At 47.4% G+C, this 71,618-nt stretch overlaps 1 protein-coding gene across 2 annotated transcripts; it reads right to left on the bottom strand.

Annotated features, from left to right (window-relative positions):
- Positions 1-28,330: 28,330 nt before the first annotated feature.
- On the bottom strand, positions 28,331-62,376 carry SLC2A1 (solute carrier family 2 member 1). Of its 2 annotated transcripts, XM_052636590.1 has the most exons (10): positions 62,205-62,376; positions 50,756-50,851; positions 39,990-40,150; positions 39,575-39,815; positions 38,419-38,581; positions 38,145-38,332; positions 37,779-37,883; positions 37,228-37,329; positions 35,825-36,028; positions 28,331-35,459 (listed from the first exon to the last, which is right to left on the bottom strand). In XM_052636590.1, exons 1-10 carry the CDS (start codon positions 62,220-62,222, stop codon positions 35,259-35,261), a joined length of 1,479 nt encoding a protein of 492 aa, XP_052492550.1. In that variant the 5' UTR covers positions 62,223-62,376; the 3' UTR covers positions 28,331-35,258. The 2 variants fall into 2 exon arrangements, with proteins under 2 accessions (XP_052492550.1, XP_052492551.1); XM_052636591.1 differs by lacking the exons at positions 50,756-50,851; positions 62,205-62,376 and adding an exon at positions 40,391-40,593.
- Between the last annotated feature and the right edge of the window lie 9,242 nt (positions 62,377-71,618).

Here is a 71,618-nt window from a genome sequence, read left to right as displayed (position 1 = left end):
GAAACTATAAAAAAAGAACCAAATTCTAGAGCTACAGAATGCAATTAAGTGAATTGAAATCTTTTTAGAGGGGTTCAACAGCACACTTGATCAAACAGAAGAAAGAATCAGCAAACTCAAAGAAGGCCATTTGAAATTATTTAGAGTCAGAGGATCAACAACAAAAAAGGAAGTGAAGAAAAGCCAAGGGACTTATGGGATAACACAGAGTAAACCAATATATGCATTATGGGAGTTCCAGAAAGAGAAAAGAGAGAGAAAAGGACAGAGAGCATGTTTGAAGAAATAATGGTCAAAAATCTCCCCAGACTGAGAAAGACTGGTGTTACTTCTTCTTTAAATACTTGGTAGAATTTTCCTACGAAGCCATCTGGTCTTGGACCTTTTGTTGTTGGGAGCATTTTGATTACAGATTTAATCTCTTTAGGAGTTATTGGTCTGTTCAGATTTTCTGTTTCTTTGTAATTCATCTTTGATATATTGTAAGTTTCCAAGAATTTATCCATTTCTTTTAGGTTATCCAATTTGCTGGCACATAATTTTTCACAGAAGTCTCTTATGAGTCTTCTTATTTCTGTGGCATAAGAAAGGTAGATAGATAAAGATATAAAAGGCATCCACTGGAACGGAAGAAGTAAATTTTTCTCTATTTACAAATGAACTGACCTTACATGTAGAAAACCCCGAAGACTTCATGAAAAAACTGTTAGAACTAATTCAGTACAGTTGTAGAATAAAAAAATCAGCATACAAAAATCAGTCACATTCTAACAACACTCCTATATATTAATAATGAATTAGCTGAAAAGAAAATTAAGAAAACAATCCCGCTTACAATAGCATCAAAAAGAATGAAATATGAAAGAATAAACTTGACCAAGGAGGCAAGAGACATAAAAGAAACTGGGTGCAAATGAGTGGAAAGGCACTCCATGTTCATCTTGGGGAGACAGTGCTTTAAAGATGTCTAGACTACCCAAAGTATAACTTGGGTCCCTTAGCCTTTCTTCACTCTTCAATGCTATCCCCATCAATATCCTGACATTATTAATAAAAATAGAAAAAAGTCCTAAAATTCACACGGAACCACAAAAGGCTCCCCCCTCAAAGTTTCTTAAAGCAACCTTAAGAGAGAAGAACAAAGCTGGAGGCATCACACTTTCTGATTTCAAAATATATTTTATATTATGAAGCTACAGTAATCAAATAGTAAGGTATCGGTATAAAGACAGACACATGGAACAATGGAACAGAATAAAGAGCCTAGAAAGAAACTGACACACAGAGTCACCTGATCTTTCACAAGAGAGCCAATAACACCCACAGCGAACATCATTCTCAGTGGTGAAAAGCTGATAACATTCCCTCTAAGATCAGGAGCAAGACAAGGGTGCCCACACTCACCACTTTTATTCTACGGAGTTTTGGAAGTCTTAGTCACAGCAATCAGAGGTGAAAATAAAAGGAATCCAAGTTTAAAAGGAAGATGTAAAATTGTTACTCTTTGCAGATGACATGATACTGTACATAGAAAATCCTAAATGCAACTAGAGATTATCATACTAGGCGAAGTCAGTCAGAGAGGGAAAGGCAAATACCATACGACATCATCTATATGGGGAGTCTAAAATGTGGCGCAAATGAACCTACCTACAAAACAGAAACAGATTCGTGGACAGAGAGAGCAGACTTGTGGTGGCCAAGGGGGGTGAGGGAGGGAGAGGGAGGGGCTGGGATTCGGGGGTTGGCAGAGGCAAACTCTTACATGTAGAATGGATCCATCACAAGGTCCTAATGTATAGCACAAGGAACAATATTCAGTAACCTGTAATAAACCAGATGGAAGGGAATATAAAAAAGGATGTATGTATAACTCAGTCACTTTGCTGTATAGCAGAGATTGGCACAACACTGTAAATCAACTATACTTCAATTAAAAAACAATCCTAAAGACATCATCAGAAAACTACCAGTAAACTCATCAATGAATTCAGGAAAGTTGTCAAATACAAAAGTAATATACAGAAATCTGTTGCATTTCTATACACTAACAATATCAGAAAGAGAAATTAAGGAAACAATTCCATTTACAATTGTATCAAAAAGAATAAAATGCCAAGGAATAAACCTACCTAAGTGGGTAAAAGACTACTCCCAGAACTATAAGGTACTGATGGAAGAAACTGAAGGCAACAGAAATAGATTGGAGGATATATACTGTGTTCTTGGACTGGAATAATCAATATTATTGAAATGCAATCATACCCAAGGCAATCTACAGATTCAATGCAATCCTATCAAATAACTGGGTTGGCCAAAAAGTTCATTTGGGTTTTCTATAACATCTAAGTTATGTGGAAAATGCCGTTGGTATCGGGTTAGCCAAAAAGTTCATTCACGTTTTTCAAACTGAATGGCATTTTCCACATAATTAAAACAAATAATTAAAAATCTGCACAGAAATGCAAAAGATCCCAGATAGCCAAAATAATCTTGTGAAAGAAGAATAGAGCTGGAGGAATCACTCTCCACAACTTGCACTCATGTAACAATGTACGTCAAACATGTGAACTAACAAGGTGAGTGGACATGCAAACACACATTTGCCTCTTTGAAAGTTTGCAGCTTGAAGGTGTGAATGTAGGAGACTTACTGTGATGGAAATAAAAGCAAAAATAAATAGGACATAATTAAACCATTTTGCACAGCAAAGGAAACCTAAACAAAAAGATACCTACGCAGCAGGAGAAAATATTTGAAAATGATGTATCAGACAAGGGATTAACTTCCAAAATATATAGACAGCTTATACAGCTCAATATCAAAAAAACAAACAATTCCATCAAAAAATGGGCAGAAGACCTAAATAGGAATGTTTCATTTTTTCAAAGAAAACATACAGATGGCCAATGGGCAATGAAAAGATGCTCAACATTGCTAATTATTAGAGAAATGCAAATCAAAGCTACATCATTGTAGCTCTATCACCTCATACCAGTCCAAATGGCCATCATCAAAAAGGCTACAACTAATAAACGTTGGAGAGAATATGGGGAAAAGGAAAGCCTCCTTCAGTGTTGGTGGGAATGTAAATTGTGCAGCCACTATGGAGAACAGTATGGAGGTTCCTTAAAAAGCTAAAAATAGAGTTATCATATGACCTGGCAATCCTACTCCTGGGTATGTATCTGGAAAGGACAAAAACTCTAATTTGAAGAGATACATGCATCCCAATGCTCATAGCAGTACCATTATTATATACTTGGTGTATTATTATATACCAAGACATGGAAGCAACCTAATGTCCACAGCAGATGAATGGATAGAGAAGACGTGATATAGATATACATGATGGAATTTCACTCAGCCATAAAAAATGAAATAATGCCATTACAGTAACATCAATGGACCTAGAGATTATCACACTAAGTGAAATGTCAGCAAATATCATATGATATCACTTACAAAGAAATGATACAAATGAACTTATTTATAAAACAGAAATAGACTCACAGACATTGAAGACAAAGGCACGGTTACCAAAGGGGAAAGGGCAGGAGGAGGGAGGGGTGAATTAGGAGTTTGAGATTAATGATATACCCTACTATATATAAAAGAGATAAACAACAAGGTCCCACTGTACTGCACAGGGAACTGTGTTCAGTATCTTGTAATAACCTATAATGGGAAAAATCTGAAAAAGAAGATGATAAAAATCCATATATGAATCACTCTGCTGTGCACCTGAGACTAACAACACTGTATAAGTCAACTATACGTCAATGATAATAATAAAAAGAGAGAGAGCCAAGAATACACAGGGGGAAGGATAGTTTCCTCAACAAATGGTTTTGGAAAACTGGGTATCCACATATAAAAATAATGAAATTGAACCCTTATGAACTGAAGACTCAAACATAACACCTGAAACTGTAAAACTCCTAAAATAAAAAATACGGGAAAAGTTTCTTGGCATTGGTCTTGGTAATTTCTTGGATATGACACCCAAAATCATAGGTAACAAAAGCAAAAATAGACAATTGTAACCACATAAAACTAAAAAGCTTTGGAACAGTAAACGACACAATCAACAAAATAAAAGGTAACTTACCCCTTATTGGTAGGAAGAAAATATTGTGAACATTATACTTAAGGGGTTAATATCCACAATATATAAACAAGAAAGCCCTACAATCCAGTTAAAAAAATAAAAATTTGATTAAAAAATGGGTAAGACTTGAATAGATATCTCTACAAAGAAGACATGCAAGTGGCCAACAGGTATATGAAAAGGTATTCAAGAGCACAAATCATCAGGGAAATCAAAACCATAGTGAAACGTTACCTCACATCTGTTAAAATGGCCACTATAAAAAAAGAAAACAAGTGTTGATGAGATGCAGAGAAATCGGACCCTTGTACACTGCTGGTAGAAATATAAGTTGGTGCAGGCACTATGGAAAGTACTATGGAGATTCCTCAAAAAACTAAAAATTGAACTACCATATGATTAACAATCCCATCTCTGGGCGTATGTCTAAAATAATTGAAAGAATGAGCTCAAAGAGACTCTACACTTCCATGTTCATTGCAGCATTATTCATAATAGCCAAGATGCAGAAACCACTTATAAATACACATTAAAGTAGACTACATAAAGAAAATGCAGTATATATTGATCATCCTTAAAATACCGATCATCCTTAAGAAAGAAGAAAATCTTGCCATGTGCAATAATATGGATGAAACTTGAAGACATGCTAGGTGAAATAAGTCAGTCACAGCAGGACAAATATTGCATAACTCCACTTATCTAAAATAGTCACACTCATAGAAACAGAGAGTAGAATGGTGGTTGCTAGGTGCAAGGGAAATGGGAGGTACTGTTCAATGAGTATAAAGTTTCAGTCCTGCAAGATGAACAAGTTCTAAAGACAACACAGTGCCCATAGGAACAATAGTACAACATAGCGTTACCTGTAAAACACAGTGCTTAAAGGAACAACACTGTTCATTTAAAATTTAAGAGGGTAAATCTCATGTTAAATCTTCTTACCATAATCAAAAATGCATAAATAAAGATTGAAGAACACAGAGAGAAAGTAAAGGAATTTAAAAGATATCCCAGGCAATTACTCATCAAAAGTAAGTCAGTGTGTAGCTACCTTAATATGAAGAAACCAGACTATAAGGGAAAATGCATTACTAGGGTTAAAAAGGGTCACATAATGATGAACTGTAACTCATCAGTAACATATAAAGATCCTGAAGCTGTAAGAATCTAGTAGAACCTCAGAAGTTGGGTGTGGCCTTGTTGCTCCCGGGTGGAAGCTCTGAGAGTTAGCATGTGCGTTGCCACATGCACGTTCCCTCCACCATGGCAATCAGGACTGTCCAGACGGCAGATTCTCCATCAGCCTGGGGCCCAGAGTGAGGAAAATGAAAACATGACCAGCAGTTCACGATGCACACGGAGCATGAGTTAAGCAGCAACCCTTTCCTGTGCTGTTTGTGTTCCTCTTCTTGTTGTTTTTGGCTGCGCCGGGTACTTGCTGCTGCCTGTGGGTTTTCTCTCGGAGAAGGCAATGGCACCCCACTCCAATACTCTTGCCTGGGAAATCCCATGGACGGAGGAGCCTGGCTGCAGTCCATGGGGTCACTAACAGTCGGACACGACTGAGCGACTTCACTTTCACTTTTCACTTTCATGCATTGGAGAAGAAAATGGCAACCCACTCCAGTGTTCTTGCCTGGAGAATCCCAGGGATGGGGGAGCCTCGTGGGCTGCCGTCTGTGGGGCCGCACAGAGTCGGACACGACTGAAGCGACTCAGCAGCAGCAGCAGTGGGTTTTCTCTAGTTGCAGCAAGTGGAGACCACTCTAGGTGTCGTGTGTAGGCTTCTCACTCTGCTGGCTTCCCTTGTTGTGGAGTACGGGCGCTAGGGTGTGCAGGCTTCAGCAGTTGCCACTTGCGGGCTCTAGTTGCTGTTGTTCAGTTGCTAAGTTGTGTCCGACTCTTTGAGACCCCATGGACTGCAGCACGCCAGGCTTCCCTGTCCTTCACTATTTCCCAGAGCTTGCTCAAACATATGTCCATTGAGTCAGTGATGCCATCCAACCATCTCATCCTCTGACACCCCCGCTCTCCTCCTGCCCTCAATCTTTCCCAGCATCAGGGTCTTTTCCAGTGAGTCAGCTCTTCTCATCAGGTGGCCACAACAGTTGTGGTGCACGGGCTTAGTTGCGCCATGGCATGTAGAATCTTCCTGTATCAGGGACAGAACATTGGCAGGTGGATTAGGGAAGTCCCTGGGCTGTTTGTTTTTGACAGCTTTATTTAGGTATAGTCAACACGCAATGGTGCTGCAGCTAAGACCTGGAACAATCAAATAAATAAATAAAAATAAACATTAAAAAAGGAAATATTAAAAAACATGCAATGAATTACACATAGTTAAGTCTACAGTTTGTTAAATTTTGACACGGATATGCACCTGTAAAGCCATCACCACAATCGAGATACTGAATGCATACATCATCCCCAAATTTCCTTAGGTCCCGTGTGATCCTCCCTCTCATCTTCACCCTTTACTTGTTCCAGGTGACCACTGGATCTGCTTTGGTCATTGTAGATCACTTGCACTTTGTATTTTATTTTTTATTTTTATTTTATTTTATGTACTCTTGTTTTGTTTGTCTTTCACTTGGCATAATTATTTTGAAATTCACATATGATGAAGAGTTCATAAATAGTTCATCTATTCTTATTGTTGAGTTGTATCCCATCATATAGCTGTACATTTATATATTTATCCATTCACCTCAGTTCAGTTCAGTCACTAAGTCGTGTCCAAATCTTTGAGACCCCATGGACTGCAGCACAACAGGCCTCCCTGTCCATCACCAACTCCCAGAGATTACTCATGTCCATTGAGTCGGTGATGCCATCCAACCATCTCATCCTCTGTCATCCCCTTCTTCTCCCACCTTCAATCTTTCCCAGCATCAGGGTCTTTTCAAATGAGTCAGTTCTTCACATCAGGTGGCCAAAGTATTGGAGTTTCAGCTTCAGCATCAGTCCTTCAAGTGAATATTCAGGACTGATTTCCTTTAGGATGGACTGGTTGGATCTCCTTGCAGTCCAAGGGACTCTCAAGAGTCTTTTCCAACACCACAGTTCAAAAGCATCAATTTTTCAGCACTCAGCTTTCTTTATAGTCCAACTCTCACATCCATACATGACTACTGGAAAAACCATAGCTTTGACTAGACGAACCTTTGTTGGCAAAGTAATGTCTCTGCTTTTTAATTTGCTGTCTAGGTTGGTCATAGCTTTTCTTCCAAGGAGCAAGTGTCTTTTAATTTCATGGCAGCAGTCACCATCTGCAGTGATTTTAGAGCCCCAAAAGATAAAGTCTGTCACTGTTTCCACTGTTTCCCCATTTGCCATGAAATAATGAGATCAGATGCCATGATCTGAGTTTTCTGGACGTTGAGTTTTAAGCCAGCTTTTTCACTCTCACTTTCATCAAGAGGCTTTTTAGTTCTTCTTCGCTTTCTGCCATAAGGGTCCATTCACCTATTAATGGACATTTTGATTGTTTCCAGTTTTTGCCTATTACAGATGAAGCTACTCTGAACAGTCCTGTAGAATTCTTTGTGTAGACACATGCTTTTCATTTCCCCCTAGGAATGGCTGAATCAGATGATAGACATATATTTATCTACCTTTTGAAGAAACTGCTGAACTGTTTTACAAAGTGTACTATTGTGGTTTTAATTTTCGTTTCCACAATAACTAATAATATTGAAAATCTTTTTATGAGCTTATTCGTCACCCATTTATCATCTTTGGTGAAGTGTCTCTTCAAATATTTGCCCATTTTTCATTGGGTTTTTTGTTTTCTTTTTCAACCCCAAACTTCTAACCTTTGGAAGACACTGTTAAGAGAATAAAAACACCAGTGCGGGTGGGTTGTGTGACTATAAACGGTAGAACAAGGGAGATCTTTGTGGTAATAAAATAGTTTTGTAACTTCATAGTGGTGTGGTTACACAAATATTGTGCATATTGTAAATAATACATAACACAGTATCAATGTTATATTCCTGGTTTTGATAGTATATCATAATTATATAATGCTAGATAATAGAAAATATATATATTAGTCTCTGCCCCTGATTCCTGGCACAGAGCTCCTAAAACCTTTGCAGTTTCCAAAGTGATTAGAGCACTCAGAACATCTTTCGTTTCAGTATCTGGCCTTTGACACCATCCCTGATACAAGGTGCTAAGTCCCTTGGAATTTCCTAGGTGATAGGAGGGTCTTTTGTTTTAATGAAGTGACTCCGGGTGGACTCCTGGATAGCTCTTAGATAGAGGCTGGTCATCAGAAGGACCAAGCCATGATTAGAAGCTTGGAATTCTCCCTTCTACTCTGCATAACCCCTCCCCCCATCAGAGAGGTTGAAAATGGAGTTAATAACTGATGATGCCTACTTGAGGAAGCCTCCATAAAAATCTTAGCAGAAGGGGTCTGCAGAGCTTCCAGGTTGGTGAACATGTCCACATTCTGGGAGGGTGATGCAACCTGACTTCACAGGGTTAGAAGCTCCTGTAATTGGGACCCTCCCAGACCTCACCCTCTGTATCTAACCGCTCATCTGGCTATTCATTTATGTCATTCATCATATCTTTTTGTTAACTGTTAAACATCAGTCAGTGTTTCCCTGAGTTCTATGAGCTGTTCTAGCAAATAACTGAAGGGAGAGGAGGTCATGGGAACCAAGTTGGACAGAAGCTGCGGCTAATCTGGGTCCTACTGTTTGCTATTGGCTTGTGTGTGTGTGGTCGGGTGGAAGTGTCGTGGGACTGATCCCTTAACCTCTGGGATCTGATACTTCCTCCAGGAAGATTGTATTAAAATGGAGTTAGGTTGTAGGACACTAGCTGGTGTTGCAGAGAACTGCTTGTGAGGAACCTCCTGACCCCCACATTTGGTGTCGGAAGTGTTGTGAGTGTGAGACGGCGTGCGTGACGGTGGTGGGAGAGTAAAAGGGAAACACACGAGGAAGACTGGGTTTTTCTAACTCAGTAACCATTCGAGGGAACTGGGTGAAGAGTATAAGGGGCCTCTGTACTATTTTTGCAACTATCTGTGAATCTAAAATTATTAAAAAAAAAAAAACCCAGACATTGTAAAATCAACAACTGATCATATTAGGGAGGAAATAAAATTGGATCCCTATCTTACAATATACATAAAAGTCAATGCCTAGAATATGAAAGGCCTTAATCTGAATAGAAAATTATTAGAGAAGAAATATGGAAATTGTCTTTGTGACTGCAAGATAGGAAAATATTTCCTAATGTTCAAAAAGAAAAAACCTAATGTTCAAATGAAAAAATGTTCAAAAGGAAGAAAATCAATAAACTTGACTACATTTATATTAAGCATTTAGATTCACATAAAGTGAAAAGATAGGCCACAAACTGAAAGAATAAGTGTAACACATAAAACTGAGTAAGATTTAATATCTAGACTATATAAATTACTTCTATACATCAATAAGAAAAGACAGTTCAATCAGTAAAATGGACAAAGAAATGAATGATATTTTCACTTAGGAGAAAGCATAAATAATCCATAAACATATGAAAAAATTTTCTGGTTCATTTGATATCAGAGAAGTGTAAGTTGAAATCGTAATAAAATCCAATTACACAGCCACTAAATGCAAAAGTTAGATAATACCAAATGTTAGCTAGAATATGGAGTAATGGGAACTTTTACATGTTGCTGATAATGGTGCAAACTGGAGCATCCCTAGGGAAACAGTCTGTTATTACCTTAATAAGCTGAACCATGCATATCCTCTGCAAGTTAGGAATTCTACTCTGAGGTATATTTCCTAGAGAAGCTCTTGCAGCTTGGCACCAAGAGACACGTACAGGAGTGTTGAGAGCTGCATTGCCTATAATAGCAAAACTGATGGCTTCATAGTTTTAAGATTTTTCTGTTATTCCATGAAGCTGTATTTGATTTTCGCCACTGTACTGTATGAATACTATTGTATTAGGGAACGCCACAACTTATTTAACTACACTCTTCATTAAAAGCACTAAAGCCAGATGGTTTTACTGGTGAATGTTTACTAAGTTTTCAAAGGAACAGATAATTCTTATCTTTTACTTGTTATTCCATGTGAAATCATCCAGCTCATTGGGAGAAATTATCCAACTTATTTTTAAGAGGTTAATATAATACAGATACTAAGACCATTTAAGGGCAACCTCATTTGTGAACATGGGTGTGAAAATTTTAAATGAAATATTAAAATTTAAATCCAGCAGTACATTTCAAAATAATGTACTAGAATCAGAATACAGCATAATCTGGAAATATAAGGATTTTTGAAAATTAGAGACTATCAGTGCTTTTGACTCCCTAACCTAGTCCCATGACTTTGTAGGCAATAAATGGCACAAGCAAGGAGAACAATCCAAGCCGTAGGTCACTACACTTACTGTGATCCAGACCAAATTATACGGAGGATGACAAAATGAATGTCTGGGGTTCATTCATACAGCAAGGCTAATGATTTCAACATACAGATAACACAGATGTGCAACTGCACGACTTGTTAGCTTAAACTGACTAGGTTGAAGTTGACAGGAAAAACACCTGCCTTATGGATCCAGAACCCAGAGGCTCTCCTGGGTGTAAAGGCTCAAGATTATGTTTTCTTTCAGGACCTCATGTCTTTATCTTCTACATAAATCCCCTGTAGGTGCCTCCCCAGATCTTCCCCCAAGGTAGAGTTAACATCTCTAACTTATTTCATCTCCTCTAATAACATCGCCACTTATTCCATTTGCAGGTGGTACTATTGCCTTAGAAGATCACTCTTTTATAGCCATCATGTAATGAGCAGATTCAGGTAGGGATCATCAGTGGCTGCTAAAACCACTGGGTGAAAGACTGCTGCAGAGCAGAATATTTACGTGGTTTCCAAGTATCATTCCATAAGTTACTTGATTAACTAGAAAGAGGAAAAGGTACCTTTAAAATGGAATTCTGATGGACATCACCTGAAACAAATGATCAAACTTACCATCACCGATAACAAGACAAATTGACATGATGTACCTTTTGACGGGATATAAGGTACACAATATCACACATATAGTATTTTTGCCAAAAAATGTTTAACCTAAATCTAATTGTGGGAGGAAGGTGACCAAATCCAAATTGTGAGACATTCTAAAAGACAACTTCCCTGGACTCTTCAAAAACAGTAGATTCATGGGAGACCATGCATGTCTGGGTGCACTGTTCTTGATTAAAGATAAAGACTAAAAAGTATGCAAAAGACTGGCAGCCAAAGGCACCGCTGGACCCTTCACTAGATCCTAGATCAAATACGCAAAAGGTTCTAAAGGAAACTGGCGGTAATGATGAAATTTTACTGTTCTTGTATATTAAATATATTAACGTTAAATTCCCTGGATGTGATAATGGCTTTGCAGATATTTAGAAGAATGTTCTGTAAAAAGCTATGTGCTGAACTATTCAGGCAAAAAGTCTCGTCATGTCTGAAACTTTCAAATGGCTCAGCAAAAAAAAAGAAAAAAAAATACACAGATCTATCTTGCTGCTACTGCTGCTAAGTCGCTTCAGTCGTGCCCGACTCTGTGCGACCCCATAGACGGCAGCCCACCAGGCTCCCCCGTCCCTGGGATTCTCCAGGCAAGAACACTGGAGTGGGTTGCCATTTCCTTTTCCAATGCATGAAAGTGAAAAGTGAAAGTGAAGTTGCTCAGTCATGTCTGACTGTTCGTGACCCCATGGACTGCAGCCTACCAGGCTCCTCCATCCATGGGATTTTACAAGCAAGAGTACTAGAGTGGGGTGCTGTTGCCTTCTCCACAGATATATCTTAGATAAATAAAATGTGGCCAAATGTTAATAATTGATGAATCTAGGTAATGGATCAACTATTAATTCATTATATTAATACCATAAATTCACCTTTTCTGGGGATATTTTTCAAAATAAAAATTTGGGGTAAAAGCAAAAAGAAAACATCAAAAAAAAAAAGGCACCTACTACAGTTGGAAAAAGGCAAGGGGTTCAAGGAAGAAAGGATGTGCAGTGCTAAATTACAGAAACTTGAATCTTACTTGGTTAATCATCCACTGTGTTCTTAAAACCTTCACTTTTGTGGTCACAAAAGTTGAAACATTCCATACTTGTTGTTTTTCTCCTCTCCCCTCATAAGGTCTGACTCATATGAAGAGCTTCTCCTGAATTTACTTAGTGAATTATTTCTTCCAAGTTAAACTTGCCTTTCCCACCTCTTATATAAAAAATTCCCCTCTTCAGTTCCCCTCATTAATCAATGTTGTCCTTTCAAAAAGTGGAATTCACCTTAATAGCTTCAGCTCAGTTCAGTCACTCAGTTGTGTCTGACTCTTTGTGATCCCAAGAAACACAGCACCCCAGGCCTCCCTGTCCATCACCAACTCCTGGAGTTCACCCAAACCCATGTCCATCGAGTTGGTGATGCCATTGAGCCATCTCATCCTGTCATCCCCTTATCCTGCCCCCAATCCCTCCCAGCATCAAGGTCTTTTCAAATGAGTCAACTCTTTGCTTGAGGTGGCCAAAGTATTGGAGTTTCAGCTTCAGCATCAGTTCTTCCAATGAACACCCAGGACTGATCTCGTTTGGGATGGACTGGCTGGATCTCCTTGTATTCCAAGGGACTCTCAAGAGTCTTCTCCAACACCACAGTTCAAAAGCATCAATTCCTCGGCGCTCAGCTTTCTTCACAGTCCAACTCTCACATCCATACATGACCACAGGAAAAACCATAGCCTTGACTAGATGGACCTTTGTTGGCAAAGTAATGTCTCTACTTTTTAATATGCTATCTAGATTGGTCATAACTTTCCTTCCAAGGGGTAAGCATCTTTTAATTTCATGGCTGCAGTCACCATCTACAGTGATTTTGGAGACCCCCAAAATAAAGTCTGACACTATTTCCACTGTTTCCCCATCTATTTCCCATGAAGTGGTGGGACCAGATGCCATGATCTTCGTTTTCTGAATGCTGAGCTTTAAGCCAACTTTTTCACTTGCCTCTTTCACTTTCATCAAGAGGCTTTTTAGTTCCTCTTCACTTTCTGTCATAAGGGTGGTGTCATCTGCATATCTGAGGTGATTGATATTTCTCCCGGCAGTCTTGATTCCGGCTTGTGCTTCTTCCAGCCCAGCATTTCTCATGATGTACCCTGCATATAAGTTAAATAACTAGGGTGACAATATATAGCCTTGATGTACTCCTTTCCCTATTTGGAACCAGTCTGTTGTTCTGTGTCTAGTTCTAACTGTTGCTTCCTGACCTGCATATAGGTTTCTCAAGAGGCAGGTCAGGTGCTCTGGTAGTCCCATCTCTCTCAGAATTTTCCACAGTTTATTGTGATCCACACAGTCAAAGGCTTTGACATAGTCAATAAAGCAGAAATTGATGTTTTTCTGGAACTCTCTTGCTTTTTCCATGATCCAGCAGATGTTGGCAATGTGATCTCTGGTTCCTCTGCCTTTTCTAAAACCAGCTTGAACATCTGGAAGTTCACAGTTCACTGTGAAGCCTGGCTTGGAGAATTTTGAGCATTACTTTACTCGCGTGTGAGATGAAGGCAACTGTGCAGTAGTTTGAGCATTCTTTGGCATTGCCTTTCTTTGGGATGGGAATGAAAACTGACCTTTTCCAGTCCTGTGGCCACTGCTAAGTTTTCCAAATTTGCTGGCATATTGAGTGCAGCACTTTCACAGCATCATCTTTCAGGATTTGAAATAGCTCAACTGGAATTCCATCACCTCCACTAGCTTTGTTTGTAGGGATGCTTTCTAAGGCCCACTTGACTTCACATTCCAGAATGTCTGGCTCTAGGTGAGTGATCACACCATTGTGATTATCTTGGTCGTGAAGATCTTTTTTGTACAGTTCTTCTGTGTATTCTTGCCACCTCTTCTTAATATTTTCTGCTTCTGTTAGGTCCATACCATTTCTGTCCTTTATCGAGCCCATCTTTGCATAATATGTTCCCTTGGTGTCTCTAATTTTCTTGAAGAGAACTCTGGTCTTTCCCATTCTGTTGTTTTCCTCTATTTCTTTGCACTGATCATTGAGGAAGGCTTTCTTATCTCTTCTTACTATTCTTTGGAACTCTGCATTCAAATGGGAATATCTTTCCTTTTCTCCTCTGCTTTTCAGTTCTCTTTTTTTCACAGCTATTTGTAAGGCCACACCCATTTTGCTTTTTTGCATTTCTTTTCCATGGGGATGGTCTTGATCCCTGTCTCCTGTACAATGTCATGAACTGCAGTCCATAGTTCATCAGGTACTCTTGTCTATCAGATCTAGTCCCTTAAATCTATTTCTCACTTCCACTGTATAATCATAAGGGATTATATGAATGTTCTAGTGGTTTCCCCTACTTTCTTAAATTTAAGTCTGAATTTGGTAATAAGGAGTTCATGATCTGAGCCACAGTCAGGTCCTGGTCTTGTTTTTGCTGACTGTATAGAGCTTCTCCATCTTTGGCTGCAAAGAATATAATCAATTTGATTTCAGTGTTGACCATCTGGTGATGTCCATGTGTAGAGTCTTCTCTTGTGTTGTTGGAAGAGGGTGTTTGCTATGACCAGTGTTTTCTCTGGGCAAAACTCTATTAGCCTTTGCCTGCTTCATTCCGTATTCCAAGGCCAAATTTGCCTGTTACTCCAGGTGTTTCTTGACTTCCTACTTTTGCATTCCAGTCCCCTATAATGAAAAGGACATCTTTTTGCAGTGTTAGTTCTAAAAGGTCTTGTAGGTCTTCATAGAACCGTTTAACTTCAGCTTCTTCAGCATTACTGGTTGGGGCATAGGCTTGGATTACCGTGATAATGACTTAAATTGAAGATATTGAATGGTTTGCCTTGGAAATGAACAGAGATCATTCTGTTGTCTTTGAGATTGCATCCAAGTACTGCATTTCGGACTCTTTTGTTGACCATGATGACTACTCCATTTCTTCTAAGTGATTCCTGCCTGCAGTAGTAGATGTAATGGTCATCTGAGTTAAATTCACCCATTCCAGTCCATTTTAGTTTGCTGATTCCTAGAATGTCGACGTTCACTCTTGCCATCTCCTGTTTGACCCCTTCCAATTTGCCTTGATTCATGGACCTGACATTCCAGGTTCGTAAGCAATATTGCTCTTTACAGCATTAGACCTTGCTTCTATCATCAGTCACATCCACAACTGGGTGTTGTTTTTGCTTTGGCTCCATCCCTTCATTCTTTCTGGAGTTATTTCTCCACTGATCTCCAGTAGCATATTGGGCACCTACTGACCTGGGGAGTACCTCTTTCAGCATCCTATCATTTTGCCTTTTCATACTGTTCATGGGGTTCTCAAGGCAAGAATACTGAAGTGGTTTGCCATTCCCTTCTCCAGTGGACCACATGGACTATATAGTCCATGGAATTCTCCAGGCCAGAATACCGGAGTGGGTAGCCTTTCCCTTCTCCAGGGGATCTTCCTAACCCAGGGTTCGAACCCATGCCTCCTGCATTGCAGGTGGATTCTTTACCAGCTGAGCCACCAGGGAAGCCCCTAATAGCTTAAGGGAAGAAAATTGTATGATTGTTACCCTCCATGCAAGGAAAGCATGCAATAAACTTCCATGCCTCCTCAAAAGTAAGAAACTAACTTTCTTAATGTGAGAAACAGCCTGACAGCACAACCTCTATCAAACCTCATATGTTAAAGTATGAGTATCCTTATGGACCTCAGAGGCATTTCCTTTAACACTGGTAATGAAGGAGACCAATAAGGTGCGGGGTACCTCTATCACCACTAATGCATGATGTTGGAGGCCCTGACCGATATAATAAGACCGGAAAATGAAGGAGTAACTATGAGGACTGGAAAGAGAGAGATATATTTGCAGCTTATATGATTATTTGCATAAAAATAATGATAAGAATAGCTAACATGCATTGAGCACTTAATATATGCAGAAGCTGTTCAGTAAGCATTACATGTATAAATGCCACTTCATCCTACTTTAAAACAACCCTAGGAGATAGGTATAACTATTATCCCCATTTACAGATAGTGATACTAAGGCATAGAGAAGGTAAGAAATTCGCTCAAGGTCAACCTAAGCAGTCTAATTCTAGAGCTTTAAGTTTTAACCACTCTTTGATAACTTTACTGTGATCAACACAACTTGCGACAGACAGAGAGAGGTATTCAAGATCCAATATGATAAAATTAACATGTCTTCATAGCTGGGAGAGAAGGTGCAACAGTGATTTTCAATGTTGGCTGCATATTAGAATCATTCGGAGAGCTCTGAAAAATTCTGATGTCCAGGCTGCACCCAGACCAATTACGAATGAATCTTGAAAGAATGGTGAAGTCTCAGGAGTTTTAAAGAACAGTTGCACTAACATGTCTTAAGAGAACTCAAGAATCCACTCCAATTGTGGTGTAAGTTTCCTTTCTTGCACCCTGGGTGAAGTTGCATACTCCAAGCAGCTGAATTACAGAGGGGTGTAATTTGAACCCAGGAGAAGGACAGGGACTCGAAGTGCCCCGCTGTAGCGGAGACTATAAAAAGGGCTCACTGTATCCATATGTGGTCAGGTGGAGTCGTCCTGGAAGCAGGTGAAGCTTAGGTTGTAGCCCCCAGGGTCAAATCTCTGACTGATTATGACCTTATTGGGCTAATAAATTGTCAACCCAATTAAGGTATCAACCTCAGCCGGATCCTAAGAAGGTAACTATATCATGGCCTGGATTGTTGAGCCAGTCACCTCAATGTTGCCCTGCTAGATGGTAACTCTATCATGACTGTGAATTGTTGACTCAGTAATCTGAACTCCCTAGAGATGTTAGAACTTCTTTCTTGGTGAGTAAGTGGCTTTTCAAGTCTGAAAAGGTTTAGAATTAAATTTAGACATGATAAATAAATCAAACCCATCATATAAATACTTCTGTGTTTAAAATAATTCTGAGTGTCTGGTACTTAAAATGTAATTTTGAAATAATATGACATATTGAAAAATCTGAGAGGTTAACCTAATTTGATAGATTAGATTTATTAAATATAAGGGAATTTAATTGTTTGTAAATAATATTATTAAAACTATTTTTTTTGGCCACTCCACATGGCTTGTGGAATCTTAGTTCCCTGACCAGGTATTGAACCTGGGTCCTTGGCAGTGAGAGCACAGAGTCCAAATCACTGGACAACCAGGGAGCTCCCATGTAAATAATATTAGAATACTAGATCTACTATATCAAGTATATGTGTTATTTATATACATGTAACAAATTTTTGTTAAGTACTTGGGAAGAATTTGCTTATTAGAAATGAAACTTGACTGATATGATAGGTATAAAATGAAAAGAGAATATATGAAATTTATATTTGGTTTACAATACTTAATGAAATTACATTTTATAAATTTTAAAATGGGATTAATTGTTTAAGACAGTTTATATTGTTCTGCCTGAGTTCTCTGAACAATAAGATCCTCTTAGGCCTAATCATTAGTTTTATATAAATATAATCAATTTATAAGTAGAATAATACATTTATAAGTTGAACTTTCAAGTCTTAAACAAAAAGTTGTGAGTTTATAGATGAAAAATTTAATATTGATTTAAATTCAAGATGCTGTAGTCTTTTGTGGCTCACAAAATCTACCCTTAGACATGGAAAAAAACATATCAACACTATTATCATCTGCATTGAAGTGATGGAGAAATGGAAGCTCAGAAAGGTTAAGAAACAAGGGATCAACTCCATGCATGTGTGTCTTTAAAAACCTGTGCTCTTAACCACTATGCATGTGGTTTCCTGATGGATCAACCTCCTAAAAAGTCAGGTGTGACTTAATCAGTGTCTGCTTATGTGCGTTTTAGGTCGACTTCACAACTAAGAGTCGATTTCAGATCAAGGAAAGAGACTTTACTGGCTCATATGACAGAAAATTCTGGCTTCAGGCAGGGCTGCTACAGACTCAAACCCTGCTTCTCTCTGTCCATCTGTCTGTGTTGGCTCCTTTCAGACACAGGCTCTCTTTTCCCTCATTGTGCAAGATGACTGGCATTGTACCTCTGGGCTCAAGGATAGCTAGAAAATGTGGCTGCCTCTCTTCCAATGTTCCCACAAAGGAACCACTGCATCTCACTGACTCAGATTAGCTCATAGCTATTCTGGAACTAATCACTGTGCCTGAAGAAATGTGATGGTTTAACTGACTATGTCTGAGTTCTCAGGTTGACCACAAGAGTTGGAGGTGGAGTCAGATCCACCACAAATATGTGGGCTAAGAGTAGGGAAGGGGCAGTCCTCCTCAAGAAGGCTGAATGGATGACAGGCAGCAAAAACAGATGTCCACCAAGGCATCTTCTATCTTAGTTAATACCTCACTATAGCATTCAGAGGTACTGCTGACATAGACTTCCTTTCAACCAGGAATCATGATACAACACTATAACTTAACTGGGCATCCTTTATTCTGCCCATGATTTCAGTTTGTGGGCAGGGATCTCTGTCTTGCCTTTCTTCAGTGACTGACATTAAAGCTGTCCAGGGACTTGTCTAAATGAATGAAACCCAGATTACAGAAGCCTGGGTTTGCTACCCCAGAAAAGAAATAAGGAAGATGGTAACATGTTTTTATGGTATTGTGGGGTGGCTTCCCTGGTGGGTCAGACAGTAGTATAAGGAGGGTAGGTCAAATTCACCAAACACTTACTGATACCTTCTTTGTGTTAGGCTGATTCCTACTGGGGACAGTGTTCCAGTGGCCCTCAAGGAGCAACCAGGCTAGAGAAAGAGACACGTGGAGGGTGTTGGTTACTGTGATTTGGTTTTGGCCCAGATCCAGGTTAGAATGGGCTGCCACAGAGCCCTTGGTAATGGATTGGGGTTATCATGTGTAATGTTGGTTGGGTTTAGGGTTTTTAGTTTCCATTTATTTGAGCCCCCCATCAAGTTCCTGCTATCCAAGGCCTGACACTTAGGGGTAGGCAGGTCAGAAATCTCCCAGAATAGGCCCAGACCCTGGCTTAGGGTTAAAACTACCACTTCACAGTGTGAAGAACCTAGCCATAAATAGACCCAGATACCCACAAAACCACAGACATAGGGAGCAAATTGGGCAAAGCAGAGACCATGCTTCCAGACACCCATGGGAATGGAGCATTGTCCCAGAGATGGCATGTCTAAAAAATAGTACCTACTAGTTCCAGAGGGAAGGTGTGCAGGGTGCCTGAGCTTGAGACTCTGTGAAATGCAGTTGATCACACGTTTCACCTTGGCTGTTCAGAGGAAGGACATCTTTGTTAAACTGCACCCATTCCGAAAACTTGTCTATGTCTTTCAGGAGCCAAGGCTTGTTTAGGAAGTGTGGGAAAACAGGAGCAGAGCTGGAGAAGGAGTCATTAGGCTCTATGAGAGCATAGCTCATTCCTTTTCCCTCTTACTTTCCTGGAGGGAGAGGCTAGTGATAAAAGGCCTACCATGATACTCATTTCTCAGTGTATGTGGGTCTGAAATAAACATGGAGGGCTTCTTGAGAAGAGGGAATAGTCTGTCCTCCAGATCAAATGGAAACCCTGCTGTTGCTACACATGAGCCCAGGACAGCTACCCAACACTCCTCACTCAAGAGCTGCCAGACACTCCCCTTGATCCAGATGCCCCAGGCGGAGGATGGAAGAGACCCTGGATAGGGAGCTGGCACCCTGTTGGCATATCAGAGGCAGAGTTAGAAAACAAAACAAGGGAAGCAGAGGAATATTAATCTGGACCCTCCAGAAAAGTGGTCTTCAGACTTGGTATGCATACCCCTGGTGGTTCACAAAAACTTTCCATAAGGATGTGAGCATATTTAGTTTAAAGGGAATCAGTGTAAAGATCCTCAGCTTCCAAGTGTACTCTTTACAAAAATTAATCTAACAGGAGTTACGTTAGCAAGATGGTATAATTGGAAGCCCATTCTTTCTTCCCCAACAGAGACACTGACTTAACAACAGTATTCAGTCCAAAAAGCCTTTATGAGAATTCTAGAAACCAGTTAAGAAGTCACAGTACCCAGGCAAACTAAAAGCCAAGAACAGCTGCATTGAAACAGATAAGAGGAACCATTTCATTTCATTCACAATAGCCCTTTTCCCAAGCTGGCACAGCTTAGGACACTCAGGAGCAGAATAGAAATCATGGAGTGGGTGCTCTCAGACCACAGTGGAATTAAACTAGAAATCAACAACAGAAAAATAGCTAGACAATCCCCAAATACATGGAAATTAAAGTATTAAATAAACTTTAAATAACACAAAACCTCTAATGTGGGGCAAAGAAGAAATATCTAGAAAAACTTAAAAATATTTTGAAGCAAGTGAAAAACACAACTAATCACAATTTGTGAGATGTAGCAAAAGCAATGCTTTGATGGCACTGAAAAGAGGAAAGATCTAAACTCAATAGTCTAAGTTCCACCTTTGGAAATTAGAAAAGGAAGAGAAAATTAAATCCAAAGTAAGCAGAAAAATTAGAGCATGAAATTGAAAACGGGATATCAACAGAAAAAAATTAACAGGGCCAAAAGCTGATTCTTTGAAAAGATGAATAAAATTGATAAACCTCTCGCTAGTAATAAATAATGATAACTAATAAAACAGAAGACATAAATTACTAGTATCAGAAGTGAAAACAGGGACATCTGATCTCATGGACACTAAAGGATAATAAAGAAATATCATGAGCAACCCTATGCCCACAAATTCATTAACAGATGAAATGGACCAATTCTCTGAAGGACATAAGCTATCGAAACTCATGTAAGAAAAATCAGACAATGTGAATAGGTTTATAGTTATTAAAGAATTTGATCAATATTTAATAGCTTCCCCAAACAGAAAGCATTGGATCCAGATGGCTTCACTGGTGAAGTCTATCAAATATTTAAGAAAGAAATTATATCGATTTTCTACAATTTCTTCCAGAAGATACAGTCAAGAAGGACTGTTTCCTAACTCATTCTATGATGTCATCATTAAACTAACACCAAAACTAGACAAAGGCCTCACAAACAGAGACAACTACTGAAAAATATCTCATGAACATAGATCCGAAAATTCTCAAGAAAATATTAGTAAATAGAATCCAACGATGTATAAAAAGAATTACAGAGGGAGGATTCTGGGAAGATGGCAGAATAGGAAGCACCTGGAATCTGTATCCCCATCAAGACAACAATCAAACTGGCAGAATCTGTCTGATGTAACTTTATATTGGGGAGATCTGGAGTCTACTGAAGGCTTGCAACTTCCATGGGAAGGCTTAGGTGATAAATAGTTAATTTCAGTCAGTTTCAGCTCTCGTACAGCAGCAGGTTCTCATCCTCCACTCTAGCCTCGTGGCAGGCAACACACACATTTCTTGAGTAACCTACACACAGCGAGTGGGAGCCATGGTGAGCAAAAAGGACACTGTCCTCCAAATATTGGGGATCTGTGCTCTGATTGCTGCTGCTTCTTTTAATTTGTATTATAGTTGATTTACAGTGTTGTGTTAGTTTCAAGCATAGAGCAAAGTGAATCAGTTATACATATCTATCTATCTCGATATATATCCACTCTTTTTTGGATGCTTTTCCCATATAGGTCACTGCATAGTATTGAGTAGAGTTCCTTGTGTTATACAGTAGGTCCTGTTTTATATCAGTAGTGTGTATATGTCAGTCTCAATCTCCCAATATATCCCTCCTCCTCCTTTACCCCCGTAACCATATATTTGTTTTCTATGCCTGTGACCCTATTTCTGTTTTGTGAATAAAATCATTTGTATCATTTTTACCTTTTTAGATTCCACCTATAGCAATGTCATGATATTTGTCTTTCTTTGTCTGACTTCATTCAGTGTGACAATCTTTAGGTCCATCCATGTTGCTGCAAATGGCGTTTGATTGCAGTTTCTGCTCACAGAGGTGCAAAGAGGGCAGCTTTTGTTGCTTTTTCCCTTACTGTTACAAGCCATTCTCCCTCTGGCTCAAATGTCTCCCAGGGGATTTAAAGGACCAGTACTCTTTTTCACACCATTTTTCTTTCTCTCCTTTTGGGGCCAAAACAGTAAAGACTAGGACATTCAAAAACAACTGCATATATGGGGAAATTAGAATGTGACTGCACATACCCAGGGAAAGAGGAAGGCCCAGAAAAGACCTGAGGAGACCTTAGATTTATATCTCAGGCTGACATTTGGTGGAGAGACAGCCTATAACAATAAAACAAACAAACAAAGGAGCAAGTCCTGGGAAGGGGGAGAATATGATTCCCAAAGTTAATACATTATTAGATTTAAATGTCCGCTTTTCAACAACAACAACAAATCACAAAGCTTACAAAGAAACAGGAAACTATGGCCCACTTAATACATAAATAAACTAACAGAAACTATCCCTGAGAAGAGTCTGATGACAACTCTACCAGAAAACCCTTACAACCACTGTTTTAAAGATGCTTAAAGGAAGATGTGGAGAAAGTCAAGAAAATAATGTATGAACAAAACAGAAATATCAGTAACGGGAGAGAAAACCTAGAAAGAAGCAAAAAAAAGAAATTCTGGAGCTAGAAGGCACAATAAGTGAAAAGAAAAGTTCATCAGAGGGCTCAAAGGCAGATTGGAGCAGGCGGAAAGAATCAGCGAACTTGAAGATAGGATAACAGAAATTATGGAGTCTGAGGATCAGAAAGAAAAAAGGTGAAAGAAAAGGGAATGGAGCTTAAGGAACCTGTGAGACAGCATCAAGTATGCATTATGAGAGTCCCAGAATGAGAAGAGACAGAAAAGGGCAGAATTATCTGAAGAATGTTGGAGAACTTTCCAAATTTGATGAAAAAATATGAATATAAACATCTAGGAAGCTTCATGAATTTCAGGTAAGATGAACTCAAAGAGACTCATGTTGAGATACAAAAGCAGTGGGACAGAAACAAATTATTACACACAAGGGATCCTCAATAAGATTTCTGACCTATTTCTCACGAAAAACTTTGGAGGCCAGAAGGCAGTGGGCCAACATATTCAAAGAGTTCACGGAAAAATACTGTGAACCAGAATCTTATAGCTGGCAAAACTGTCCATCAAAAGTGAGGGGGAAATCAAGATATTCTCCAACAAACAAAAGCTGAAGGAATTTGTGATCGATAGACTTGACCTGCGAGAAATTCTCAAGGGAGTCCTGCAATATGACAGGAAACAACATTAGACAGTAACCTGGAGCACAATACACGGGCAATTATGAAAGCTAGCATTATTGTAACGATGGTTTGTAACTGCATATTTGATTTGAGAGACTAACATATTTAAGTGGGCTTCCCTGGTGGCTCAGAGGTTAAAGAGTCTGCCTCCAATGCGGGAGACCTGGGTTCGATCCCTGGGTCAGGAAGATCCCCTGGAGAAGGAAATGGCAATCCACTGCAGTATCCTTGCCTGGAGAATCCCATGGACGGAGAAGTCCAGTAGGTTACAGTCCACCGAGTCACAAAGAATCGGACACGACTGAGCGACTTCACCTTCACCTTCAACATATTTAAAGGAAAAAAAACCCATTTATTAGTCTAAAAGCTAGTACTGTTCTAACTTTGGTTTGTAACTCCAAATTTTGTTTTGACATCATTTGAGAGACTAATGAACTTAGTTTATGGTTTTTCCAGTGGTCATGTATGGATGTGAGAGTTGGACTATAAAGAAAGCTGAGCACAGAAGAATTGATGCTTTTGAACTGTGGTGTTGGAGAAGACTCTTGAGAGTCCCTTGGACTGCAAGGAGATCCAACCAGTCCATCCTAAAGGAGATCAGTCGTGGGTATTCATTGGAAGGACTGATATTGAAGCTGAAACTCCAATACTTTGGCCACCTGATGCGAGGAGCTGACTCATTTGAAAAGACCTTGATGCTGGGAAAGATTGAGGGCAGGAGGAAAAGGTGATGACAGAGGATGAGACGGTTGGATGGTATCACTGACTCAATGGACATGGGTTTGGGTGGACTCCGGGAGTTGGTGATGGACAGGGAAGCCTGGCGTGCTGCAGTTCATGGGGTCGCAAAGAGTCGGACATGACTGAGCGACTGAACTGAACTGAGTGAACTTAAAAGGATTATCGATTTATGTTTGGGGGCACAATTCTACAATTCTGTGGCATCAGAACACAAAAGGGGTGGGAGCGGACATATAAAGGAGCGGACATTTTGTATCTTATTGAAATTAAGCTGTAATACATTCAAATTAGAATGTTATAAGTTTAGGATGTTAAATGTAGTTCCCATGATAATCACAAAGAAGAGAACTATAGAATATAAACAAAGAAAAATGAGAAAGGAATGCAAATGTTTTTCTACAAAAAATCAAGTAAACAAAAAAGAAGACAGTAACACAGGGAGTGAGGGAGAAAAAAGCTCTGGGGACATATAGTAAACAAATAGTACAATGATAAAAGTAAGTCCCTCCTTACTAGGAATTGGGCTTCCCTCATAGCTCAGTTGGTAAAGAATCAGCCTGCAATGCAAGAGACCCCAGTTTGATTCCTGGGTGGGGAAGATCTGCTGGAGAAGGGATAGGCTACCCACTCTAGTATTCTTGGGCTTCCCTGGTGGCTCAGCTGGTAAAGAATCCACCTGCAATGCGGGAGACCTGGGTTTGATCCCTGGGTTGGGAAGATCCCCTGGGAGAAGGTAAAGGCTACCCACTCCAGTATTCTGGCCTGGAGAATTCCATGGACTGTATAGTCCATGGGGTCACAAAGAGTTGGATATGACTGAGTGACTCTCACTTTCAACAGGAATTACTTTAAATGTAAATGGATTAAGTTCTCTAATCAAAAAACAGATTGGCAGAATGGATAGAAAACACATAATTCAATAAATGTTATCTACAAAAGATTCATTTAGATGCAAGGACACAAACAGATTGAAAGTAAAGGATGGAAAAAGATAGTCCAAGGAAATAGTAACCAAAAGAGAGCAAAGGAAGCTATCCTAATATCAGACAAAATAGACTTTTAGTCAAAAAAGGTTACAGGTAACTAGGGGTTTTACCAGAGGTTCAGTTCAGTTCAGTCACTCAGTCCTGTCCAACTCTTTGTGACCCCACGGACTGCAGCATGCCAGGCCACCCTGTCCATCACCAACTGCTGGAGCTTGCTCAAACATATCCATTGAGTCGGTGATGCCATCCAACTATCTTATCCTCTTTTGTCCCCTTTCTTCCTGCCTTCAATCTTTCCCAGCATCCAGGTCTTTTCCAATGAGTCAGTTCTTTGCATCAGGTGGCCAAAGTATTGGAGCTTCAGCTTCAGCCTCAGTCCTCCCAAAGAATATTCAGGACTGATTTCCTTTAGGATGGACTGGCTTGATCTTCTTGCAGTCCAAGGGACTCCCAAGAGTCTTCTCCAACACCACAGAGGTAGGGTGTATGAAAAAGCAGGCCAGAGAGTACAGAGTTTTAAATGGTAGGCAAGGAGGTCCAATCAGTCCATCCTAAAGGAGATCAGTCCTGGGTGTTCATTGGAAGGGCTGATGCTGAAGCTGAAACTCTAGTACTTTGGCCACCTGATGCAAAGAGCTGACTCATTTGAAAAGACCCTGATGCTGGGAGAGATTGAGGGCATGAGGTAAAGGGGACAACGGAGGACAAGATGGATGGATGGCATCACTGACTCAATGGACATAAGTTTGGGTAAACTCTGGGAGATGGTGACGGACAGGGAGGCCTGGAGTGGTGCGGTCCACGGGGTCGCAAAGAGTCGGACACGACTGAGCAACTGAACTGAACTGAGGTATTCTTTCTGCAGTGTGCAGTCACTAAGGTCATCCACCAAGGAGGGGCTTTAATCCCAGACCTGAGTGTGAAGAATGAAATGGGAAGAGCACCGAGAAAGTGAATTTGGTTGAGATATTTCAGTTCACTCAGAGAACAATATACCTTTTCCCATAAATGTCCTGATATAAAATATTCCTAATAGGGCCTGCCTCTGAAGATATGTCTCAGAGTTAGACATGATTTTTGAAAGTATATGATGAAAGGCTAAAGTTTGCCTAAGTTCCAGAACCTATTGCCCCCAAATAAAAGAAAAACCAAATTTATAGATTTTGACCAAGTTGCTTTGAATCTAATTGGTTTTTAAGAGAACCAGTATAGTTTGGCTGTGTGACAATATAATAATCATAAAACTAATACAACACTATAAATCAAACATACCTCAATTTACAAAAAGAATTAAAAACAAATAAAGTGAAAGTGAAAGCCGCTCAGTCGTGTCTGACTCATTGTGACCCCATGGACTATACAGTCCATGGAATTCTCCAGGCCAGAATACTGGAATGGGCAGCCTTTCCTTTCTCCAGGGGATCTTCCCAACCCAGGAATCGAAACCAGATCTCCCACATGGCAGGTGAGAATATTAGGAATATTTTACCAGCTGAGCCACAGGGAAGAAAAAACAAATAAACAACAAAAAAATTATAGTAACCACTGAATGAGTGCTTGCTATTAGCCAGGTACCATAGTCTTTCCTCTTTCAATACTCACAGCAACCCAATGACAAAGATTCACTTATTATCCTCATTTCATAGATAAGGAAACCAAGTCTAAGATAGGCCTGAGTCAATACACAGCATCGCTTGGATTAAAGTGCTGTGCTTCTTATTTCAAAATCACATCTTTACCCACTGCAATTCATGTACCTAAGCACTTGTGCTTGGCAGGAGCGTAGAGCACTACCCCCAAGGATGATGACGTGACGACAAAGAACTGCTTGACTTCTTTATGTTTGATTTGCTCAGCAACAAGTGTACATAATAACTGCCTCTTTATCAGGCAGAGTAATGGGAGATAAGACTGGTTTTCCCTCTTGGTTTGATTGCAAAGAAGGCAGCTAGGCCATGTCAGCTCATAGCTGTGAATGGAAATTACAGGCCACTTACAGAGTGTGGTTCATGTTGGTGGCCCAACTGAAGTTGCCTCATCTATACAGTGGGTATAATAATAATAGTACCTACCTCCTAGGGTGTTGCTAAGGACCTAGTGTACTAATACATGTCATAGATTTAGGACAGTGCTTGACAAATAGCACTCACTATCTAGATATTAGCCATTGTTGGTATTAAAAATAGAAACTTGGCTACCAGGGATCCCTGTGGGCATAAACATAACATAACCACCAAGCAGAAATAGGGGAGAAGTCCCCTCGCACCCTGGCTTTTTCTCAGTAGGCATTTAGTCAGGATGATTGGCTAGCTATAATCTTGGCCAATGGTAAGCAGAGCTCAAAGAATATGACAAGGATGGAGAAATAAGGTTATCAGAAAATAATAATAGCTCCTAATCTTTAGCATTTCTATAATCAAGCATCACATTAAGAGTATCCCAACTTGGTCTTGCCTAATCCTCGCAGTTCTGTTCGGGTAGGTTTTAGTAACTTGCCCTTATCAATTTCCACTTCCACCTCTGTGAAAAGACAATAGGAAGTGATGGGAGAGGTGAGGGGTGGGGGGTGGGAGGTGGGCTGGGGTTCCTGCGGGGTTCCTGGCTGCACTGCTTTTCTACACTCCCAGGCAGTAAGTGCCTTTTCCAAGGACATCAATGCAAGCCTGAATAAGAAAAATAATTTCTCCCTCCTAAGCCATGGCACATCAGCTGTAGAAAAATACCAGTACGGGAAGCTGTCTTCGGGAGAGCCTCAATGAGCTCATACTGTCTAGACACATTACCCCCCAACTTGCCCTTCAAGTTCTACTTCAGTTTGATAAAGCTGTAAATTCAACAATGCACAAAACGTCAGAGTCAGTTTCAGGCCTATGTATGTTTGGCTCCCTTCCCTGAGGAGTTACTGAGATTTCAAACATCTGAGACATTACCTGCAGGACTGAAGGGCTCTCTAAATACTCACAGATTCTGCAATAATGTGTAGGCTTTTGAACTGAATGATGTTGAATTCAGAGAGGTGACAGAATTTATTAAATTGGATAAAGTGAAAATTGTAGCCTGTAATGGTAAAAACACTGCTCCAGTACCACAGAATGAATAGGGAGAAATGGCTTTTTAATGACATCCTTTTATCGTTCATGGTTTTTTGAAGAAAAGCATAGAAAACATAAAAAAAAAATGTATCCTAGCATTGAGGAAATGACTATACTGTGCTGTACTATCAGATAATTCCAGTAGAAAGAAGCTTATCACTCTGTACCCTCTTATATTACCTTTATTATACAGCATGAAGAAGAATTTTTGTTAAAATGACAAATCAAACATTGTTGCCTTCCTAAGACCATTCTTTAATAAATTCATTTTAAAACTAAAAAAAAAAAAAGTGATGAGGATTCCTGCCTGGGCAATATGACACACCATAATTACATCACAGGTTTGTGGAAATACTTTGAGTCCCCCCAAATACTTTGAGTTCCCTCCTTTAAAATTAGATTTTAAACCCTAGGCCACAAGAATCAATGGTACTGTCTGAGAAACTCTGAGTGAAGCCTGTTGACACAAGTGCATTTGAAAGTTCAAAACACCAACAGATTTGTACTCTCTGTTTAGAAAGAAAGGAGGGAGGAGGAAAAATATCTACCTCCCAGTTTTTATAAAGTTTAGGTTAAATTTATACTTATTCTTTTTTGCTGTTGCTGTTTTTTAATTGCTTTATTAACTTTACATTTTTCCATGCAAATGGTGAAACTCTACTGTTGACAGAAACTTAAGAGTGCCACGGCAATCTCCAATTATAAGCTGGTAACACAGAACCCACCTGACACTTAGAAATTACATAAGGTTCACAGCCAACGTATCAGTAAAGGTTTATCAGGAAAATGCAAGGAAAAAGAGGACCACAGTGGGAATCACACTATTAATCTCACGGAACATGGCAGGAGTCGAGGCCAAAGGCAACATTCCTCATGGTAGTCAGGGTGATTAGAGAGCTTCCCCATAAGGATACACAGACACTTCCTCAGCTGCAGCTCCCTTAGTTTTCTCATCTCTGCTTTGAATATTTCCATATCATCTCTATCTCCATCATCATTGGGTATGGTCCGTTGGAAATTAGGGGCAAGCTGGCAAGCCTGTCCTCCTCTGTTATTTCCTGCTGGCTGGTGGCCCTAGCCCCTGCCCTAAGGACAGTCTTCCTCTCCATTCTGCATGGGCTGTTCCCTTCCTTTGTTTTCTGGGCCTATCCTCAGTGTCTCCTGCTCCTCTGATTCTCACAAGTGCCCTGCCACACCACTTAATCCTGCAGACCTGATCCTCTTCCCCTGGCCTGATGGCAGCCCGCTGTGCACAGAGCAGTAGGGAGCTGGTACCCAGATAGGAGTCTGTGCTTATTTTTTATACTTATTTCTATCTTGGAGAGCTAAGATAAATTAATTGAAATTTCTAAGACTTCTTACTGGAAATGCCAATGAATTTTCTGTAAGAGTCAGAGGTTTGTTTTCATAATTATCTTTATGGGTTTGTTTCACCTTACAACTATATCTTTGTTATAGAAAACTAAATGCGTTACAATGTAGGTCCTCTCCAAAGTTGTAAAGTAGGTCATAGGAAGATGGATTTGCTCACTAACCCTATGATAACTAACCTGCTGAGCATAACTGCATATTATAATGCATGCAAACAAAATATCAAAACTGGGAAGTTTCTTTTTATATTAAAAAAAACCCCAAAACGAAACCCAAAGTCCCCAAGTGACATACGAGGCCCTACAGGGTCTAGTGTCCTGCCACCACCTCTTCGCCCTTATCTCCCTGCTGCCCTGGTCCAGCTGTCCTGACCTCCCTGCTGGTCCTTTAACACATCAGACATGGTCCTGCCTTTGTACCTTTGGACTTGCTGTTCTATTGGCTTAGAAAAGCCTCTCCCCCAAATTAAGGGTCTGATTTGCTCCCTTACTTCATTCAAGTTTGTTATCACTTCTTCATTTCAATTTATTATCACTTATCACTCCTTCAGGGCGACCTTCAAATTATCTCATCTAAAATTGACCCACCCACCCCATGCTCACATCTATTATCTTCTATTCTTTGGTTTGCCTTTTCTTCCCCATAACACAAATCACCATCTGATACTTTATTATATACCTGTTGATTGTTGATTGCTGGTTTCCCCTACCAGAATGTAAGCTCCATGAAAGTGAATCTTGGTTTTGTTTACTGCTGTATCCCCAGCACTAGAACAATGCCTGGTGCCCAGCAGGTACTCAGTAAATGAATGAGGTGAAACTAATCAAAAGATCTGGGTTCCATGACAGGAAAGAGCTTGCACTGGGAACTCTGTACCAGGTAGTTTAGGAGCTACAGATCATAGGGCCAGACATGACCTTGAAATCCCTGGGGATTCACAGAAACCTTGGGGTGAGTACCAGACTTTCGAAAGGAGTGGAACTCTAACGGACACCTGTCTCATACACACATCGTCTTATTTCATCTTAGTATCACAACAGATGAGGAAATTGAAGATCAGAAAGGTGAGGTGACTTACCCAAAGATTTTCAGCTAAGTAGCAGGGCCGGAATCTGAAATCAGCTCTATCTGACTCTAGAAACAATGTTCTTTCCAAGACACCACACGGCTGAGGAGAAAGTTTGGCAAAGAGTATTTGTTCAGTTAAGTAACTGTTGAAGGAATGAAAAAATGCTTCATAGAGAAGGTGATTGTTCATTTGGTCTTTTTTGAGATCAAACAGAGTTATGGAGAGACCAAAAGCAAACCAAGAGAAAGAAGAAGCTTGGACAGACCGTTTTAAGATTAGGCAGTGAGGTGAAGGGCTGTCCAGGGAACACTGAGTATCTCAGCTTAGCTGGGTCTTAAAGTGTTGAAGGAGCATTTGGGAAGATCAGGTCTCCAAGGACCTGAATGTGAAAGATCTTGACTGCTTGGTTATGGAATTTGAGCTTTACCACAAGACAATAGGGAGCATTAAGCTGTAATACGGTCAGACAGTGCTCTAGGAAGTCATTCTGGGTTGAAAAAGCATCTTTTGTAATAGTCTATGTGGGACGAGGGAGCCTGCTGGGCTGCCGTCTATGGGGTCACATAGAGTCGGACACGACTGAAGTGACTGAGCAGCAGGAGCAGCAGCTGTGAAGGGTTATTGCCAAAGAAACCAGTTCTCTCAATCCATGAGAAATTGAGGTTAAAATCAGCCCCGACCTACACATTCACACAATAGCCACTAGTTGGCAGCAATGTTCCAAGAAATCAGTGAGCCAGCCCCCGCAAGCAGCAGCTTCCTCAGCCAACTCCTTGGGCTGTCCTGGGATATGGTGGAACACAGAGTAAGTGGGGGATCAGTCTTTGTGGAGGGAACCCCAAAGGCACATAGGGCAAGGAGTATGTGGAGGTCAGAGGACAGAGTGATCAATGCCTGAAGGATGGTTGCGGTGGGGCAGGGGTAGGGGATGGGGGCTGGAGGCAGTGGAGAAAGAGGAGTCTACATCTGAGAGCTAGAAACATTGCAAACGGCCTCGAGTTTCCAGGCTAAGAAAGCTGAATGTTACCCTGAGGGAAATGGGAGCTCAGGAAGGGTTTTAAGTAGAAGAGAAACATGCCGAGATTTGCCTTTTAGAAAGATTACAAAGATTGCTGTGTGGAGAATGAAGGGAAAGAGACAGGAAGTAAAGAGAGCAGCGAGGAGGTGCCGCAGTGATCTCTGTAGAGAAGAGTGGTCTGAACCAGGGCCAGCAATGTCAGTGGACAGAACAGGTCAGATTTGTAAGAGACTTGCATAAAAACTATAGAATGAGAAAGAGGGCATCAAAATGTAGTTTTCACAAAAGAGAACTCTCCCCATTAAGAACTCATTCTGAATTGTTGGATTTTCTCCCTAAAACTGCATTGGGAGAACCCAGATCGTGGAACTTCTTTTAGGTCTAAATTCACTCAGCAATTCTCATCAGTCTGTGGTGGGAACTGGCAACCAAGGAATGATTTAGCAGTTGCCTCCCCAGTCTGGGGGAATAAGTCAACTCCTGTACAGCGTCGAGGGGGCTTTGCTGAAGGAAATACTGGACGCTGTGGGGTCCAGCGGGGGAACCTGATTCAGGGGTCCAGGGAGAATAGGCTTTTGAGCCTGAGATATCAGATAAAGGTTCTCACAAAACTGTAAGCTAAGCACTGGAAAAGAAGGGAGTTTGGGAGGAGCCCCGTTACCTATTTACCCCTTTTCGTCACAAGGCGTCACCTTTTGTGCTATAAGGTATCCCAGGTGAGCTACATTCCTCAGGATGCCAGCGCTAACCCAGCCACGGTCGCCAGCTCTTAGAGCAAACGCACCTCCCTGAAGACAGAGAACCACAGAGTCCCTAACATGGTCCTGGACCACCGCCCGGAGCAGCCAGGCTGTGATTGGTGGGAACCTGAGGCCCGCCCCTCACCAGCCCAACATTGCAGTAGTGATTGGTGAAGACACTGCGTAGCCCCGCCCTCCCCGCGAGTAGACAATGGAGGCTAACCACGTGGGTGCGCGAGTGCCCAGCCGGCCCTGAAGCACCAGTGTTAGGCGTCTATGGGGAAGATGAAAGATCGCCCTGGCACCAAATCTTCTACACTCGCGATGGATTGCGGCCTCTAGAGAACAGGCGGCAAGGGACCAGAAACTGTGCCTCCTAAAGAATTGTGGACCCAGGCTGGGGCGGGCCGGAACTCCAGGCGCCTGCGTGCACCTCGCAGTTTGGGAAATGGTGGCATCCAGCACGTTGGTGCAAGCCTTGTGAAGGGCGGGAACCCGGGAGTGGATTCTCGGACCTTTTCAAACAAGGTCTGGAGCCCTGGGCTGTGGCGGGGCTAGAGTGTTTCCGAGCTCTGCCCTGCTCTGCCCTATTTCGGCGCCATCTGCTTTGCATCCCTAAGTTCTGGCCGCTCGTGCCTCTTCGGCCCTAACCCCACCCCGAGTCCTTCCATCCGGTGGGACAGCCAGTGTCACCATAGGTTTTTAAGAGCCCTGAGTGCACACCTGGCAGCAGGGGTCACCCCTGCGAACTATCCTTTCAACAGAAGACTTTTGAGGACATGGACATGTGATAAGTCCTCCTTCAACACACCTGGCCCCTGCCCTTCATCGGTTCACCACCCTGCCCCCATGCTCAGGCAAAGCACACCCCTTCTCTGAACTTCCCTCTTTGTGAGATGATGGCTAACTCTTCAGATTCTTTATACCTAATGATAATACAGATAGGCACTGCCAACTAGGATGTACTTTTTCCCTTCTTGCCCTCTCCTTACAACCCCTCTTCATGCCAAGCAGATTTCAGTTTCACCTGTGTGCAGTTATGAAAGCTTCCACAGCTATATCCGCCGCCACCCCCCCTCCCCCCAACTCCCCACAAGATTTTGTCAGATGAACCTCTAGGGACAAATATCTTTGATGCTTCTATTTCATTAACTGTCTTCTGACTACCTGCTTTGTGCCAAGGACTGTATTTAGTACTGGAGACCCAGAAGAATCAAATTGACTTCTTTCTGTGAAATTGAGGCTAGTGGACGAAATAGAACTTGTGATAAAGATATGGTACCACAGGAAAGAAACAAAGTGCTCTTGAAATTCAGGGATTGGGAGAAGGGCATGAAAAATCTTTTCAGAGTGTGCAGTAGCCTATAAGCTGTATCATACAGGGTATTCTGAATTAAATAGATGGAAAAAGGCAGCTTAACAGCTCACTCGGCCCATGCAGTGAACATGGTTCATTGAAGGGGATGGGAGTTTGAGGGGAGGACTGAGGTATAGCGTAGGGGGTGTGCAGTATAATTTTTCTTTTTTTTTTTTTTGCCACACCGTGTGGCTTGCAGGATCTTAGTTACCCTGACCGAGGACTGAACCTGGGCCACCACAGTGAAAGCATCAGGGAATTCCTGCAGTATAACTTAAAAGCAGGGGTTTTAGCATATTTACTGTGAAACTTCCGGCACCTTAACCTCTTTGAGCCTGTCAAACATAGAGATAGTACCTACCTCACTTTCAAGATAATGCATATCAAGGCCTGAGCATCAAGGTCAGCACATAGCTGTCATTCTTTTGAATACCAGCTATCATTTGTGAAGAAAAATGGGAATGCCATAAATGCCACCATTTTCAGGTAATCTCTAGGTAATAGAGATCAAATAGATTTTTAAGCAGTAGAAGTTGTTTACCAACGGTGCTTGGAAATAACTGGATCTTGGAGTCAGAAAGTCTGAAGCTGTTCTAAGAATGGCTTCTCTCCCATTCCCATCCAAATCTGCCTACCCTCAATCCACACACATTTCAAAACCACGTTTCTAAAAACCAGCCATTTATATCTGCTTAGGTAAGTTACAGAGGGAGTAAGGTGGTGTATTTACAAGTTGGTTTGTCCAGATATACTATAACTTAGTGTCTGTATTTAATATTGACAACCAAAAAATATAAATATCTTCTAACTATACACAGCAGGGCAGAAGTGCCCAGGTCTTCTTGAATAGTGAGTTCTCAGTTTCCCATGGCCCTCCTCCTCTCATGGTGATCATCTGGCCCTCAGTGCAAAGGAGACTAGCACCTGGCAGCGCAGTCTGGCCCTTCCCCTCTCCTCCCTGCACTCCAGTGCTCCCAACTGGTCTCAGGCAAGGGAAGATTAATTTGAGTGGTTGGGTAGGAAGAGACGGGAATAGGCAAAACCTAACGGAGCCTGACCCCTAGGTTTGGGAGACCCAGGCCCACAGAAGGGGTGGCCATAGCCACCTCTTGGGGTAGAAGACTCATAGTTTGCAGTTTGATTAGTGTGTCCTTAGGTCATAGGTCCGGCCCTACAGATTAGCTTGGCAAAGAAGGCAAGTGTCTAGGCAGGGCTTGGTCCCCACCCTCAGGCACTGAGCCATTTAGGGTGAAGCCAGGGATGTGGGTGAAGGAGACTCTGGCTGATAAAAAAATAATAACAAAATCAGTAATAAAAAATTATAAAACCTGTTGCTTGTCTGAATAGATCTGAGCAACAGTCTTTTGTTAAAATCCTGGAGCCGTTAATGTCCTGAATATTCTTCTGGACATCACTGCTGGCTGAAGGAAGGAGCCCCAGGCCCGGGTCTGCGGAGATCTATCAGTTTGAGAGTCTCATCCAGCTGCCTGCGCTCTGAGAGATCCTTGGGCCACTGGGAGCAGACCGGGCTGGCGGTGTGGGGCACCTCACACTTGGGAATCAGCTCCCAGGGGGTGGAACAGCTCCTCAGGTGTCTTGTCACTTTGGCTTGCTCCTCCCTGTCGGAAGCCAGAAGCAATCTCATCGAAGGTCCGGCCTTTTGTCTCGGGAACTTTGAAGTAGGTGAAGATGAAGAACAGAACCAGGAGCACGGTGAAGATGATGAAGACATAGGGTCCGCACAGTTGCTGAAAGACACATAGAAACACTTGGTTGGAGACCTGACCCTACATCTTGCCCTTAGGATGGATGATCTCTTTACCTTTGGGTCCTTGATCTGAAAAAGGGAACACCCACCTATAACCCAGGACTCTGCTGCACCTGGCATGTGGTAGAAGCAGATTCTGATGGCAGAACAGAATAGACAATTCAAAGCTAAGGGAAGAACCCTGGAGTGGAGGTCAGGGTTCTGAGCCCATAACCTGGCCTTCTGAGCCTGTTTCCTCCCCAGTGTGATTCCAATAAGAACACCAGGGACAGCATTTTGCACAGCACTATGGGGTCCTGTGTGCAGGAGAGAAACGCTGAAGTGTGGGGACTCTGGGGTTCTTACCTCCACATACTGGAAGCACATGCCCACAATGAAATTCGAGGTCCAGTTGGAGAAGCCGGCAACAGCAATGGCAGCGGGGCGAGGGCCCTGGCTGAAGAGTTCAGCCACAATGAACCATGGGATGGGGCCTGGGCCCACTTCGAAAAAGGCCACAAAGCCAAAGATGGCCACGATGCTCAGGTAGGACATCCAGGGCAGTTGCTCCTGTTGAGGATGAGAGAGGGAAGGAAAGTTAGGCTGGGCTGCGCTGGGTCCTCAGAGGAAACCAACTCCAGGGGTAGCCTAGGGCAGGCTAAGAACTCTGGCAGGCAGGAGGCCTCGGGCTGGCCCTGGATTTGCTGTGTGACTTAGGTACCGGGGCCAGGTCTCAGTGTTCTCATCTGAACAAAACAGGTGAAGCCCTGCATGGTGGTTGTGAGCTTGCGACTGCCTCCAGGAACGGTCACGTAGTTGCATGCAGGAGATGCTAAAAAGAGGTCCCCGTGGTCCCCGGCTTTGGCTGTGGAGCAGTCTGCTTATGGCTGGAGGATGTGGAAGAACATTCCTGGGGGTGGCTGTCAGAGGCTTGTAAGGTACCCAGCTCAGGACCAGCATTGGGCAGGCATGAAGTTCCACAGAGAGCCATTCTCGAGGAGACCACAGCAGAAGAGTTATATGGTTTTGTTCCAGATCCCAGATCCCCTGCTTATCACCTGGGGCATGCTGGGCCTCTCAGTCGTTAATGTACTCTCTAAGCCTCGGTGCAGCTGTAAAATGAGTGTCCTGGTGTTCTCCTTGCCCAAACACTGGATAAGCGAGTGGTGTGTGAAGTGCCTGGGATAAGGTTATCATAGAGGTTATAGTCACAGGCTTGGGGCCAGCAGACCTGAGGTCGATTCCTGGCTTTATCTGCTGCACTATGAACCTCACCAGGAAAGCGGTGGGGGGACCTTTCCTCACTGGAGAAGTGGAAATATTGACTGAACTACTCCTGCGCGTCCTGAGGACTGAGTGAGATAAGGCATGTTTCCACGCCTCTGTGGTAAGGAGGGCATTGCTTTCTAGGGCTGTTTACAAGAAGAATTGGGGCTGTGGAGGAAGACTTTGCAGAGCAGCTCCAGGAGCAAGGGAACTTGCAGGGCTGGAGGTGTGGTGGTGAGAAAGCACCTGGCAGGGAGGAGCTGGTTCAGATAAGAGTGGAAAGAGACAGCCCAAGGAAGCTGAGGGTCTGGCCCAAGCCTGGGGCTGTGGGTGGGGCAGAACGAGGGGGAGGGCAGCCCCACCTGGGGTCTGGATGCCGCCGGCCAGCCTGGGGCTGAGATGAGCACCTTGGGATGCCCACATGAGCTTCCCCCTCCTCTCCCCCTCCCCCCTGCTGCCTGCCCGCCGCCACCCCCCCTCACCCCCAGAGCACGGCAACTCACCAGCAGCGCCAGCGCGATGGTCATGAGCACCGCACAGCCAGCCATGCCGGCCAGGCCTATGAGGTGCAGGGTCCGCCGGCCGGCTCGCTCCACCACAAACAGCTGTGGGCACAGAGTGCGTCAGTGCCTCCCCTCCTGGTGCCCCTCTGAACACACCCCTTCCTCCAGGAGGGTCCCCCCAAGTGCTGGGAAAGCCACAGGACCCTGCAGAGATGGAGTGGCAGATGGATCGCCTCTTCCTGGGGCGGGGTTCGGGGACTACCTAGGATCCCAGGGGGTGAGAGCTGCCTGTGAGAGTCAGACAGCTGAGCATTCCGGCTGTGGCTTTGGGCCAGCCGTTGCACTTCTCTGAACATCAGTGTCAACTGTTTGATCCCAGTAATGAACCTGACAAGTTGTTGAAGATGAAATGAGAGGGCACTTAGGGAGCACGTGATGCCTGCCTAGCTCGCAGTAAAGACTGCTGTCTGGTCACGAGGCCCCGAGGCCCTGAGACCACAGGCTGGACCCCAGCTGCTGGCTGGCTGTGGGCAACGACACGGAAGACTCACCGACACGACAGTGAAGGCTGTGTTGACGATGCCGGAGCCGATGGTGGCATACACGGGCTGCTGCACCCCCGCCTTCTCGAAGATGCTTGTGGAGTAATAGAAAACCTACGGGACACAGAGGCAGTCGGGGCTCAGCGGGGTGCTATGGCTCTTCCCCGGCCTCCGTCCCAGTGGGGGCAGGACACACGGTCAGTAAAGCATGAAGAGGGCACTGCCCCAGGGCCCTTCTGAGTTTGGGCTCTAAAGGAGAGCTGCTCCTCTGGCAGGGGTCCGTCTGCTGTTTCAGGTGTGGGATCTGTCCACAGCACGCCTCGGGCTCCAGGGATTGGCGGGGGGCACAGGAGAGGGCGGGTACGGGGCACTCACAGCGTTGATGCCGGACAGCTGCTGGGAGAGCTGCAGCACCACGGCAATGAGGATGGGCTGGCGGTAGGCGGCCGAGCGGAACAGCTCCAGGATGGTGACCTTCTTCTCTCGCATCATCTGCCGGCTCTCCTCCTTCATCTCCTGCAGGTCGCGGGTCACGTCCGCGGTCCCACGCAGCTTCTTCAGCACTGAGGGGGCCGGAGGGAAGGCGGGGGCGGCTCAGCGCGGGGAGGAGGCCGGGGCCGGGGGCGGGGAGGGGCAGGGCCCGCCGTACCGCTCTTGGCCCGGTTCTCCTCGTTGCGGTTAATGAGCAGGAAGCGGGGGCTCTCGGGGCAGAAGGGCAGCAGGACGCACTGCAACAGGGCCGGGATGAAGATGACGCTCAGCAGCAGGGGCCACAGTTCCTGGTTGCCCATGATGGAGTCCAGGCCGAACACCTGGGGGAGGCAGGGCCGGAGCAGCGGCTGTGAGGCATCGGCTCAGGGCTCGCTCCTGCTCCGCTCGCCCAGGGGCCTTTCCCCGCTTCAGAGAGAGGGCTCTAGTTCTGAGTCTAGCTGTGCCACTAATGTCAGGCTTAACTTCTCTGAGGGGACTCCCTCATAGCTCGGTTGGTAAAGAATCCGCCTGCAATGCAGGAGACCCCGGTTCGATTCCTGGGTCAGGAAGATCTGCTGGAGAAGGGATAGGCTACCCACTCCAGTATTCTTGGGCTTCCCTTGTGGCTCAGCTGGTAAAGAATCTGCCTGCAATGCAGGAGACCTGGGTTTGATCCCTGGGTTGGGAAGATCCCCAGGAGAAGGGAAAGGCTACCCACTCCAGTATTTTGGCCTGGAGAATTCCATGGACTGCATAGTCCATGGGGTCACAAGGAGTCGGACCCAACTGAGTGACTTTCACTTTCACTTAACATCTCTGAACCTTGGTTTCCTCATCTGTGACAAGGGGGAAGCAGGACCTGCTTAACAGCATTGGGGGTGGGGGTGGGGGTGGGGCCCGGTGGGATAAGATAGCAGGATGGCAAATGTGTCTGGCAGGGGGCAGGGGGACTGCTACTCTGCCACAAGATGATTTGGGAATGGAGAAGGGAGAGCCCTGAGAGAGAGGAGTGCGTACATATATACAGCTATCAGGGCCCGGAGGTGTGAGAGAGATGGCATGTTGAGAAACCAGTAGGCTGCCTGGTGCTTGGGTCCCCAGGGTGAGAAGAAAGGATGCAAGGCTACCTGGGCGGGGATGAGAAGGGCCAAGGCAACTGGACTTGCTCTCCCACCAGGAATGGGGAAGCGGGGAGAGTGATGAACGTGGTGTGTTCTTGGGACCTGTGCCTCGGATGTGTCCACGAGGCTGTGCTCTGCAGGGCTGCGGAAGGCTGGGCAAGGAGTCGAATCTGTACACACACCCAGGGGACGGAGCCATGGGTGGGTGCTTACCTGGGCGATGAGGATGCCGACGACGATGCCTAGCTGGTGCAGGGTGCCCAGGGCCCCCCGAAGCTCCGTGGGGGACACCTCCCCCACGTACATGGGCACAAAGCCAGTGGTCAGGCCGCAGTACACACCGATGATGAAGCGACCCAGGATCAGCATCTCAAAGGACTTGCCCAGTTTTGAGAAGCCCATGAGCACAGCGGACACGAAGGCCAGCAGGTTCATCATCAGCATTGAATTCCGCCTGGAGGGGGCAGGTGAGGAATGGAGGAGGTCACAGGTCAGGCAGGTCCCTGGAGACCCCTGGAAACCCCAGGGGCTGGGTCATAGATAATTCCCTAGGACAGGCAGGGAGGGCCCCCTCACCCCAACTCCAAGCTGGGACTCCATGGGCAGGGCCAGAACCCCTTCTGCTCACCGGCCGAAACGGTTAACAAAAAGGCCCACGGAGAAGGAACCAATCATGCCTCCCACCGAGAAGATGGCCACCGACAGGGACCAGAGCGTGGTCAGTGTGGCGGGCGGGATGGGCTCCCCATAGCGCTGCATCCACGTCTGGTTGTAGAACTCTTCAATCACCTGCAGGAGAAGCAGCAGCCTGGTGGGTGAGGCCAGGACCCAGGCGTCCTCTTCTCTCACACGCCTCCTCAAAGAGGACCATTTTACCCCAGGATGCTGGAAGGGGCCCAGGGCCCCAGCACCAGGCCCAGCCCCTGGTCCCTCCCCTTCTGTGGGCTTCGGTCCCCCCACCCCCACCTCCTCATGAGAAACAAGGGGCTGGACTCTGCCTGCCAGGGAGAGTGGTGCCAGCTCTCACACCTCCCCCAGGTGCAGGTTCCAGGGCCCTGCGGTTTCCGGTGCTCAACAGGACTTTCTGGGGACGATGGCAGGTGACCAGCACTGGGAGTTCAGGCCATGCAGAGGGGCTCAGAGACAGCGCTTCTGCCTGCATGCCCCCTTTTCCTTCAAGGTGCCTAAGGCCACTGGCCACTCTGGCTCTCTCCCCAGCCCCCCTTCCTGGGGAGGAAATACAGCTGAACAGAGGCCCTGGGAGGAAGGGGAGAGCAGGCTCACTTTGCACGCAGGGCCTGGTGTAAGCACCTTGCGCCCAAATGCTCGTGACACCCAGCTGCTGCTCTCTATCCACCAGGCCCAGCCCCTCCCGGCTGGCCTGGGAGACCCCCCCGAAGGGCCCACGGCCTCGTCCTCTCCCAGCTGAGCAGCTGGGAGGTTCGGGGAAAAGCTACAAACAAGGAAGCAGTTCCAGGAACTGGAGACACCTGTCCTAGAGCAGGCCCGCCCGCTGGCCCTGCCGCCACCAAGGGGAGGGCCTGGCCGCTCAGGCCCAGGATATGGCAGGCGGGCAGCACCGGTTCCGCCTGCGCTCACTCACTCTACTCTCAGCTGACGCAGATACGTGCCCAGTGCCTCAAGACGGGCCAGACCCGCCCAGCCACGTGTGGAGCTGGGCACAGGCCCAGTGTACCCAGAAACAACTTCCTGTGTACCCATGCCACCACACACACACACACACACACACACACACTCGTGCTCACATAATCTGAGTATTCCTGGCTTCAGCAAGTCACAAACCTGCACGCCCCTGCGGCCCTCACCACCTGCAGCTCAAACTCAACTCCACACCAGCCCATGCCAGGCGCACCCCTTGCCACCTCAAGTTCGGGTACACTGGGCAGTATGCAGTCTCTCACACAGTACGATTCCCGTCGACACTGCTCTTTGACTGTCCCTAACATTCCCAAGCCCCACGGTCCCAGGAATGCCCACTCAGTGATCTATTTGTCTGTCCAGGGAGGCTGGACTCAACCAAGTTCAGACTCAGCTCTACGCCTCATCTCCAGGGCAAGTGTCTGTACCTCGAATGATGACATTAGCAATACCCACTTCATGGTGCTGTGGGGAATGAATGAAACACACTTGCAGTGCTCTCACTGTGCTTGGGACCACTGCGGAGCCGAGGAGCCCGCCACGTTTCGGTTCTGACTCAAGGGCAGTGCAGGCCACTGACAGGCTGACGGAGCCTGCCCATGGGTCAGACTCACGGCTCCTGGTGGCGGCTCTGCCTTTGGCCTATGTGCTGTTTCCCCACCTTCCACGGTTGCCCCCTCTGAGGGCCTGCCCTGCCTCACCACACGGAAACCTTCTGAAATCCAGCTCAGAGGGTTGCAGGAGTCCGTCCTCCCTGAGGGCGGGGACCCCGGTGGATTCTCCCCAGGGCCTGTCCCAGGGCTCACGCAGGATGAAGCCATGAAAGGGCTCAGGCTCTCCTGCTAGAAGCCCTTACTTCCACCAGGGGCACAGAAAGCAGATTTCAACCAAACACACACAAAGTGCTTGTGTTCTTCAAGGGACAAAGCCAACCCCAGAGGAGGACTGCTGGGCACAGCAACGCTCCATTTATCAGGCTCTGCAGAGAGCAAGCTGTCCTGGATAAGGGAACTGCCCAGATAAGTGACCCTCACCCCTTGGGGGGGCCCATTGTCTGGGTGGAAATCTTTCTCCCTCCTATCCCTCACCCTCTGCTGCCCTGAGCAACTGGACGTACAAGCAGGGCTCGAGGGCACTCCTGACCTGCGGCTCTGCAGGGCCAAGGTGAGATGTTTGCTCCAGGGGGCATTTAATTTTTGCACTCTGTAGTTTACCCCCAACCTCTGTGGTTCAGATGCTTGTCTCACAGAGCTCTCCACACATCTGTCTTAAAATCTGCCAAGCCAGTTAATGAAGCTCGTTTGAATTGTGTGTAAAGAGTGAATATGTATAGTATTTGAGTACTGAGTGCTTACTACCTACATGGGTTTAAGGGCATGAGGCTGAGGTCTTTAACCTTCTCCTTGGGGTTTGGCTGGAGATGTTGAGGACCCATGTGTAAGTGAGGTGTCGCCAGAGTCTCCCCAGTTACATCTCCCGAACGTGGTGACAAGTCAGAGGGACCAAGCCCTGTCCCGGCTCGCTCTTCCTTGGCTCTTGAGCCCCTTGCTGCTTTGACCACTGTATGGGGTTGAGGGAGGCTGAGCAGCCAGCCCCCTCCACCCTGGGCCCAGGTTCATCCTCTTCACCCCCAGCAGCGCCTCTTAGCTGAGTGGAGGCTGCCTGGCAGGTTCTTGCCTCTGGACCCGGTGCTTGAGATTTGTGGGAAGAAGCCAAATGAGGATTCCCTTTCCCGCAAGTGGTGTGTAGGCTCTCTTCCTCCCCTGCTGGGGGTCCATGCCCTGTGTCGGGGGTGAGGCTGACCCTTGGCTCAGGAAAGGCAGAGGATCCCTCAAGAACAGAAGAACCCTACACGGGGAGAAGTTCTAGGGTCACCTCTCCCACCCAGCCACTGCCCTCAGCATCATCCAGCAATGGCTGGGTGGCCCTCAGGGAAGAAGAGCCTCCTTAGCGTTAATCACCCAGTTCTATCTGACTCTTTGTAACCCCATGGACGGTAGCCTACCAGGCTCCTCTGTCCATGGAATTCTCCAGGCAAGAATACTGGAGAGGGTTGCCATTTCCTTCTCCAGGGGAATCTTTCCCAACCCAGGGATTGAACCTGGGTCTCCTGCATTGCAGGCAGATTCTTTGCTGTCTGAGAGCCTCCTTACTGCTTCCTTAACTGGATCCCACAGACCCAGTCTCCACATTGAGGCTCCTGGCAGCCTCCTCAGCCCTGGCCCACGTGTACATCTTCTGAATGCTCCAGCCTCACATTCTGGTTATGAGCCAGGGAGATACCCTTGGTCCTGCCACTGCCCCACATCCAGTCATTCAGCAGGTCCTGTCCCTCAAATTCACCTCCTAACCTATCCTCCTCTCTACCCATGCAGCACCTGTCCTAGGTCTCACCTGGATTCCGCTCCTGACTCCTCCTACCCACTGAAGCCAGATTCCGATTCCCACCATTACTCCCAGACTTGGCAGTCAAGCCCTGGACATCAAGTGGACCAGGCTCAGCCCTCCTTGTCTCTGCTCCTCGTCCCAGCTTGTTCCCAGTCCTTTCCCGCTTTGTGCTGAGAAGAAAGGGTGGGTCCTGGTCGGCCCTGGCACCAGACTCTCTGTCCAGGCATCCCCTCACTGGAGCCAGAGGGCAGGGGCTCACTCAGCAATACTGTTGGGGCCAGCATGGAGAAGCAGGATGCCCTGGGCAGCTGCCATCCCTTTCCAGTAACAAGCTTTTCCTCATTCCAGCCCTTCTCCTAGGGGTGAGGGTGGGAAGAGGTTGGTATCACGTCTGACACGCCCTCCCTTCCATGCCTGAGTAACTGTGGGTGAAGGACCACACGTGTGCCCGTCTAGAGTGGAAGCTCTGACTTCTGTGTCAGGGCAGAGTCTGTAGTGAGGCTCTGGGCGTGAGGCAGAACCCACTGTCTGGCACTTGGAGTAAGCTGTTCTGCGTGTCACTGTTGTCTCAAAGAGAGAAGACCTCCTTGAGAGGAGCATTAGGGACAGAGTTTTCCATTTTTAAATTGCTGAAAAACAAAGCATTATCCTGAGGAACGTACAGTAGGAGAAAGAACTTGAATAACTAGGCGCTTGCCTTGGGGAGTAAAGCTCTATCTTCAGACCTTGCTGGCAGCCCCAGGCTGAGGGACCCAGCACGTCCGCAGAGCCCCAGGGCACAGACTTCATCTGGGGGTGGGGTGTGGGGAGGGTGAGGAGAGCTTCAGATAAGATTACCCATTTTCAGGTAGCGAGTCCCCTGTCAGCAGGGAGCATACAAGTCAAAATTTGGATCAGGGATTGGCATAAACAACTCATATAAAAGGCTAGATAGAAAATATTAGGGTCTGCTGACCACATATGGCCTCTCCTCTGTAGCTTATTTTTCTTCCTTTTCTCTTCAAACTTCTAAACATGGGAAAAATCATTCTTAGCTCACAGGCCCTCCAAAAACAGGCTGCTGGCTGGATTTGTCCCCCTTGCCAACCCGTGTTCTAGAATTCCAGACTACTGCCAAGAGAAGGGGTATATGTTTTGGAACTTCTGGCTGGTCTCAACTTTTCCCTGGAGAGGCCTGGTCTTCTAGATCATCCGGAGAGGGAAATCAGTGCTCTCTCACCCCTTTCTTCTCTCTTTTAGACATACTGTCAGGATGAGGGGGTTAAACAGCCACTCAGTCTTTGAGCTCCAGTTAGAAGAAAGGGCTGGCTTGTCCAGTTCAGTCCCGATTTCCCATGCCTTCCCTACCTCTCCCCCACATCTGGGGCTGCCCCCACCCCTCAGCCCAGAGGGGATGTCTCCACAGCTGGCTCAGCCACGCCCCAGGGTCAGCTGGGAGTTCAAAGACAGATGCTCCATATGCGGCTGGACAGATAGCTTCTGGGTCCCCCAGGGCCTCTCCCTGGGGCCTGGGGAAGAGGCCCAGGCAGCCAGATGGAGCTAGAAGCTGGGCTCCACCCCCAGAGCAGATGAGAGGACCACCCAGGTTGCTTTTCTGGAAGAGTCCTGACCTGGCTTCTCTCCAAGCCTTCGCTCTGACCTCCTCACTGGTCCTTGGCCTCTAGGGTCTCCCCTGCAAAAAGATCTTCATCTCCCCTGCTCACAGCTCACACCCTCAGGACGAAGTGTCTCTTCCCACCACATGTGGCCACGCCCCCACATGGCAGTGCCATCTGAGCACCCCACACCTCTGCACCTTCACCTCGCCTCTACTTTGCCTTCTGCCTGGTAAGCTGTTGGGCACTTTCCCTCCTCTGGAGAGCCTTCATAATCACCTCCTCATTACTGCAGTGGTTCCCAAACAGGGGCAACTTGGTCCCCCTCCGCCCTGGGAGGGGGTGATGTTCGGAGACATTTGGGGTCGTCACCCTGGTGGGGATAGAGGCAAGGGATGCTGCTAAACATCCTACAGTGCATGGGACAGCCCCTGTAATGCCAAAGAACTATCTGGCCCCAAATGTCTACGGTATTGAGAAAAACCCTGCTCGGGGCCAGGTGCCCTCTCCCTCCCCCTTGTCTGCTTCCACCAGTCTGTCTGCATTTCCATCGCTACCCTGGACGGCTAACTAGGACAGGTGCCCTGTGCGCTCCCTCTACACTAAGTTTCAACATGGGCACGGCCTGATTCATCTGGCTCCCAGCACAGGGCTAGAGGTTGAAAGCACTGCCACTGATTGAAAAACAAGCCATGAATCTGAGCGACTTAAGAGATGACGGAGCTGTGACAGGGTGTCATGGTGTAAGAGGCTGTGCAGCTGTGTGTGGGAAACTGAGACGTCTGTGAGTGACTACGCTTGACTCGGCCTGAGGTCGGAGCAGGAAGGAGCAGCTGGGTAGCAGTTGTTGGCATGTAAGAGTGTTTCGGCGTCTGTGAGTGCAAATGCCTTTTCTTCTATGGGTGGTCAAGAACGCAGGCTGGAGCCAGGCTTCCTGGATTTAAATCCCAGCTCTATCGCTAGCTGTGCCCTTGGTTAAATTGCTTAACATCTGTTTCCCAGTTTCTTATAAAACAGGGATTACTGTGTCTACCTAATGGAGTTATTGTAAGTAACAATTAAATTACTATTTCTAATGCATTTGGAACAACACTTGACACATGGTAAGTGAGCTGTAAGCTGTGAGAGTCTGTATAAGTGGAGATGAGCGGAGGGGAGAGGGGCCCAGAGCTCTTTGGATCCGGGAGGAGATGCTGCCTGGGGCCTGGGCTGGGAAGCCCGTCTTGCCTCCAAGTGCTTTCACTCACCAAGCTGGGCTGTCCTGGGCAGACCTCGCCTGCTCTCTAAACCAAGTTCCTCCTTTGGCAAACAAGGAACGTTGAGCCAACGGCCTGTCAGGCCCCTTCCAGCCCAAACGGTCTGGTTTCTGAGGGTGCCTCAGACTGCCTGACACTGTCCCCTGGCCAAGAACTCGAGGCTCCTCAATGGCCCTTAGTCACCCCTGTTGGCAGCTCAGCCATGTGGGGAGGCGAGAGGCGGTTCTCTCCACCCAGCGCGGTGGTCAGGATGCCCTTGCTCGTTTGTTTGCTCTCTGTGTGGCTGCGCTCCCCTCTGCCCCGGCAGAGACAGGAGGCCTGGCGTCCATCTGTAGCTCAGCCTCTCACTCCCTGGGTGCCTCCAACCCAGCCTCCAGGCCTCCTTTATGGGCAAGAAGATAACCTTGGCCCCACCCACCATGTGGGGCTTCCGTGGGGAGATAATTCATGAGGAGGTTCTTTGTAAACATTTAAGATAATGTTATGATTAATTAACCACTTCCAGGAGGAAGCCCTCTGGGGCCTGTTTTATGGGGGAGAAGGAGCTCCTGGTAATTGACAGCAGCCCTGGCACTTTCACCTCTGCTGGGGCAAGGTCTCCTCTGGTGAGCAGGCCACCCCGGCCAGCGCAGCAGTTTCCTAAGAGAAGCGCTTCTACAACGAGTGGCCGGCCTCGTGGCGTGGGCCGTCAGCGGGACACCTCACGCCACCGCATCTCTGCACAGGCCTGCGATTCCGCCCATCTGTCCCCTGGGGCTGGTTTGCCCTCCAAGGTCTAGCACAGCTGCCAACTCCTTGGCTAAGCCCTTCCTGTCTCTCCCGTCAGCCCTACTCCCAGCATTAGTCATTCCTTTCTGTTCCCATAGCAGCGAGGAGCCCTCCACTATTAATACTCTCGCTGTTCCCAAGGAGTCTCCCCTCCCCACCCCACCCCCGCCCTCTGGATGGTTTTGGAGGGCAGGACAGGGCCCAGCTCTGACCGTGTGTCAGGCAGCTTCCTGAGGGTTGGGAGGTCTCTGCTGTGTTCACAGCTCATCCCGCCTCAAGTCTAGAACACTGCCTGGTTCGTCCCTGTGGAATGAAGATGTTGGCAGAAGCACTGTGCCGTCCTCGGATGATGGCTTTGGTGCCTCCTGAAGCGGGACCATTGCCTCTGAGCCCCACTGTCATCTCTCACTCTGGTGTCATCCTCTCCCCTCTTCACTTGTTAAGTTTATCACATTTGCTCCTGGTTGAGAAAACCTATGGCCAGGCTTATGAGAAGTTGTTTGTAAAGCGCGAGAGTAAACAGGCAGAATGCCCAAGAGCACGCCCCCTGGAAACACCATGCAGGTCTCTCTCCTGGGTCCCCAGAGGTTGGCTGCCCAAGTGACCTTTGGACAGGTGCCCGCAAATGCTCCTCTGAACGTTTACAACTGGGCCTCTGTGCTGCCCATTAGGCTTCCAGATTCCCCGCCCATCTGCCAGTGAAATTCTCACCTTTCACCAGTAGCTGATTAGAATGGGTGGCCCCGAGAACTGGAGGTCGTCACTCTGGGTTTGTCCATGCCTGCACCCTCGGAAGTTTGTCCCCACAGCCTCTGCTCCACCACCACCTGCCTCCTTAAGGACTCCCCAACCCCTGCCCCAGCTTCACCCTCTCCTCCGCCGATTCCTGACAACCCCTTTAAAAATTAAGTTTTTGTATTAAAAAAGAAAAAATTCCTAGCCCCACAACCCTCTGGCGACCGCTCCCTTCCTCCTTCTCCACCAGTCCCTGGGAAGGGCCATCTCTGCTCTTCCCACCTCCCTTCTCCCTCTTCAGCCCATTGCAGGGGGCTTCTACCCGGAGGACTCCGCTCTATCAACCTTGGCAATGCAAGGTCACCATCGGGTCTTCTAAATTCAGCCATACTGGGCTGCTGTGCCCGGGTCAGCCTCCGGAGTCCGACAGCATTCCTTCAGTTGTCCACATCCGAGTGCCTGTTCTTACCGATGGGTACTGCTCTAGGGACCATGGACCCTCATCCTCAGGCGCTTCCATTCTTTCTCTGGCTCAGGAGGGTCTTGTCTCCCAGCTTAGAGGGGCCCGCTCTCTTCCTCCTCCTTCCCAGGACCTTCTATCAGTGGGGGTGCTATCCAGGGCTTGACCTTCACTTCTCTTTTCTACTAACAGTCTCTCCAGGAGATCCTTGTCTACCACTAGTTGGATACCAGTGACCCAGCTGTTGGCTTTCTTCCCCTGGCTACCCTCCGAAGAAGCAGACCCCGTGTCCAAGTGTTTGAATGCTGTGTCACCAAACCTCAGTTCCTGCGTGTCCCACAGCCCCTACCTTCTCTTTCTCCAGCCCCAACGTCAGTCAAAACTCGAAGCCAGTTTTAAACCCCACTGTCTCATCCTCAGGCTGAACCGATGACCAGCTCCTACTCAGTGTTTGTTTTTCTAACCTTCTTACAACAGCTGCCTTCTCACTGTTCCCTCGTCTCCAGCCTCACATTCTCAGACCCAGCCCACTGCACCAGACGCCTCAATCATTTCCCTAAAATGCAAATCTGACCCTCTCTGTCCTCTTCAATGGGACCCTATTGTTCTCACCCTGAAGGCCATCCTCCCAGCTCGGCCTCTGCGCTGGTGCCCACATGCCCATTCTCACTGTGCCCTGCCCTGCCGGGGGCTGGAGATTCTGCATATGAAACTGCCGACCACAAGGGCCCTCTGTGGTCTGCTTCTGGCTCACCTCGTCAGCCTCCCATCCTTCTGCCTCCTCTCATTCTACCCTAGTGACACACAGACTTTCTCTCCTCTGGGCACTTTCTTCCCACCTTTGTGGGCCCCTGCTTACTACAACCCTGTTCTGTTTCTGGAAAACTCCTCTATCCTGCTCCCAGAGCCCTAGTTCTGTCACTCCGTGTAACTCCCTGTGTGATCACAGTCAAGTGATCACTCCTGACATAGTGTGACCACTTAACCCAGTACTGCTCATCTCTGACTGTACGCGAGAAACAGCTGGGGAGCTTTAAAAATTTGATGCCCAGACAGCATCCCAGACCAATGAGATCAGACGGTGAGTGTCAGGGGACTCCAGTGTGCAGTCAAGTGAAGAACTCAACCTCCCTCTTAAGACAGTACACACTTTGTATCTGTAAGGATTCCCAAAGGGAGCTGACTCTGGGGTACAAACCTCGGCAGATCTGCTCAGAGCACTTAGCAAAAGCAGGCTTGGGACTGTTCCAAGCATGGGCCCGAGGTCGCCCATGGAAAAGCCCCACCACTTCCACTGCAGCTGAGCGTGACTCAGCAGGCCCGGAGTTCCTGGTGACCTGCTCCCCAGCTTTGGGCGTGGCCCCCACTGCCACCCTCCGGCTCTTTGGAGGAGGCCCCACTCTGACTGCTGGTTGCCACCCCACTCCCCCAGACAGGCCCGGATCCTCGGGAGCCAGCCACACTCACTTTCTGGCCTCACCCGTCTGGACCGTGAATGTGTTCAGAGGACTTGTCCACTCTCACTTTGTCCTGCCTGGGGAAGGTATGGACTTTTAAGCTGACAAGGTGGTTGGTCAGGAAGAAGGCCTGAGATTGTGTAAACAAGAGAGTCTGGCTTCTGACTCCACATCCCCTAGCTATGTGACCTTGAGCCCGCTGGTCATTTCATCTGCCCTGAGCCGAGATGTTCAGGTCTATAAAGTGGAAACCACAGCCCAATGTTATGAATGCACACAGCAGGCCTGGTATAGAGGAGGAACTTGTCACAGTCTCCTCTCCTGCCCCCTTCCTTTCCCCTTCTCCCTAAAGCAGTGGGCTGGCTAGGCTGGCGGTGCTCACCGGGGTCCCTCCCTGTCCAGACACTCAGGAGAACAAGTGAGAACAGATCTGGGGTGTGTTGTGGGGAGTAGGGAGTAAACAGATATGTACCCCGCCCTGGTTCCTAGGACAAGAAGCCATTTTTGCTTTGCCTGGCCCTAGGGCCTGCAAGGAGACAGGCAGTTTCAGCCTAGAGTGGGCTCCCTTACAAGGGAGTGTAATGGGTGAGAGTGGATGGGTGAGAGCATGGGTTCAGGGACCATCTGGCGTGGAGGCCACCGAGGCAGACTGGTGTTGCCTCCTGGCTCCATCTCTTACTAGCTGGTGATGCTGGGCAGGCTCTGGCCATTCCCCACACCTGCAGGGTAGGAGTGGGCATGGCTACCCGCCTGCCTGCCTTACAGTGCGGTGTGAGCAGCAGGTGAGAGAAGGCAGCCTCTGTAACCCAAGGGCCGCGTGAATGCAGCACTACGCGGAGCATGGCTGTGCCGGGTGGGAGGTTGGTCGAGGTGATCTGTAACGATCCCGCAACTCTGTGGGCCTTAAGATTCCAAGGCCAGAGCTACGAGTGTCTAACCCGATCAGGGTCAGAGTATTCGCTGGTGATGTCTCCAACATCCGAGAGGCGGGGTGAGCGTGTATGTGCGTGGGGTGTGGTGAGGGTGCACAGCAGAGTCCGCTGGTGTTGAGAAGCCAAGGACGGGACGGCACTCACCTTCTGGGGGGCGTTGATGACGCCAGTGTTGTAGCCAAACTGCAGGGAGCCGAGCACTGCCCCTCCCACGGCCAGCATGAGGCGGCCCGTCAGCTTCTACAGAGGAAAAAAAAAACCCACACTGTTACAGGCATGTCGGGGCCCAGGTTACTAGAGGGCAGGGCTTGGCTGGCAGGTTCCTATTCAGTTATCTTGCCTGCCTCCTGGCACCACACCAGCTCTTCTCCCAAGAAACTTGGCCACTTCCTGACCTCAGGTGCCCAAACCAGCCCTGCCAACTTCTAGACACGGGGCTGGCCAGACTCATTCCTGGGGAGAGGGGAATTAGGGTCTTCTCCTTCTCTGTAGCCAGGGCCTGGCATTCACCTCATTGCCCTGGTGAATCCTGGGGTTGAGGTGGACCCAGATTCTGATTAAGAGGCCCAGGAACCAATGCAAGGGGGTGCCGAATGATGTGGGAAGAGCAGCACAGATGGGTGGGGGAAGTACCCTGGATCTGGAGATGAGGATGCAGGCTTCTACTTCCAGCCCCCTGACTTCCTTGCGCTGTGAATTCCACCAGGTAGATCCCTGTCCCTGCTCCTCCGGGGCCGTGTTTGCTGCAAACCCTTGCCTCCAGTCACAGGGTGGACACCATGGTGGAGACCAGTTCCAACTCACTCAGGGGGTTGCAGAGAACCAGGCTGAAGCTCAAGACAACCATCCCGAGACCACGAGCTTCCCAGGTTGTTTGGGGCTGGGGCAGAAAAAGGGCGGGGGTTTGTGTCTCCTGGAAGCCAAGGACAGGAAGGCAGCAGGCAGGGAGGAGGCCAGCCGGCAGAGGGCCTGGGTGAGTGAGGTGCCTTGCTAGAGAAAGGGAGAGAACTCTTTTTTTCCCCTGTAAAATGAAGAAGCCAGTTAAGGCAGGTTCTTAACTGACTGAGAGAATGGAGCCTGGGGGTGGGACGCCAAAGAAACAACAGGTATTCACCAGGTGCATCACACACCAAACTTGGCACTGGAGGGGAGGGGTGGAGGCGCGGATCTAGAGCCACACCTGCCCGTGGTGGGGAGAGCCTCAGCTTGGCCACGGCCTTGCTATGGGCCTCGGCCTCCCCTCCTCCCTCCCCCCAGAACCCAGAAGCAGCCCTGACTTCAAGATCCTCACAGGTATTGCTGGGTTTAGGTGTTAATTAGACACGTTCCTAGTATGGTCTTTTCATTCTCTAGAAGCCGTCAGACCAACGATTGCAAAAGCCAAGGTTCTCACGTCAGAGGCTGAGAAAGAGGAAGGAGGTTTCAGCCGGCCGGAGTTCAGAGCCCATTTCTTGTTGGGGCGGCAGGGGAGAAGCTGGGTCCTTCCTCCCCATGGCCCCTTTCTGGCCAAACTCTGGCCACTCATCCTAGACGGTGGGGCTTTCCTCTCGGCAGGCTGCACTCCTTTTCAATCCGGCCCCTCCCGGCCCACCCTGCCCAGCATACCCTAGCACTCCCAGAGCCTCCTTGCAACTGCCTGGGGAGTCTTCAGACCCCAGACTGTCGGTTCCAGGTGGGTGGTGAGTGCCCGACAGACCTCCTCTGGGAACAGGCCTGGCCTAGCCCAACTCCCAGGGCGACCACTGGGACCAAGTAAGAGGAAGATATCCCAAGGACAGGCGGGCTTGACAGTGGCTGTTGAGCCCCACATACGGGAGCTTTCTGCCTCTGAGTCACAGGCGTCAGCTTAGGGCTGGCCTTGGGGTTGGCCATCATCTGATACTAATGGTATTCAAGATATGTATTTTCCTGGTACACACAAGAATAAACAGAAAACTAGCAACGCAAACCTATGATTTGAAGAAATGTGTCATGGCTATATAATAGGGTGCCTAAAATAGAAAGCTCTTTAGGTAGAGATTTGGCATAATCCTCCTGTTATAATTAAGTAAGAACCAAGGCTTCAGAACGTTGTGTGTTGTATGCTACCTTTTGTGTGGAGGAAAAAAAGGCTGGGGTTGGGGAGAATATACATACCTATTTACTTAAAAGAATGTACAAGAAAGGTAGCGGTGTACCTTGGGGATCTGGGTGGCAGAGGCAGTGTAGATGGAAAAAATTTCATTTTCCATCCTTTTGTACATTTTGTCATTTTGTATCACATGAATGTATCACCTATTCAAAAATATTTTTTAAAAGTCTTGTGGTTTCATATTATTTAGAACACAGCAATTTAAACAAACATAAGTGAAAAATGATACAGATGATATGCGGATCTGCTAAAAATCGCGCCCTTGCCTGAATGACACCGCAGGAGGGGCTTTGTGGGTGATCAGTGCTATTACTACAGGCTCTGTCTCAGTCTGGCTCTGAGGTACCAGGGGTCTCTGAGCCTCTGAAGTCAGTCCTGGGGGCCCTGCTGAGCAGCTGTGCCTCTGGGAGTGGGGGCTGCCACCTGTCAAGGTCAAACTCTGCTTTAGAAAACCTGCCCACCCAACCACGGGGTTATATGCACTCCACCCAGGCAGGCTGTTGCATCACGACCTACTAAAAGGCTTAGTGATTCATGCTCCCAGCCCTTTCCTGACATCAAGGAAAAGCATTAGGTCCATTGGGAAGGGGGAAACTGGTGTGATCTGAGCTTCATCCAGGGCACTACGGGAGCCCTGCAGGGACAAACTTCTAATTTCACCTGGGTGATCAATCAAAGGTGGGTGCCTGGGAGGTGACACTGGAGTTGGGCCGTGAAGGACATGCAGAGAGTCTGCCAAGGGGAGAAGCGGTGGCAAGACTGCATTCCAGGTAGATAGAACAGTATGTGCAGGGGGAGGCTGGGGGGCCCAGCACAGTTGGATTCATGCTCAGTGTGGCTGGATGCTTGATGCAGGGGAGGAGCATGGCCCTGCTCCTGGGTAGGCACACAGCGCCCATCTCTGCCCCTGTTGCTCCCACCACACCCAGCGTGATCACTACTGGACTAGGAACCAGGAGACCCAGGCTGAAAGGCAGAGTGCCGTTTCCCTTCACCTTGAAATTGGTCTTTGTGGTGGCTTTGACTCTGGGTCTCAGTTTCCTCACATGGGAAATGGGGTAAGAGTGTCTTCCCTAAAGGCTTGCTGTCGAGTTCTGGGTCAATGCCCATCATGGAGCCGGCAGAGTTCACTTGACAGGTGTCTGCTGAATCAGGGAGGGATGGGACGCCATCTGCCTCCACCAGCCCTGTGGCTGGAACTGAAAGGCAGCAATGCAGTCCATTCATTCAGCGTGTATTTATTTATGTGCCAAGCTGATGGACTAGTTGATGAGAAGGGTTCCAAGTTCCACAGCTCATGGCTTTCTCATGGAAGCCTTTTATACAGGCGGAGGAGCAATGGAGAGCCCAGAATCTGAGAGCCCTGGCCACCTATGACCACCTCTGGGGATGGGGCTACCTTCTAGAACACCCCTTGCCATGCCAGACCTTTGCCCTTGCTGTGTCCTCTAGAGTCTCAGCTTCTGCTCCAAGCAGTTGGGGAACACCCAACTGCTGTTCCCCCACCACACTGGGAACTGAATGGGACCTAGAGTGCCCAGAGTAGGATGCAGCACTGAATGTTTGTACAAAGCTAACCGGTCACTTTTGAAATTAGTGTTTTGGGCAAAATTGGCTCTGTGAGTATCTATTCCCCCCAGCCCAGCATTCATCCTAACAGATTCCAACTTGGTCATGTAACAAACCCCTGATGAGGACTGAAACATCAGCTCTGAGGGCTGAAAAAAGCCTAATAGTAACTCTCCAGCCTCCACCCAACCCCACAGGGAGGCAAAGGCCTCTGAGTTCAAACCCTGATTCTCTGAGGGGTGCCCCAGGCAAATGCCTGGGCTCAGGGCCCTGCACAGAGGCGGCTCTCACGCCCTCATCCCTCGCCACCCCCACCCCAATTCTGGGGGTCCTGAGGCCCACTGAGAGCTCTCCCTCTCCCAGGAAGCCACCCATGAGGTACCTGCCAGCTTTGGGACCTCTCCTCCCACACATGGAGATGCTGGGGGGCCTGGCCAGGTCACATAACTTGCCAAACATCATGCGTAGCCTTTTGACACTCCAGCCCTGGGCTCTCCTGGTCAGTACTGGCAGAGGGAGGGCATATGGCCACGCCATTGAGGTAGGTCACTCCCTGTGGGAGGAGGGTCTGGGGGGAGGGTCCCTGAGCCGGGATGAGCCACAGGTGGCTCGAATCCCTTCCTCCTTCCACAGCTCCCACATGGCCCTGGGGTACACTGGAACAAGGAACAAGGACTGCATGGCCCCCAGTTCTAAGAAGGATGGGGCAGGGGCTTATTGGATCGATGACAGCTCCTTTTTAATTTATTTTGTGTACCATTTCTTTTCTAAGATTTCATTTGAACAAAATTCTGGTCAGTACAAAAAGAAGCCCAAGAAACTGCAGAATTGCTGTAATGCTCTCCCATGATAGATGGGGAGCCTAAGGCCAGAAGGTAGGGGCCAGGATACTCAGCAAACAGAAGCCAGTCCTGGGACTTGAGTTCTTTGGATTCCTGGACAGACATTTTACTCTTTGAACTCTTCCAGCCTTCCAGGTCTTTTCAAGAAGAAGTTTGATAACCCTGGGAAGCATCACCTTCAGGTGACCCGAGGCATTTATTTACTCCTCTCCAAGCCCTTTTCTTCAAACCTTCCAGGGACTTCAGGACTTCTGCATAGCTGAGCCACCCCTGCACCCCGCGGTGGCCCTAGAGGCAAGAAGGTGCACATCAATCTTTAAAGCAGAGAGTAGAGGAGGGAGCTGCCACTTTTATCAGCGCTGGCAGCACCAGCCAGGCCGCGGGCAGCATGCCAGGGCTGCTTCCACATCCTGATTTAACCACCACCACCAGGCTTTGGGGGAGAGATTGCTCTCGCTTCGGAGGAGAGCCTGGAGGCTCAGAGAGGGAAAAGCGGATGGCCAGAAGGCCTTTGGCTGCTGCGAAGCCTCATTTCGAGGGGTTTCTGCTGCCAAATCCTTCCTGCTCATGTCTTCCCTCTGCTTCCGGGTACTGGTGCCCGAAAGGAAACAAGGTTTCTACCTGGTACTTCCTTCCTATGTAGGTCACATTTCATCCCAGCAACTTGCTGTGCCTTGCCCTGTCTGAGCCAGGACAGCCCAGACCCACACTCAGAAACCTCTTGGCCACTTGGGTTGATTTTGCTCTAAGCCCAGGTTAGTCAACTATGGCCCGTGGTCATGGTCAAATCCAGCCTGCCAGCTAAGAATGGGTTTTACATTTTTAAGTGGCTGGGGGTGGGGGGCGGGGAGAGAAGACCAAAGCTTTGTGATACATGAAAATTATATTAAATTCAAATTTCAGGGGAGTTCTCTGGTGGTCCAGTGCTTAGGACTCAGCACTTTCACTGCTGTGCACCTGGGGTTCAATCCCTGGCTGGAGAACAAGATTCTGCAAGCCACACGGCACAACCAAAAAAAAAAATAATTTCAGTTACCGTTAATAACATTTGATTGTAACACAGCCACACTTGTTTGTGAAGACTGTATTGTTATGGTTCCCCTTGTGCTACAACAGCAGACCATGCGGCCCACAGAGCTGACAATATTTGCTTACTATTTGGCCCATTACAGAAAAAATTTGCCAGTCTCTACTTTAAGTCCCAGGTGCTCTGAATGGCGGTGTGCAAACCCAACATATGATAGCTGCACAGGATTTTTCAAAGCCTTCCAGGCAAAACCAAATCACCTTTCAAAAAGATGTTAATTGCAAACAAACAACTGACTCCTTGAGCCAGCACCTGGGCATGTGGAGAAGCCAACACCCCAGAGAGGGATCTGTTCAGTGGGGAGGTGCGCCCCTATTTGACTGTGAAAAGATTAACTTGATAAGACTATGGGAATATGCAACCCCAACCCTCTCAGCTGACAAGGTTAAGTCCCAGCTCCTCTACTTGTATGACCTTGCAAAAGTTCCTTCCCCTAAGATCTCCTGTTCTCCATAAAAGAGGCTTCCTCAGAATAAGAAGTTATATTACTAAGGAAAGGCAGTACTTGAGTGCAGGTCCCCAACACCGTTCTGGTCAATGGAGATTCAGCAACAAACTAAACTGAATCCCTGCTTCATGGAACTTGATATTTTAGATGGGGCAGCAGTGTGGGGAGTGGGAAGGTAGAACCTTGATATACCTAAAATATATCAGGTGGTGAGTGGCATGAAGAAAGAGAGTGATGGGGACAATCACTTAATTCTTAATCGGGCAGGACATCTTGTAATGGAATATTATGCACCTGTTGGAAAGAATAAAACACACCTGTATGTACTTGATATGAAAAGAGGGCCAGGGAAAAAAGAAAACTAGTAAGCAATGTATAGAATGTACACTGTTTGTAAGGAAGGAGGAGATAATCACTTTATATCACGGCAAGCGCTTAGAGGTGCAGAGACAAACACCATAGGTATTGGTGGGTGAGCAGGAGGGAATGCACAGGGCTACACAGAACTATGTAGAAAGTGTGATCCAATTACTCTAAACTCCATTTACAGGCACATATATACACATGCACAAAAAGAGGTCTGTGAGGGGTAAATAGCCAATGATTACAACTGGGAGAAGATGTTCACTCTTACTTTGCATGCTTCTCGATATTTGGCTCCATTACTTCTGTAACTTAAAAAAAACCCTTGCAACCTGACCTAGAGAGGTAGGTATTATTTCTGTTGTTTAGTCGCCAAGTTGTGTCCAGTTCTTTGAGACCCCACGAACTGTAGCCCACCAGGCTCCTCTGTCCATGGGATTTCCCAGGCAAGAATACGGCAGTGGGTTGCCATATCCTTCTCCGGGGGATCTTCCTGACCCAGGGATTGAACCCGTGAGTCCTGTATTGGTGGGCAGATTCTTTACCACTGAGCCAGTTACAGTTGGGGAAAAAAGCTCCAGCAAGAGGCATGGCTGGCCTGGGGTGAAATGGTGGAGCTGTTTCCAGTGGAGCCCTTTCTTCCTCACCTCCCAGTGAGCTCTGGGCTAGGTGATTTGGGCAGATGTCCTGTCCAGCAGAGGCCTCAGTAGCCAAAGCTTCTCTAAGCTGGGGTCTGGCAAGAGCTCTCTCCCCTTCCAGGGTGCCAAGGCCCTTGGGAAGCAAAAGCCAGCAAAGTGTTGGTGCTGAAGTCTTAGAAAGGGTCAACTGTCCTCAGTCTACCAGAGTTCAAGGTATGGGAGCCCTGCTCAGTTACTGCAGAACCCCAGTGTTTATGCATTACCTACTGCCTCCCTGGCCTGGAGGTCGGACAGTAGAGCCTTAGGCTCCACTCCACTCCTCCCATGGATGAGGTGGGTAACAGTTGGAGGTTTGTTGTGGTGGCCAGGCCTAGACACAGCCTCTCTAAGCCCAGAAGTCCAACCAGGAGGCTTCTCAGCCTCCACAATCCTGGGGACGCTGAGTGACTCTGTTACCTCTCTGCCCAGGAGTGAGGTGGGGGAAGGGTGAGGTTGCAGGTCCCAAGCCAATGCTGCACAGTTCTCCTTTGTCCTAGGCCTCCCCAGCTCTGCCAGCTAGGGTGGGGTGGGTTGGGGGAGAACTGGACGACTGTATCCCTGGAGCTGGAGCAGAGCTCTAGGCCCTGACATCCTGTCAGTGCCTGATCAGGAGGGACTGGGTAAAGCTGAGCTCCTTGGAGTCACAAGCTGATTATGGGGGGATTTGGGGTTGACCCAGCTCCAGGCCAGTTAGGGTTGGTCCCGAAACGGCTCAGCATGGGACAAGGATCATTACAGAGATGTTTACAATGTCTGCACACCCAAACTGAACGTGCAAAGGGTCCTTCCATTTAAAACAGCCACCACCCTGGTTTAGGGCACAGGACCGGTCTCACCACAAGCACCATGGGGAGTGAACCTCCATTTTATGGAGAAGAAAACCAAGGCTGAGGAGAGTCACATCCCCAAGGCATAGTGTTGTGAGGATGTCTTGTTTCCTTTCACAGAAGGCTTTCAGGTCAAATTATATCTAACCCAACTACTAGACTGCACCCAGAAAGAGCCTGCAAAGTCCTGGAGTCTGAGAATTCCTGCTAATTTGGGGTGAACGGAAGGTGACACAGAAAAGCGGTGTGGAAGAGGAAGTATTTAAAAAAAAAATAGCGAAAAACATTTCAAATTTTTGGACAGCTGTATCTTGGTTAAGCTTTTTTCCTTCTCTGGCCTCCGTTTTCATCTGTCAAACGGAGGGTTGGGCCATGCACTGGAAGGTCCCTGCTGGGGACTTTCCTTTATCATCTTCTTGGGCCATCCCAGAAAGGCTGGCAGTGTGTTTTGTGCTGGGAGGCTAGTTTATGACCTTGGAAAAGTCATTTTCCATTGAACCGTGATGTCATCATGTCTTGGTATCACCCTCACAGGGAAGGCAGGGCAGCCCCATCAGTGGACCCATCTGGGGGCTTGGCACTCTCACCCATGTTCTGCTCTGCAAACCAGCTTCCTGACAAATCCCAAGTGGAGAACTGGCCAGTTGGAACTTTAAGGATTTGCCTGAACAAGTGATACAGCCCTGGTATGCTGGGGCTCCCCAAAGGCTCCCATTGCCAGACTGCCAGACTTCTGTATAGAGGCTGCAACCTAGGTAACCCCAGGTCACCTAGGGCCCAGGTAAGTGCAATGCATCATGGGAGTCCAGAGAAGCAAGGGATATTTATGGAGCATCCATGGGGACAGACAGACACATTTATTTCCAAGTTCCTGCAGACACTCTAATGATGAAAATGACATCATTCTGCGGACGCGGTAACTGAGCTAAAGCTGGAATTCAAAACCACAAATGCAGGACTTCAAAAGCCTATGCTCTTTGTACCGCTGAAGGGTTGAGGAACCCCGCAGATTTCTCATTTCTCCTTTGTATGGAGGATGGAGTTGGCAGAGGTCCTGGGGTGTGATTAGGGTGCCAGGAAGGACTAGTTGAGGAGTCTTCAAAAAGGGCTGGGCAAGACATCTCGGGGCAGGACTCACCCTTGTCTGCTGCCCAAGTAGGGAGTGCGAGCAAACTCCCCCGGCTGGAACAAGAGGGTCTTCAATTTGTCTCCTCCCTACTTTTCACTCAGGTAAACATCACAATGAGCCACAGAGAAGCACCACAAAGTGCAGGGAAGTCAGATGAGTCAGTTCCCAGTTCTAAGGAGATGAGGAGGAACATAGCAAAGCAAACTTCAGAATCAGACACCCCTGGTTTTAAGACCTTGGGCAAGTGATATAACCTCTCCAGGCCTCAGTTTAACCTCCTGCACAAAAGGATGGGGTGCGCTGATTGAGTCAACAGGTCCAAAGGGAAGGGCTTTTTTCTAGAATGTATACAGGATGGTGTGTAGAAGGTTTAGCAAAAAAAAAAAAAAAAGAAAAGAAAAAAATTTTTTTACTATAACTGCTATCTGTATTTGCCTTTTGAAATTTCTACTTTATGTACTCATATAATCAATTATTATAACAGTGCACGTATATGAATTTATGTGTGCATGCTCAGTCACGTCTGACTGTGACCCCATGGTCTATAGCCCGGCAAGATCCTCTATCCATGGGATTTCCCAGGCAAGAATAAATGCAGACAAACCACTGGAAAGGAGGCACTCCAAATTTATTTACTGATGGAGCAGGTAATCAAGAGTTTGGAGGGTACTGCATAAAAAACACCCACCTGCTACAGCATTTAGAACTGGCTGGCACATGGACAGCCCTGGAAGTCAGTTAAACTCTCTCCCCTCCATTCAAAATTCAAGAAAGGCTCATGGTGAAAAGGGACAGTGTAGACTGAAAGCCCTTTCTGATTAGCTGGGGTTCAAATCCCGTTCAGCCACTTACTAGATGTTTGACTTCAGGAAAGTTACTTCTCTTCTCTGAGCTCCCTCCCTGAACCATATGGAGGGTCAGTGATACTGAAAAGCATTTGAGCCCAGAGCCTAGTAAACTATTAAGCAGCTGTTGAATTTCTCCTCCACTTTTTTCTCCACTCAGAATATTCACTTATCCACTCAACAAATAAACACCCAGGTCCTGCATCATATGCTGAACAGACATTTCTTTCCCTTGAAGGAGTGAGAAAGTTATCCTTCTCTTACAGACAGTGAAACTGAAGCCCAGAGAGGTTAAGTGACCTGCTAGAGCCCTGAGCTAACATAGCAAGCTTACCATTAGCTAAAAGAACTTCTCATTTCATTTGTATTTTGTTATACCGCAGCATAACGGCTCACCTATGACTGTCGGGAAACGTGTTCTGGGCTCAGGGTCTCCCTTCAGGCCAGGGCGGGCTGGTGAAGCAAGTTGTCTGGATTCCTCAGGCACAAAGGCGCCTTTTCCCGCTGAGGGTACAGCTTGGCCACACTGTCACGCACCTCTCTGCCCAGTCAAAACCTTGCTCAGTTCCACCGGACACCTCCAGCGCCCATAGGAAGGGTAGTGCGCAATTCAGTGCTAACCCATACCACGTGAAAAAACGTACACCCTCGCGCCTTCCCTGCCCGAAAAAAAGGGACTTGAAATAGTCTATAGAAGGGGGAAGGAGGGAGGAAAGAAATAAGGCCCTACACAAAAGGTGGGGCCCAGTAAATACTTGTTGGAAAGGAGTCATTCTGGGAAAGTCACAAAGATCCCCTCTAGGGCAAGTCCTACAGGAGGAAAAAAAAGAGATCGTATCGAGGCAGTTTGCTCCCGCGGGAAGCAAACTATTCACAGTCCCGTGTCCCGCAGCTCCCTGGCGCGAGCTCCTTCCACTCAAGCCCGGGCCCCCTTCCCGAACCCCTGTCCCCCCCGGGATCGCGGCGGCGGCCCCCGGTGTACACTCTCCGCGCGGCCCTCATCAGCCCCTCCTGAACAGGGAAACGTGCCACCTCGGAGCACATCGCCCCATTTGGCTAAAGCTCTGGGGCCTGCCCTACGCGGAAAGAAGAGCCTCGTATGCGGGCTTTTCGCCTCAGCCTTGCAGCTAGACATCCTGGGGTTGAAGCCCGGGCCTTAACAGACTGCCCTCTGCCTCGGAGCCCCAGAGGGATGGCGCGGGGACCGCGCGGGGCGGCGGAAAACGCCCAACACCAGGCCGCGCGCCCAGTGTGGCGCCCGGGAAATGAGAGCAGCGGTTCCCAGCCTGCCGAGCGGGGGCGGGTCCCTCCTCCTCCGCGCTCAAGGGCCGGGGCCCGGCCGGGGGCTCGGCCCGCTCAGCCAATGGGTGCCGCGCTCGGACCCCTCCCCCGCCCCGGGAGGAGCAGGCGCGGGGCCGCCGCCGGGGAGGATCGTGAGCGACGTGCCGCGCCCGGGCCCTGGGTCCCCGGGCCCCGCCGGGCCGCGTGGACCTCGCGGTTCCCCGGAAGGAAGCCAATTACTCAGCGGGGGCGCCACCTACGCACGCGGCGCCCTCGCGCCCGCCAGATCCCGAGCCCATCCCTGTCACTGTCCCCCGGCCCGGCCGGCGGAGCGATCAGCGGGGGTGCGCGCCTTTGTTCCCGGCAGGGAGGGCCCGCAGGCGCGCGGACTCACCTTGCTGGTGGGCTCCATGGCCGCGCTGCGCCGGAGGCTTTCGCGGCACCGGGTGCGCGGGCGGGCTGCGCTGTGTGGAACCCGCTTCGGCTTTGGTCTCGAGACCCCGTCTGCGACTCGCTTGGCCTCCCTCTGCCTAGCGAGCTAGTTGCTGAGACCTGCGGCCCACTGTCTGAATTCTCGCTTTGGTTACCTTTCAGCACTCCGACTGTCGCCTTTATAGGACCCCAGCCATTGGCTAGCGAAGCTGGGGGGGGCGGGGCGGAGGGGTGGGCAGAGCCCGGGGGCGGGGACTGAGGCATGTCCGGGGCGGGGTTCCCCGAGGAGGGGGCCAGGTCCTGGCGAGTGAGGGGGTGGGGAGGGAGGGCGCCCGCTGGGTACCTTGTTCTGGCTGCGGATCTCCACTTCTACCTGCGTCCTGAGAATTCTCTGGCTGTGTGACTCTCTGCAAGTGTGCGCACCTCTCTGGGCTTCAGCGGCCAGTAGCAAAATGGAGGAGCTATTACCGGCTGTGAGACCAAACTCGGAGCCGCACAAGGTCGCGCGTGAGAGTGAGGACTGGAGTCCTCACTCCGCCGAGGGATAACTTCAGGAAACTAGTTGTAATGATTGTACCACCTCATAGGTTTGTTATGAAGATTAAGTGAGTTAATATTTGAAAAGTGTTTAGAGCAGCCTCTGTTACGTGGTAAGTGGTATTTAAGTATTTGTTAGACTACGGGAGGTCTCGCTCTGTGATTTTCTCCCTTCCCCTCTCCAACCCCACATTCCTGTTTGTAAACCAAGCCTGGCTTTAGCACAGGCTGGGCCCTCTGCCTGAAAATCTATGCCCACCTCATCTTAGGACTTTAATATCACCTCCTCTGTGAAGCTTTTCTCTACTCCTGACAGTACATGTGACTCTACGGTGACAGGTTAAGTGTGAAAAATATGAGTGATAAGAACATAGGAGAGCTTGGATTTGAACCAACTCCGCTGTAGACCAGCCCCGGTATGATCCTAGGCAAGGTGCAAGCCTGTGAGGCTCTGCTTTCTTCTGGTTAACCCGGAATGAACATGACCACCAACTTCAGGTGCTAACATGAGACATACAAAGTCCAGATCTGCCCATGAAGTACTTAGCACATGTTGACTTGCACGTAAGGCCCCCTTTAGTAGTAATGGTATTTTTTCACCTTATTTCATCTGATTTCACCTTATTTCTTCTTCTGGACTCGTGTCTTACTTGAGACACAGTGAAGGGAAAGACCCCTAGTCCAAAGGTCTGGACAAAGGTCTGGACAAAATCCTGAGGTTAACCTGAGGGTCCCTTTCTCTAGGAAAGGGGTCAGCAGGGGCTATTTTCTGTTGGGAAGGAGGAGCCTGGGCATGACCCCTGGAGTCCTTTGTCTGGGCTGTGGGTCCAGTGCTGGCCAAGGGAGGGGGCTCTCTGTCTGGAGAAGCCCTGGCAGGGAAGGCAGGCCCCGTCGGTGCACCTCTGCCCGTGGCTCCTATTTCTGTGGTCTCCCAGTTGCGCAGCCTGGAAAGCTTGGGGCCACCTCATGTGGTGCCCAAGCCCCTAAGTCCCGTCGATTTCACCTTTCTGTACCACCTCATCCTTCTTCCCTTCTGCTGCCTGCAGGGCCTCCGGCACCTCTGGTCCTCATCCTCTAGTGCTGACCCTCATTCTTCTGTTTGTATGTCCCATGTTGCCGTAGAGGCAGCAAGGTCCAGCCTGGCTAGCATGGCCTTCAGGGCATTAGTTTACAGGCTTAGCCTCACCCCGCACACTTGCACTCGCCACATCTGTACCTTTGCTGATTGTTTCCTCTGCCTGACTCCCTCCACCCCCACCTCATCAAGCCAAAGTGCTTCTGATGGCACAAAGCACCTCTGGAAGGGGCCCCTTACAGGAGGCGTGCCTGAGTCCTCCACGAGGGAGTTGTTCTCCCTTTTACCTTTTGATGTTTCTTAGTGTGCTGCTGTGCTTTTTCTCTTCTTCCAGACTAAGCACCTTGAGGATGGCTTCTATAGCTGAGACACAGAGGTGAAGAAAGAAGGCAGAAATGAATGAACACATGAGCAGCTAGTCTGCTTGCTTCTTGCCAACACAAGTGTTCCCTGAAGTACCTTTTGGGTTTTGCCATTTCCCTGCTCCAAGTCTCTCCATTGCTCCCTGTTGCCGAATACATTCAGTCTACTGTGTATGCCTCTTCCCAGCCGTGGCTCTGCCCCATCTAGCTCACGGGGTGCCCTCACTATCAAGCTCTCTTTCCTCCTCCAGTCCAGCCCTGTCTGTGGTGGCTGCTTCTCCAGGGACAGTTGCTAACCTTATGGATTCCCCAGACTGGAGAGAATGAAGAGGGGAGGTGCACAGCAACAATACTGAGTTGGGTGTGCATGGCTAAGAATGTGTATTGGAGCAGATCTTGTACCACAAAGGAAGGAGAGGGAGTAGAGAGAGCTTCAGGATAGGGAGAAGGCAGGCTGAGCAGGGTTTACTAGGCTAAATATGAGTTCAGCAGGTGGGTCAGAGGGAAGGCCAGTTTTGGCAAGGGGAAAATCGCCTGCAAAGAGAGGAGACAGACAAAGCATAAATGCTAAAGGGAAGAAAGAATCTCTTGACCACATGCCTGGTGGTGGAGCCCTGGATTCGGTTTCCTGAGTCCCAGTTCTGCTGTTTACCTGCCAAACATCACTGAACAAATCCCTTCTCTCTGTAACCTCAAGACCTACATCTGTAAAATGGGCATAACAATCCCCTCCTGAGTTGGCCAGAGGAAAAACAGATTATGTACAAAAGTTTATCCAAATAATGTATGACTTCCCTGTAGCTCAAACGATAAAGAATCTGCCTGCGAGGCAGGAGACCAGGGTTCGATCCCTGGGTTGGGAAGTTTCTCTGGAGAAGGAAATGGCAGTCCACTCCAGTATTCTTGCCTGGAGAATTCCATGGAGAGAGAAGCCTGGCGGGCTACAGTTCATGGGGTCGCAAAGAGTCGGACATGACTGAGTGACTAACACACACACACACAATTTGTGGTGTCAGAAACTCAAACTGCCTTGCTATGGTGAGGGTGGAACTTGAAGACAGAGCGGAGTAGCTAGAAAAACAGCTTTGCCTTCACCCTACCCCATCATACTTGCCCCAATAGACCCCTATCATTTGCTTGAAATTCCATTTCTAAATGTTCTCATTGTAAAAGCTTTATGATCCCTAGAAGGTACTGTGTAGAGGTGAACTCATCAGACGCTATTGACACTGGCCAGATATTAGATTCGCAGGTAGACTAGTTCAGTTTTTGGATGGCTGAGTCTTCCGCGACCAGATTTAACTCCAGCCAGGGAGGGAACATCAGAGAAAGCCTGAGAAAGTGAGCCTGGAGGGATGGGTTGCCGGGGGAGACCGAGCAAATGCCCATCACCAGGTCCTGGAGGTGCAGCTTAGGGCAGAGGGGCCAGGCTAAGCAGCCCCTGCGGCGGGAGTGCAGAGGGTTGGGAGCGAGAACGGGATGAAGTTCGCGGAATCTGAGTGGGAGAAGCTGAAGAGGCGGGGTCAAATGCTAGGCACAGGAGTCAGGGCTTTATTCAGCGGGGAGTGGGGAGCCATCGAGGGTTTTTGAGCAGGGAAGGACCTGAGGAAGTCTCAGCCCTTTCTCAAGCCTACTCCAAAGATTTAAAGGGGAGTGTAAGGAGGCGGTGAAGCCCTAGGGCTCCGCTTGGAAGGACCAAGTAACCCCTCCCCAAGCTACTCTCACACTGGCAGCTTTGTTCGCAGGAGGGTGCATTTAGCCCTGGAAGGAACTCGAACTTTTGGATTCCAGGCAGTTCTAGTCCTAGCCAGTCGGAGGAAAAAGGCTCCCTGAGCCTGGCGGGGCGGCCTAGTGCGTGCCTGCGAGCACGCTGGAACGCTCCGGGGCCGCAGCCGCGCTGACCGCTGTGCGGGGGCGGTCTCAGCAACTCAGGAGTCAGGAGTGAGTAAGGCTGCCCGGGGAAAGACGCTGTTTTTGTTTTGTTTTTTTTTTGCCTTTAAAGGCAAGCGTCCTTGGCGGCTTTTGCTGAGTCAGCTGCCGCTGACGCAAGTGGGGCTGCCAGGGGCTGGGACGGGAGAGCCCCCAATCCGCGGGATGTCCTGCAACCCCGATCCTCCCAGGCTGCAGGTAAACACTGTGCTGGACTCCCGGAAGGCCTGATGCGCCAGGCAGGACCGTCTGGCGTGTTTACTATTTTCATTTTGACTTGCGCACCTGTTCATACCGCCTGCTCTCAGAGCACTTTGCAGCTCCTCCTTCTCTATCCTTTCACGTGCCTCTCCCCAGCCCTCTGCTCTCGGCAGGGCCACCACCCTACCCCCCAGTACTGGGGGATATTGAGGGAACACTCCCCCCGTTGTCTCCCGCACCAGGCTTGTCTGTCCAGATGCCTCCAAGACAGCCCTTTGAATGCCCCACAGGTTCCTAGCCTTCACCATGATTAAGTCTAAAATCATCACCCTCTCCCATCTCTCCCGGTCCCCACCGCAGAGACGTTTCCTCTCTTCACCAAATAGCCAAGCCCGAGATCTGACATCTTCCTCGACGCTTCTTTCTCCCTCCTCCTCAATACCCAGTAACCCTGTGGACTCAACCCTTCCAAAACAGGCACTGGACTCCATCCCCTTCTTTCATCCCACTGGCCTGGCTATAGCTCTGCTTGATCGTCCTCCCACCTGCCATCTCTCTGGTCTCTCTCAGCCAGCGCATCATGTCCCTTTTTGAGCATCTTTCCCTGGCATGCAAGAATGTGGCTACAGCTCACAGATGTGAAAGAAGCCAAATGCAAAGGAGTGCGGTTTTGTGCATGCAAAGTTCAACAACAGGCCGAACTTATCCATGGGTCAGAAGTCTGGATAATAGGCACCCTTGGAGGGATGGTAATGACCACGAGCGGGGCTGGTGATCAGGGCTGGGGCTATGGTGAGGCAAATGAGGCAGGATCGGCCTTACAGACATTTCCCTTTGCCCTAAGCTTTCATGTGACTCATCACGGCATTGTTACTAATCCTGTCTTTACCTAACATTTTGATATTCTGTCATCATGAATTTTTTTGGCATTAGTTTTGAGTTTTAAAAAATATTGCATTAAAACATTATTTGTCTTGATGACTGAGCTTTTTGGCACGCCCTTACATTTTACTCAGGAGGTAAGTGTCTCACTTGCCCTAGTCCTGACCCTGCCGGTGGTGTTTTGCAATGAGTGCCGGTTCCATGTGTGTGTGTTCAGTTTGTGACAACTCATCAGGTTGGACAGTTCCAATTTTTACATTATGCACATTATGCTTCAATTAAAAAAAATTTTTTTAACTTAAAAAGACCTTTCCATGATTCCAAGGAAATGACTGTTTTCTGCTTCTTCTAGCATCCCCAGGACCCAAGATGACACCTGACACACTCTGGGATGTGATACATAGTTGTTGAAAGAATGAGTACAATATTCTTCCAGTTAATTTAATCCCAACAAGAATTCAGTGAAATGAGTCTTTTTTTCACTCCATTTTCTAAAGGAGAAAACTGAGATTTAAGGGAAGTGAAATGATTTGCTCAAGTTGACATAGGTAGTAGGTGTGAGTTCTAGCACCTCGATTAAAAAAAAAAAATCAACAAAATCTCTGACCTGTAGCACCTGCTCGGGCACCTAAGTGGTGCGCCAGGGCCTGGCTTTTATCCCTGAGATTAAATTCTTTGAGCCGTATCTCTCTGCAGATGATGACCTCCTTGGGATAAGGGCTCAGGCATACCTGTCTTCTCTCTGTCCAGCTAGTTGCTTAGAACAGGGAAGAGGCTCTGAATATTTAATAAATGAGCAGAGCAAAGAATGAATGAATGAGGAGGCAGACAGTGATAGGCAGTGAGTGGAGCACAGGTTGGGGAGGAAAACCTGCTAGCTGTGTGTCTTTGGGCTTGTTACTCAGTCTTTCTGAGCACCAGTTACCCCAACTGTAAAAATGGGAATAATATCAGTACTTACCTCAAAAATGTAATGAAAATATGAAATGAGGAAATGATCGTGGGGGTGACTGGTATATAACACATGGATAATGTAACTGCAGTAGTATTCTTTCCAGTGGTTCACATTCTCAAAGTCTGATTTACTGCAGGGTGTCAGGAATCTACCTCTTTCGATTTCCATGTATTACTTTCTTGGGGGTCTCTGGAGTTGGAAGGAGGGGACCTGATGCGGTTCCCCAGGAGCTTTCCTCCTTGAGCCCACAGAGAAGACCAGTGCTGAAATTGTCCAGAAGTCTGGTAGCCCAACTCCATCCTGCTGGTGGTGTCATCTGTGATGAGTTGCTTCTTTGTGAGCCTCACTTTCCTCTCTGTCAAATGGGACTCAGAATCATCTTTACCTTGTGGGGCTCTGGGGAGGATTCCCCAGAGTCTCTAAGTCTAGCCCACAGTACATGTTCCTTTAAGGTTGGCACCCTGGGGAAGAGCCAGGAGATTGGAGGCTCTTAGAGACTCTGGGAAATCTAAGGACTGATGGGAAAAACAAATAGCCTGGCTGGGCTCTGTTTTGGTCTTAGAACCTTATTACTCCCAGTGAAATAATACCATTTATGCTGGTGCAACTTTTTAACTGTGCCAAACACCTTCTCAAATGTCATTCCTTGGGTCCTCCTCACACCTCATGGGGAGGTCAAGAACAGATTTATTCATGTACCCATGGCAAGGTGAATAGACCGAGGCATACCAAGGTTAAAGCCATTTGCTTGAAATTACACCAAAGGAGGAATTGGGTAGCAAATGGAAGGCGTGAGACCTGGACCTCTTTACCACCACCATGCAGCAATTTGGATTCAAAAGAAAGCAGAGAGCTCACCTCCTGAGTGAGCGGCTATGGCCCGACTGACGTATGGCTGTGCCCGCTTCCCCCACCCCCAGCCCCACCTGGATGCCACCTGGCAGTCACACGTACATTCATCACCGAGGAGCTGGCTGACTCACCCTATTATACCGGAGCTGACTCACACTTTAGAACATGGAAAGTGAGAACCTGAAAACCTGGAGAAGCTCTCCGTTCCTCATGAGGCTTTAAATTAATGTCCCAAACCCATGGCAGTTTAGCTCTTAAGAAAGAGAAAGCACTATGGTCTGCCTGGAGGTGGACATCCCTGAACTCAGGGGGTAGTGGTTCACTCCACTCTGGGAGGTTACAGGCTTGCTGGGTGACTTCAGGCAAGTCATTGTCCTTTTCTAAGCCTCAGTCTCTTTGGTTTCATAATGAAGGGGTTGCAACAGGTGACTTCCAATGCCCTTCTAGCTCTGGGTTGAGAAGCCTTGTCATGATAAGTGGTGTGTGTCAATAGTTTGCTGTGTGCCAGGGGCAGAGCTGAGTGACTGATGTAAAATTGTCACTTTTAACCCTCATCACAAGTCCTAGAAATATTGCCTCTATCCCACTTCATAAAGGAGGACACCAAGGCACAGTTTCAGAGAAATTTGCCCCAGGTCAAGCAAGTAAGCCAATAGCAGATCTGAGAACTTAACCCTGTCTGTCCACAGAACTCGCATAAGTGGGTTTATTCTTACTCCTTTTATCCTGCTAGAGCTCGGTTTCCTCATTTAAAAAATTGTGGCAAAGTATATATAACGTGAAATTTACCATTTTAACCATTTTTAAGCATATAGTAATTCAGTGGCATTAGATCCATTCACACTGTTGTGTAACCATCACCACCATCCATCTATGAAAATTTTTCATCTTTCCAAGCCCAAATTCCTTATTCATTAAGCAATAACTCTCCACTGTCCATCTCCGCAGCCCTCTGGCAAACACCATTCTCCTTTCTGTCACTATGAATTTGACGACTCTCGGTACCTAATATAAGCTTTCCTTGTCTTTAAAATTATGACAACAACAAAACCATGAGAGCAAAGGTCAAATAATCCTTCAGTTGTGGGCAGCTGGCTTTGAATTGGATTTTAAGTTCCAGTTCTTCCATTCAACAGCTGTATATCCTCAGGAAGATTGCTTAACCTCTCTGCCTCTTCATTTCCACATCCCAACGAGTGGCCTACTGAGTCCAGCCCTGCAGGGCTGTTGGCAGGCTCACAGAAGACAGTAGATAGGTGTTTGGAAAGTCTAATGCCACTTCTGCAGCTTGTTATATATGCCCTCTTCCTGGAGTGCTGGGATGGGCTTAGATCAGTAGATGTGAGAGCTGGAGAGATTTTAGAGTTGTGCTGTTCAACCCTTTTACAGATGAGAAGACTGAAGCCTGGAGAGGTGGTTGTGACTTGCCTAAAGCCACCTATGGAACTTGATACATCCACGAGCATCTATGTCCCACACGCACACGCCCTGGATATGGAAGGTGCCCAACAGATGCTAGCTGCTGAGGTTGGAAGGTGGGGGCCGTGGTCTCAGGGGAGGCCCTGACTGCTCGGCTATGGAGCCCTCCCCTCGAGCAGTTGGCATTCCAGTCTGTGTCCCCCCACTTGTAAAGTGGCTTATAGAAGGTGCTGGGGCAATCGTCTTCTATTTTGTGTATTCTTTTTATTGGTTTCCGGAGAACTGATCTTGTGGCTGAGAGTCCCATCTTTCTTGTTTCCTTAGAGTAATGATTGCTAGGAACTTTTTGGTTGCCAGAGTCAATATATTTAAGGCAACTTCAGGTAATAAAGGAGATTTTATTAAGGGACACAGAGGTGTCCCACAAACAGTGGTGGGGTGCAGTCAGATGCTGACTAAGATTGGGACTCAGAGTATACTGCTGCCAGGATGGTTGGCATCCCTCCTTATTGCTTTATTTCTCTTTCTCTTCACAGACAGGCATGTCCTGTTCCACATGGCAGAATATGACCACCACACAACGCCAGAATTTACCTGGGACCATTTCAAGGCTGGCTCAACTCTCTCCTGGTCTTGATTCTAAGTTTCTAGACAAGGAAAGTAGACGGGGTCAGTTTGGATGAGATGATCGTCCTGGGTCCTATTGGCTATGGTTAGGTGATGGCACCATAGGGAATGTACGAGGCTGGCAGGACTCAGGTCTGTGGGAGGGTGGGGCAGAGGAAGGGTGTGTGACTCCCACAGGCAAACACATGCATCTGTTAAAAATGCTGTGAAACAGGTATATATGTTCATTGACATGGAAAGACAGTCAAGATATTTTTGAATGGAAAAAGTGGGTCACAAAACAGTATGTGTATCACAGTTTAAAAAGTAAACATGTATATGCAATGTGACTGACTTTCCTACAGAGATGATAAATGTTCATTGAAATTATGGGTAGGAGTACTAGGGGTAATTTTTCGTTTCTTCTTTTGTAATATCTGCGTTTTTCTGATTTTTCTCTCATGATTGAGTATCAGTTGAGTAATAATAAAACGATCATTCTTACCGCACTTGGCTGCAGTGTGTGTTAACTAAGACATTTATTGACTTATTTAATAA

The sequence above is a fragment of the Budorcas taxicolor genome, chromosome 3 (genome assembly GCF_023091745.1).
Source record: "Budorcas taxicolor isolate Tak-1 chromosome 3, Takin1.1, whole genome shotgun sequence".
Classification (NCBI taxonomy): domain Eukaryota; kingdom Metazoa; phylum Chordata; class Mammalia; order Artiodactyla; family Bovidae; genus Budorcas; species Budorcas taxicolor.
Note: the sequence above shows the minus strand (reverse complement) of the source record. Positions and strands in the feature narration are given on the sequence as shown.

Excerpts from the sequence above, each read along its gene's own strand:
- SLC2A1 (XM_052636590.1), bottom strand. Across the intron at positions 38,582-39,574 it reads TCGGCATCCTCATCGCCCAG|GTGTTCGGCCTGGACTCCAT; the intron begins GTAAGCACCCAC and ends TGCCTCCCCCAG. Across the intron at positions 36,029-37,227 it reads CCATCGCGCTGGCGCTGCTG|GAGCAACTGCCCTGGATGTC; the intron begins GTGAGTTGCCGT and ends CATCCTCAACAG.